Source organism: Nicotiana sylvestris, chromosome 2 (genome assembly GCF_000393655.2).
Source record: "Nicotiana sylvestris chromosome 2, ASM39365v2, whole genome shotgun sequence".
Lineage (NCBI taxonomy): Eukaryota > Viridiplantae > Streptophyta > Magnoliopsida > Solanales > Solanaceae > Nicotiana > Nicotiana sylvestris.
Window position 1 is genome coordinate 39,423,205 of NC_091058.1, and position 72,089 is coordinate 39,495,293.

The 72,089-nt window shown below is 38.2% G+C and overlaps 2 protein-coding genes across 2 annotated transcripts; both read right to left on the reverse strand.

The window, feature by feature from the left end:
- Positions 1 to 4,781: 4,781 nt before the first annotated feature.
- Positions 4,782 to 13,335, reverse strand: LOC104247575 (pyruvate decarboxylase 1). Its single transcript, XM_070167841.1, has 7 exons — positions 12,581 to 13,335; positions 11,802 to 11,965; positions 11,160 to 11,721; positions 10,904 to 10,992; positions 10,530 to 10,712; positions 5,269 to 5,368; positions 4,782 to 5,167 (listed from the first exon to the last, which is right to left on the reverse strand). The coding sequence occupies exons 1-7, from the start codon at positions 13,022 to 13,024 to the stop codon at positions 4,997 to 4,999; spliced, it is 1,713 nt and encodes a 570-aa protein (XP_070023942.1). The 5' UTR covers positions 13,025 to 13,335; the 3' UTR covers positions 4,782 to 4,996.
- A 44,706-nt stretch (positions 13,336 to 58,041) lies between these two features.
- Positions 58,042 to 58,674, reverse strand: LOC138884312 (pentatricopeptide repeat-containing protein At5g28460-like). Its single transcript, XM_070165432.1, has 3 exons — positions 58,453 to 58,674; positions 58,259 to 58,364; positions 58,042 to 58,208 (listed from the first exon to the last, which is right to left on the reverse strand). The coding sequence occupies exons 1-3, from the start codon at positions 58,672 to 58,674 to the stop codon at positions 58,042 to 58,044; spliced, it is 495 nt and encodes a 164-aa protein (XP_070021533.1).
- Between the last annotated feature and the right edge of the window lie 13,415 nt (positions 58,675 to 72,089).

The window sequence follows — 72,089 nt, forward strand, 5'->3', positions numbered from 1 at the left end:
GCATGAAATTTAAGAAAAAATAAAGACTTTTGAAATTTGTGGTCCTAAACAAGTCAAAAGGGGCACAAAGTACTTGTGTGGTGATAAAAGCTTCTCATTAAGGGTAGAATTGTATGTTTAAGCTAAATTGTTACCAAATTTAGAAATGGGTCATTCTTTTTGGAACAGACCAAAAAGGAAATAAGTTCACATAAACTGGAATAGAGGAAGTAGTATATAAGAATGGGTCAGGGTACATCAGCAGCAATGGCTGTTTCTTGTAAAAATAGCACGGTATAGCCAGTTTTCGGACTGGTCATTCAAAAATAGCCCGCGTTTACCAAGTTAATGAAAAATAGCCATTATTTTGCTGCAACAGAGATCAGTCCAGCATAATATACTCGAGTTCGGTGCACATGTGTATGAACTCCAGCATATTATGCTGGACCGGTATACTTTGCTGGCTTCAGTATAATATACTGGAGACTGGAGCACCGGTGCTCCAAACTCAAATATATTATGCTGGACCGGTATACTTTCTGGAACTCCAGTATATTATGCTGGAGTTTCAGCATACTTATCCTGGAACTCCAATATAATATGCTGGAGTTCGGTGCACCTGCGTATGAACTCCAGTATAATATACGGACATATTTTCCGGGTTCTGAACAGTGTTTTTGCTCAGATTTATCTTTACATAAAAAATGATTACATTTCGATTACTGTTAAAACTAGGCTATTTTTGAATGACCAGTTGTAAATCTGGCTATTTTTGAATTTCTCCCTTGTTTCTTAGGTACATCATTCATACAAAAGTCTCTTGCTAATGAGCACTGATATAGTTGTCAGTTCTAATGCCAAAGGCATTCAATTTAAAAGCAGCACACTACTGATCCACTTAAATGGTGCGTTACAATTGCATGCATTCGTCAAGGTTTTCTTTGTACTAAAGTGTTGATTAACTTTATACAATTAGGAAGGAATAAAGATTCATATGCCATCATTAATTATTATCCCTATACTATAACTTATTGATTTAAATTATGTATATGGAGAGTTTAAAGATTTGTTTACATGATTATAATTAACTTATTATAGTAGGTTAACTTATTAAAGAAAAAGGTATTCACATGCTTATGTAAATATTTCATAAGATTTCGGCTCTTTGAGTTTATCCATGATATAATTTCTATTATAATAATTTTAAAACTCTCTACTAATGTTCAAAAATATCTTATTTTTTTATTATCTTTGAATTTTAAAAAATAAAGAGTTTTTGCGAAATAATTTGTTTACATTTTAAAAAAAATATTTCACGTCATACCAATTTTTTCTTTATATATACTCTTTGTTATACTTAAACGTCGCTATAGAAACTATCAATTAGAAACCAATTTATCTCTTGTTGAGTTTGAAAAAAAAAACCTTTCACATAATCTAGTGATTCAAAACTAATATTCTTAGGCGAAAAAAATATTATACCCTTGCAATATTGGCTTGACTACAGCTAAATGAAAGGGTTTCAACTTATACCATTCAATTCCTTGAATGTGCTAAATTGAAATTAATTATAGCAATTGTATAGCCAAAGTTTTGTTATTTGTTTGATGTCCATTTATGCAAATTGACTCTTCAAACAAATATTCTTCAAAAAGAAAAAGGAAACAACTTTTTTTTTTAATATTGACTGATTTTGTGATGTTTCTTCCTCCAACATGTATGTTTATTTTATTATATATGTAAGTAAACTTTTATTTGGTTTTGTAAACTCTTTTTTGTTATTTAGATAAATATAGACGTGTATCATATATTACATTTATTTTAAAAGAATTTCGTTTTATTCAAATCTAGCTACAATGTTTCAAAGAACTATACTTATAGGATTTTAAATGTGAAAAAGTTTTATAGTTATATGGAGTAGTTTTTTTTTTCTAGAGGCGAAGTAGTATTTAAATAATTATACAAAATAACAAAAGTTCCCAACATGATTGCATACGATCATTAACCGAATTAAGTATGATAATACGATAAAAAAGATAAATTTTTATTTTTACTTTAAATTCGAATTTTAGAACTTTATCTATAAATTCAAAATTATCTTTTAATTCAAATTATATATATATATATATATATATATATATATATATATATATATATATATATATATAATTATATTATATTTGTATTTAACTAAAATAGTCAAATATAAAATAAAGTTACCATATACTATTGACATTTATTAGCTTGCCACTTGGCTTAACCATAATATCAATTTTATATGATAACTTTCTTGCTTTAATATATTATAGAATATAGATTTTGGGACTTTTTCTCCTCCTTATAAGTATTTATTGATTATTCTTCCGTTTCAATATCCCCACGTTCCTTTCCCCAGTAAACACCATTAATTCAAATGTATTACTGCATCAAATGTAACGTAAAGTTTATTTCCTATTATAAACCTATGTTCATTCTCCATTAATACGCATTACTTCAATCTAACTTTGTGGGTGAATATATATAATCGTTTTTTTCTTTCTGTTTTATGGCTCAATTCTTAAAGATCTGAATGTTCTTTCACGTCGAAGCACCGGTGATGTAAATTCTCTCTCTTTTTTTGACGCTTCAAAAATATTAAGTTTTATATGATATTAATGTTCTAAATGTTCCATCTATTTTCCTTTTTTCTTTTAGAACTTTACAATTTTTTAGCTTCAATTTGTTTTCTTTTACAGACATTGTCGCCTCTGATTAATAAAGCTAAGGAGGGAGGCCTTGTACAATTGAGACCTATGTTTTTTTCTGGAATGCCATGAATCAGTACATCGTCAGGTTTTTACAATCAAATTTAAGAATTCTGTGAGACTCTTCTAATTTTCTTGAATTTTGTAGCATTTTTTATACTAATATCCTTCCTCAGTATTGCAATTTGTCTCTATTCTTAAATATTCCTCGTGAGTTCTGTTTCTTCTTCCATGTATATATATATATATATATACACACACACACACTTCTGGCATTGCAATGGACTTTCCATAACAAATATAGGTTATGGTTGCAAAGTTGATAGAAGAAGCCAGCCAGTCAAGCTACATTTCTAATTCGCCAATGCGCTTATAAAGTGATTATCACGTGAACCTCTAATAGCTTACGGGTAGATATAAGGACAATAACATGATCAACTACAATACTCTATGCTAGGACTGGGAAATGAGGACGTGAAAATCACGGTGGAAGATGAAATTTTAAGGATATGTAAGAGCATAAGGAAAAGTAGAAAGAGGAAAAATGAGATGATGAGTTATGACAAGCAACCAGTTAAAAATCTACTACAAAAATATTGTGCTTCCTGAAAAAGCCAATATTGAAATAAAAAACAAGGTTAAAGACATCAAGTAAACTTAACCCTTAAAGGTTCAAATGTCATCCATGATCAGCAATGTAATATAATTCTAAAATTAGGAGACTTTTATTTTTCATTTTAGATGAAAATAAGCTTGTATCTTTGTTTTTGTTCTTGCTTTTGGTCTTCATCAAGAGGATTAATGTAACTCTTTAATTTTATCATCCAATAGAAGGAAAAAAATATAAAATAAATTCACATATTTAATATATGTTATATTTAAAGAATCATGTATTAAAACCACGTATATACATATATCTATAATTAAAAAAATTCCTTTAAAGCTATTTTTCCTTTTCTTTTTTTAAAGAAAATCTTATAGTAATTCATCTAAGCTCTAATTCAATGAAAAATATTTTTATTTGCGGTGTCTGCCCAAATATAGAATTATTTTGTATGAAAATACATAGAAAAATTATCTCATCTATCTCGATTATATTATTAAAACATTGTTTCAACTTCACTAATGTATTTTATAACCGCGAGAAGTGGGGCTAGTTCCTTAATCAATTTAGAAAACACAGTTTGCTCTATAGAACCTGACCCATATGTAGTGACCCCGTGGAGCTTGGGATTTCATGTGTGTCTTTCCGTTCAGCAATGATGGGTGATAGAAAAGCAACTTCTCATTTATGTGGCTGGCCATTATAGAGAGCATATACCAAAATCATAAGTGTAGTGTAGGATACGTTGGCAAATTATTGACAAGTTTGACACAGACTATCAATGTTTGCAATAATATACAAACCTAGCTAGAGCTTTAATTTTCACTTGCTTAGGCATCAGTGATCGTTGCCAAACTAACTATCCATCTATTATTACTAGCATGCTCACATTAAAATTAAGGAAAACATATGCTTCTTTTAGGATGTTTAATTCTCTTTTTAATTGAAGTTTCCTTGTTTTTGATGGAAAGAAAGCATTGCTGGCTGTTTTATTTTGCGATATTTGCCTATTGAACATAAAAAGGGGCCAGCCACGTGAGAAATGGAAAGCGACCAAGATTTTAGGAGGAGGAAAAACAGGTGCAATTATTGAACCCATTTATGCCAATGTCAGGCTTGAAGCAGAAAAATGGTACTACTAACTAGTATTAATGAAGTGGGCAATTGCATTTGTTTCTAAATATCTTTCAGATTGAGTTAATTATTACGAGAAGACTAGGAGGAATTATTAGAGAAAGAATGTTTGAATCCATTAATAAAAAATAAGCGAGTTTGGTGGGTGAGGCTGGAAAACAAAATTTCTATTGCATTATTGTTGGTTGGCTAGTAAAATTCCGATTTAAGAGCTCTTTCTTTTTGTCCTTTTAAATTAAGGTATTGTTATAACATTTTACCTCAAGATCAGATTATGGTTATATAAGGGAAAATCCTTAAATTTCATAGTGTTGAGAAGCTACAGAAGTTGGTTTTTCTTATTTTGTACAAACTGAAACAGGATAGGACATTTATGGTTCATTTTATGGACGATGACAATTCTGGGTTAGAATACAAAAGCATGACATAACTATCTGAGAAAAACATTCAAACTCTTAAGCCTTTTCCCATGGGCAGCTGCTCACCGAAATCCATATTTTTCATCTGGTATATTACTCTGGACAGCGATAACTTGCTACTGAGGATTAGGAGGACGACTATTTGCTGCAGAAACACGTGATCCCCATTCCAGAAGCTCTTTGCTAGTATCATCCTTGTGCACAAAGACTTCTATGAAACACAAGGAGTCTTTGTGTGTGCTTGTTGCTGTTGCTATTGCCTCGGTCAGGTCCTCTTCCGTCTTTACCTGCAATCACTTATCCCATCAATTTCTGAGGTGCATGTCACACAGAGAACTGTTCGAATTGCAATAGTGGAAGATGTTACAATGTGTTCAGAAATACTGACCTTTGCAGTCCAACACTTGCCTTCACCATTGTGGATAGCATTCACAAGACCAGTGTAGTCCCAATTCTTGATCACGTTATATGGGCCATCATGGATTCTTCTTGTTTCTTACAACGGGGTTGCCCAGTAAGCTTAGAAGTTTTGGCCAGAGTTGTTCACACGCTCGAAACGCAAACCAAGGTGGAGATTGAAAATGTTGGTTTATGTTTAGTTAACAATGGCATGCTGAAAATGTTGGTTTATGTTTAGTCAACAATGGCATGCCAATTGGAAGAGTTGGTGGAAAGAGTTGGTGTGGATGCTAGGAGGAAGCTTCCTCCTTTGATGTCACCCATGACATCAAGAGGAGGTAGTTTGATGTCAGCAATGACATCAAGAGGAGGTCTTTACCTCTATAAATAGATGCACTCCTTCACTTGTAGAAATCATCCCAAAATAATACAATACATTGTAGTGAGTAGAGAGTTAAGAGAGAAATTCTCTTAAGTGTAATTGGGAAATCTCCCCTTCCTTTGTTAATATTAAAAGGACAATTGTTCTCTGGTGGACGTAGGATTATTTTGATCCGAACCACGTTAAATCTTGTGTTCTTTCTTTTACGTTTCCGCTAACAATTGGTATCAGAGCGACAGGATCCTTTAACGATCCAAGGAGGAAGAACAAGCAAATATGAGTTCCATGAAGTTTGAAATTGATAGATTCAATGGACGCAACAACTTCAATATCTGGAAGATCCAGATGATGGCGTTACTGCGGAGGGAAGGTTCAATCCATGCTATTGACAGAAAGTATCCTACGGATATATCAGCTCCCGACAAGGAGAAGATTGAAGGGGATGCATTGAGTGCAATCCAACTATCCCTTGCACCTAACGTGCTTTGTGAAGTGAGTACGGGTACCGAAGAGACGGCCAAACAGTTGTGGGAAAAGCTAGAAGGGCTATACCAAGACCGATCAGTGACAACAAGAATGTTGTTACAACGGCGTCTTCACACATTTAAGATGGGGCCAGGTACTTCGTTACAAGATCATTTAGATGCGTTTAATAAACTTGTCATGGACTTACAGATTGCAGGAATTAAAAGGGAGGAGGAGACGCTTGCATGTGCTTTGCTATTTTCATTGACTTCAGGATATCGTGATATTGAGAATTCAATGATGTATAGCAAGGAGCCTATCAAGCTTGAGCAAGTGCGGCAGGCACTTAACTCTAGTGATGTGCGGAGGCACATTGAAGGAGATAGAGATGACCAGGCAAGTGGCCTCTTTGTAAGAGGCCGGACTAGCCAACAGGGAAAGACCAAATCAAAGCACAGATCAAAGTCTCGTGTGAACAAGAAGAATACAGAGTGTTGGGGTTGTGGCAAGAAGGGGCACTTTGAACGAGATTGCCCAATGTCAAAGTCCAAGGAAAAGGCGAGTGCATCTACAGTTGAACAGGTACATAATTTTGATAATGATTATGTACTAACAACATCGTGTAATAATAATAGTAGTTATGAAAACAAATGGGTGTTAGACTCTGCTTGTACTCTGCATATGACGTTCCGAAAAGACTGGTTTAGCAGCTACGAGAAAAGTGGAGGAACCGTAGTAATGGGCAATAATGCAACTTGTGCAATAGTTGGCATTGGCTCAGTTCGGGTTCGCTGCCATGATGGAATCGTGAGGACTATTACACAAGTCCGTCATGTTCCTGATCTGAAGAAGAATTTGATCTCCTTGGGTACTCTGGATGAACAAGGCTACAGGTACATGAGCGAAGCAGGAACTATGAAGGTGACTAAAGGTTCTTTAGTCATGCTGAAAGGCAAGCTGGAGAATGGCCTTTACACATTGGCCGGAAGCACCATTGTTGGCTCTGCAAATGCATCTACAGTGCAGTTATCTAATGATGACAAGGCAAGACTATGGCACATGAGACTGGGTCATATGAGCGCACGTGGACTGGAGATGTTGAGCAATCGTAAACTTTTGGAAGGTGAGAAGATCAGCACGCTTGACTTCTGTGAGCACTGCGTTCTAGGGAAGCAGAAGAAGGTCAGCTTCAGCACTGGCAAACACAAGACAAGAGGAGTGCTAGACTACATCCATTCAGATTTATGGGGTCCTTCTAAACTTCCATCGAAGGGCGGAAAGAGGTATCTTCTCATTTTTATTGATGATTTCTCACGAAAGGTTTGGGTGTATTTTTTGAAGGCAAAAAGTGATGCTTTTGAAGCATTTAAAGAGTGGAAGATTTTGATTGAAAATCAAATGGAGCGGAAAATCAAGTATCTTCGCACAGACAATGGCTTGGAGTTTTGCAATGAAGAGTATAATGAATTCTGCAAGGTTCATGGGATCTCAAGACATAGGACTGTCAGGCATACCCCACAGCAGAATGGAGTTGCCGAGAGAATGAACAGAACTCTTCTTGAAAAGGCTCGTTGTATGCTCCTACAAGCCAAAATGTCCAAAGTATTTTGGGCTGAAGCAGTTCACACTGCTGCTCATATTGTCAATCGATCTCCAGCATCGGCAATTGACTTTAAGACTCCGAATGAGGTATGGTCAGGTGAACCCTCTAACTATTCATACTTACGAGTATTTGGGTGTCCAGCTTATTATCACGTTAATGAAGGAAAGCTTGAACCAAGGGCTAAGAAGGCCATATTCGTAGGGTATGTGGATGGAGTAAAAGGGTACAAACTTTGGTGTTTGTCTTTACTCAAATTTATAGTTAGTAGAGATGTCACCTTCGATGAATCCTCTATACTTGATTCCCGTAAAGTTTCCGTGGAGTTTTCAGGAAACAAGAACAACGAGCAGGTGGAGCTTCCGGTGGAGCTTGCCAAGGAAAAGGATCAAGAGACTCAGGTTAAAGATGAGTCAGAAGATGTAGGCGTTGAAGAACTTGCTGTCAATGAACCATACACAATTGCGAAGGGGAGGGAGAAGAGGCAAACACGAGAACCGGAACGCCTTATAAATCAAGCAAACTTGATTGCATATGCGTTCGTAGCTGCACAAGAAGAGATTAAAGATCTGGAGCCCTCCTCGTATATTGAAGCAACTTCTTGCAAGGATGCCGCACAATGGCGGTTAGCCATGACTGAAGAGATGGAGTCTCTTCACAAGAATCAGACATGGGTCTTAGTGAAAAGACAAAAGGGGAAGAGGACAGTTGGATGCAAGTGGGTCTACCGAAAGAAAGAGGGAATTTCTGAAGTGGAAGATGTTAGGTTCAAGGCGAGATTGGTTGCAAAAGGTTTCAGCCAAAAGGAGGGAATTGACTACAATGAGATTTTCTCTCCGGTCGTGAAGCATAGCTCAATTCGCGTGCTACTAGCATTGGTTGCACAATTTGACTTGGAGCTTCAACAGCTTGATGTCAAAACTGCTTTCTTACACGGTGATCTAGAAGAGACAATCTATATGGATCAACCTGAAGGTTTCCTAGCTGAGGGAAAAGAAGATCACGTATGCCAACTAAAGAAGTCTTTGTATGGTTTGAAGCAATCCCCTAGACAGTGGTACAAGAGGTTTGATGCATTCATGACTACACATGAATTCTCAAGGAGTGCATTTGATAGTTGTGTGTATCACAAGAAGATGTCTGGTAACTCAATGATTTATTTACTGTTGTATGTTGATGATATGCTTATTGCTGCTAACAACATTACAGAGATAAATGCTTTGAAGAAACTATTGAGTAAGGAATTTGACATGAAGGATTTAGGAGCTGCAAAGAAAATCCTTGGTATGGAGATTTCAAGAGAAGACGATGTTGTACATCTTTCTCAGAAGAGGTATATTGAAAGGGTTCTCGAGAGATTCAATATGCAAACGTGCAAGCCTGTAAGTACACCATTAGCTCCTCATTTTAAACTTTCAGAGTCACAAATGCCTCAGTCCGAGGATGAGGTGGAGCATATGTCAAAGATTCCTTATGCCAGTGCAGTTGGTAGTATTATGTATGCTATGGTATGCACACGTCCAGATATTGCTCAATCTGTAAGTGTGGTAAGTAGATACATGTCCAACCCAGGAAAGAGGCATTGGGAAGCTGTCAAGTGGATATTGAGATATTTCAAAGGAGCTTCTGGTGTTGGTCTTACCTTTCGAAAAAGTGGTACAGGTATTTCAATTCTCGGTTATGTGGATTCTGACTATGCAGGAGATCTTGACAGAAGAAGGTCCACAACTGGATACATCTTTACCCTCGTTGGCAGTGCCGTCAGTTGGAAGTCGACTTTGCAGTCGATTGTCGCTTTGTCTACGACAGAAGCAGAATACATGGCAGCAGCGGAGGCGGTAAAGGAAGCTATCTGGTTGAAAAGTTTAGTAGCGGAATTGAGTTTAGTTCAGCTGGAATCAACTCTTAGATGTGATAGTCAGAGTGCTATTCATCTAATGAAAAATCAGAGATTTCATGAGCGCACTAAACACATTGATGTCAGATTTCATTTTATTCGAGATGTTATTGATGAGGGAACTATCAAGGTCGTGAAGGTTATCACAGATGATAATGCTGCAGACATGTTGACCAAGATAGTCCCGCTCGCTAAGTTTGCACACTGCAAGGACTTGGCGGGGGTGTGCATCAACTGATGCAACTCCGAAGAGAACAGTTGCTAGGTGGAGGTGGCATGTTCAACAATGGTTTGATTCTTCTTGTTTCTTACAACGGGGTTGCCCAGTAAGCTTAGAAGTTTTGGCCAGAGTTGTTCACACGCTCGAAACGCAAACCAAGGTGGAGATTGAAAATGTTGGTTTATGTTTAGTCAACAATGGCATGCCAATTGGAAGAGTTGGTGGAAAGAGTTGGTGTGGATGCTAGGAGGAAGCTTCCTCCTTTGATGTCACCCATGACATCAAGAGGAGGTAGTTTGATGTCAGCAATGACATCAAGAGGAGGTCTTTACCTCTATAAATAGATGCACTCCTTCACTTGTAGAAATCATCCCAAAATAATACAATACATTGTAGTGAGTAGAGAGTTAAGAGAGAAATTCTCTTAAGTGTAATTGGGAAATCTCCCCTTCCTTTGTTAATATTAAAAGGACAATTGTTCTCTGGTGGACGTAGGATTATTTTGATCTGAACCACGTTAAATCTTGTGTTCTTTCTTTTACGTTTCCGCTAACAAAAACAATAAGAGTCAAATGGAGATCATATAAGAAAAACATAAACTAACATTCTCTCCAGTAAAAGAAACTCTGTGCTAGAAGCTGAAGTAACAATTGTAATTATTTCTCTCTATGTTATGCATGCTACGCATCTTGAGTAGAAGGAAAATGACAACAGTCGAGAATTTGATCTCACAATTAATATGAACACTGACCTGGAAGCTTCCATCACCGATGCACGCAATGATACGTTTGTCTTTAGCAGCTTGAGCATAGCCAAGAGTGGCACCTACTGACCATCCAATGGATCCATATTGCATCTGGAATTCAAACCTGCAAGTATTGAAATAAACTTATCTTAACAAAAAGGGAAGCTTATTACAAAGAAAAGGGACAGGTACAATCAAACTTCATCAACTGTTTTTGAGATTGATATGACACCAAGTTGATCTTATTTTTCCATTAAAAATTTTCAATTTGCTCCCCCACAAGCACAATTTAGAATAAAGTCGAGTCTAGCTTACCCACAGTTTTCAGGAAGATGCAGCTTCTGACAATTAAACCATGAATCCCCTGTTTCTGCAATCACCGCAGTGTTGCCACTAAGCATTTCCTATGAACGAAAAAGCAATGGGAACAAATTAAAACCTCCAGGGAATATAAGGATTCCTCTTTCATTCTATTGTATGTAGCGTCATGAAATCTCTTATACTGTTAATTGATAATGGAATTTACACTTCAGTTCTAAAGTGCTCTGTGTTAATCACAATTCATATTTACCTGAATGTGCTTGAAGAGTATATTGACTCGAAGCGGTTCATCCTTCTCGCGTTTTAAGGCAACACCTGGAGGGACATAAATTCGATGATAATTCTCCAAAGCAGTGCTATTCTTCTTAAGCTTTTTCGCCAATGCACTCAAGAAATCAGTCATGAAAACCCAACCGAAGGAGGGGCCATTTCCAATTGTCACACGATTAGGTTCAACAACGATCAACTTCTCCTTTTTAATCAGCAACGAGTATCCAACAGAGCTGTAATCATTGAAGATGGGGCCAACAAAAACATAAGCATCCGCAGATTCAACAATCTCCCCACAGAAACTAGAGCTCACTGCTCCCCAGTAAGTACCAATGAAATTAGGGTGGTGCTCTGGCACAAGTCCTTTGCCAGATGGCATTACGGCTATTGGATAGCCACAGGCATTAGCAAGTTCCACAAATGCATGCTGTGCCTTTGCCACTCTTACTTTTGGACCTCCGACAATAACTGGTTTTACAGACTTGTTCAAGAACTCAGCTGCTGCTTCGACTGCTGCTTCTAACCCGAGTTGATTGCTGGCCCTGCAAATGCATTTCATCTTAATAAAACAGCGTAATAGACCATCGATTGTTTCGCTAAAAGGGAATAAGAGAGAACATACTTTGGAGCAAGAAAGAATGGAACAGGTTCTCTAGCAAAGGTAGGGTGAGGAACTCCAGGCAAATTGCAGCTTATGCTAATGTAAGCTGGCTTGCTCTCCTTCAAAGCAGTTGAAATTGCAGTATCAATCAATTCATGTGCATCATCCAAGTTATTCACCACTGCCTGTTACGTTATACCAACTTGATCACTTTCAACAAACATCAAATGCAAAATTCAAAACTTAGTCACATAAATCAAATGCATTGGACATCTCCAAATACATATGTTCAACTACTATAGTTAAGCAAAATTACCTAAACCAATGTAGAAGACCTAAACAACTAATTTTTAGGTGGAAGTGCGAACAACCTCTCTACTCCCTCGGGGTGGGTAAGGTCTACGTACACACTATCCTCCCCAAACCCCACTTGTGGAATTTTACTGGGTTGTTGTTGTGGAAGTGCGAACAGGTGTCTCTACTCAAGGATTAAGGCTATTAAGCACATACTACATGTGATCAGAGTTAAACACTATACATTGAATGTCTTTAATTTTTTTCTTCATATAATTACATATAAAAGTGAAACTAATAACCTGAAAATTTAAAATTAAGGCAAGTAATCTCTATAGGAGGTTAAATTAGGCTGATAGCGTAAAAAGATTTCATCACACAATCAGTGGATATAAGTAAAATTAATGTGATTGAATCTAACTTCTACACACTGATGTGTGCAAACTTTGCAACACAAGGTACAATAGTAAAACGAACATACATGCAGGGAATATACATGAACATACCTGAGTGCAAGTAACAGTTTGAAAACATCTAAGTTCCTGACTAAAATCTGGCACTCCAATAGTATGATGCAAAATCCTGTTGGTCCCATAATCATTGGAATTAGGCCCACCAACAATACAAATGAGAGGCAAATTCTCACTGTAGGCCCCAGCAATAGCATTAAGCACACTCAGTCCCCCTACGGTGAACGTCACCACACACGCTCCCACCCCTTTCGCACGTGCGTATCCGTCCGCAGAGTACCCAGCATTAAGCTCGTTACAGCAGCCGATCAAATTCAGCTCCGGCTCGGCTATCAGATGATCCAACAACGTCAAGTTGAAGTCACCGGGAACTGAAAACACGTCCTTCACGCCGATTTGTACTAGCCGCCGAGCCAAATGCCGGCCCAGTGTTCCAATTCCACACGGTGAGCTCGCTGGAACTGAATTGTTTCCCTCCATTTCTGAATTCTTTTTCAGATTTAAAAAAAAGGATTTATTTTAGCAGCGAAATTGATTTAAAGTTATGGGTTTGAAGATTGTTGTGAATTGTGATGAAGGGTATCGTGGAAGTTTATATATATACTGTACTAGAGTAGTACGCAGTTGCTTCCCATCAGACTGATGGTTTTGAAGACAGTGGGCAAAGAAAAAACTGCTATCTGGACGGACACACTGGAATGGATGAAAAGCACTACAGTATAAGGTTTCTTGGAAAATAATTGATGGATTATTCAAATGATTCTCCCTTTGGAATAAAAAAAGATTTAAATAATCAATTTCTGTACGTACATCTTGGTTTGATAATGGAGAATAGAAAACCAGTTATTTGGAAGAAAAACTGAGGCGGTCTTTGGGTTTATTAATGGTTTTCCTAATAAAGCAATTGTTTAATTTCAACTTGGACTACCAGTTGAATGTTGAGTGCTTGGTTTTGACCAATGCTTCAGTTATTGATTAATGGTTTTCCTAACATATGTTATTGGGTTAATTAATTATTATTATTATTTTTTATTTTGCTGGTTTTCTTTGTCCCTACTCCCGATTAGTCGAATGGTATGGTAGATGAACAAAAAAGTGTAGCCGTGCTACGGAGAGAGAACAAAAAAGTAAATGAATATCTAATTTGCAAATGCTTTATAACACATACTAATAGAGTTTAGTTTCAGTAAATATAATAAACAAGTGGTTTGCGTAACATTTAAGACTATTAGAAAATCTACATTATAGACTGAAACATCATATGGTTATGAATAGCTAGCTCAAAACAGTAATCAAATAATTAAGCGGAGCAATTAAGATTAAAATACTAATTCATTGAGGTAGCTAGGCTGGGCTCAAGGCCGGTCCCAATCTGTGGCTTCTTAATTTTGAGAAAGCTTCTTTCTTAACTTTCTTGAGAAGTTGTTGGAGTTGGGCAATATCTTCTGGACCCCCAAACATGAATAGTGTACCACTCAATAAATCTGCACAATTATCGATCTGGTATATGGCGCTATTCATCTGATTGATGACTTCTTTTAACTGGCCTTGATGATAGTTTTTAATTGCGGCTTCAACAAACACAGAAACTTGATACAATAAGTTAATGGCACACTCTACGTAATCGTTCGGAAATAATTCCTTATGAGCTATATCATTGGCCAACCGAAGAGCCTTTTCAATATCATCTTCACCCAAAGATATTTCAGTAATGAATGTGAATACTATTACGATAATGCATATGGTACCAAAGAGACGCGCCATTTATTTTAGCTTCTCTTTAATTTTTCTCTTTTTGGGTTCTTTCTAAGACTTGATCAAGAGTTTTTCTTTATATAGCTAATTCTCTTCCACAATCAAATTGCATTAATTAGGATGTTGATTTAATTCTCTTCATTTATTGTGAAACCCTTGAATAGATGCGGCTTTTAATTATACAAATTCATCTAACCTTAGCTTATAAAGTACTAACTTTTTACGTTACAAAATGTGTCTCCTGATTGAAGTAGGGGGGAGAAGTTTAATTTTAGTTATAAACATTGTCTTTGGCCAATATTGGACACATGCATGTGACCTATATTTTGTTACTGTAATGACCTAACTTTCTCCATATGTTCGTTACATAATTTATGTTGTTAGACGTCTTAAAATTATTTTTATTTTTAAGAGCGGAGTATGTAAAATGAGATTTAAAAAAATAATAATTAAGAAATGCAAAAGAAGAGTAAGGTGAGAAGTTCTTGGAGGGAAGGATACCGAGAGTCTATTTGGAAACAGACTCTATACCTCAGGGTAGGGGTAAGGTCTGCGTACACACACCCTCCCTAGACCCCAATAAATGAGATTATACTGGATTGTTGTTGTTGAACCACAAAGAGCAAAACTTCTGAATGTTCCGCATGTTTAAGATCACTACAAAAATTATCTAGTGCTACTACTTGTGCTCTCATGAACATGACACGGATTGCAAATTCGATGAAAAAGAAAATTTTAACTGCACTAAAGAATGGGGTTAATTTCACAAATGGTCATATAACTATGACGTTTTTTCACTAAAGTCATATAACTTTGTTTTCTCATACAAAAGTCATATAACTATGACTTTTATTCACTAAAGTCATATAACCCACAAAAAAATTATATAACTATGATTTTTTTCACTAATGTCATATAACTTTGTCTTTTCACACAAAAATCATATAACTATAATTTTTTTTTACCAAAATCATATAAGTATTTCTCACACAAAAATCATAAAACTTTTACTAACTCACAAAAATCACAGTGATCGGAAAATATAATTTTCACTAGTATTTTCTTATATTCTAGATTTTATTTTCTTATTTTCCGCCTAATAAATAACAATCCAATTAAAATAGGAATGACTCAACCCGACCTGACCCACCCTGACCAAATACTCGTATATATAAATTAAAGTAATACTAAAAGTGAATAGTACACCCTTCAAAATATCATACTTCTATTCGTTATTTTTCTTTTCGAGATTTTTATTTAAATTTATAGCATTTTTATTTTAAGTGCTCTCTAATTATACCTTTTATTTCTTTATTTTTCTTTATCAAAATCTCACGTATTTCGAGTTGAATTTTTTATGGGGAAAGAATGGGGTATATGACTTTAGTGAATAAAAGTCATAGTTATATGACTTTTGTACGAGAAAACAAAGTTATATGACTTTAGTGAAAAAACGTCATAATTATATGACCATTTGTGAAATTAACTCCATTCTTTAGTGCAGTTAAAATTTTCTTTTTCATCGAATTTGCAATCCGTGCCATTCGATGAAATACGTGAGATTCTGATAAAGAAAAATAAAGAAATAAAAGGTATAATTAGAGAGCACTTAAAATAAAAATGCTATAAATTTAAATAAAAATCTCGAAAAGAAAAATAAACAATAGAAGTATGATATTTTGAAGGGTGTACTATTCACTTTTAGTATTACTTTAATTTATATATAAGAGTATTGCGTCGGGTGGGCCATGTTGGGTTGAGTCATTCCTATTTTTATTTGATTATTATTTATTAGCATGAATATAAGAAAATAAAATCTACAAAATAAGAAAATACTAGTGAAAATTATATTTTCCGATCACTGTGATTTTTGAGTTAGTAAAAGTTTTATGATTTTTGTGTGAGAAATATAATTATATGATTTTGGTAAAAAAAAATTATAGTTATATGATTTTTGTGTGAAAAGACAAAGTTATATGACATTAGTGAAAAAAATCATAGTTATATAATTTTTTTGTGGGTTATATGACTTTATTGAAAAAAAATCATAGTTATATGACTTTTGTGTGAGAAAACAAAGTTATATGACTTTAGTGAAAAAACACCATAGTTATATGACTATTTGTGAAATTAAAAATAGCACGGGCTAGCGAGTTTTCGAATTAGTAATTGAAAAATAGCCAGCGTTTGTAAAATTATTGAAAAATAACCACTATTTTGCTGCAACACGAAAAGTTCCAGCATAATATACTGGAGATTGGTGCATCCGTATACGAACTTCCAGCATATTATGCTGGAACTCTAACACACGGAAAGTTCCAACATAATATATTGGAGATTGGTGCACCTGTGTATGAACTTCCAGCATAATATGCTGGAACTCTAACACACAGAAAGTTCCAACATAATATACTGGAGATTGGAACACCTGTGTATAAACTTCCAGTATATTATGCTGGAACTCCAGTATATTATATTGAAATATTTTTCGGATTTTGAACAGTGTTTTCGTTCAGATTTATCTTTACAGAAAAGTGGCTAAATTTCGATTACTTTTAAAATTGTGGCTAATTTTTAATTACCACTTGTAAATCTGGCTATTTTTGAATTTCACCCCATTATTTTGCCTATTTTTAATATTCAACATATAGTCCTCGATTATGTGTATCTAATTTTAAAGGCTTAGATTGCATTTTTTTTTTTCCGTTTTTCTTTCATTTTTCTTATTGGCGTAGCTAGTTCTGCAGAGAAACAGAGTATATTTATAATATTGTTTGATCTTGCTTTCCGTGTTAGGGTGAAATATTTTTTTTAAGGCAAGTTCATCTCCAATTAATACTATTATATATGGTACAAGTATGTGTCTGAGCATCCATATATAAAAATCACCCACTTTTAAGAAATTAGAAGAACTAATCTAAATAGCTGTCCACCTAATGTTTTAAGCTGAAAATAGCCGGCAGACATATAATATATGTATATTTATATATAATCAATATATAATATATGTATATTGAATAGAAAAAGTAAACATAGAATATGAATGGCTATTTCACCTTCACGGCTGAACACCAAAAACACTGACTGTTTACTGGTGACACAAAGATTCCCTTGAAGGTCCAAGATGAAGATTTCGACCTTACTTTAATGCCTTTTGCCATATGGTTTTCATTATTATTATATTACCCTGATCTCATGCGTGATTTTCAATAGACTTTGAATCGTACTATTTGAGTTACTTTTCTTGATATAATTAAACTCTTTACCTAAATGATTTAGGGCACAATCAGGGGCCATTTGTTGATATAGGTCCTAAAATGAGATAACGAAATTAGTGAGATGACGCCGATACGTACATTTCGAAGACATTTTCGGCCACCTTTCATGTATAAACAAGTTGGTGATGATTTGAAACTTCCTTACGGGCTTTTTTCGGATTTCGCGACTGCCTAGCTTTTGGAATATTAAAATATTGTTTTCATTTGTAGAGAGCTATCGTTCACAAACTGCGTAAAAGTTTTTAAAACTTGTTTACCTTGAAAATGGTATTTACAATTATATTTGATTAGTGGTTTTAAAAATACGTAATTTATCTTAATACTAGTTGTTAGGAGGATAATGCTTGGTGTATATGAGCAAGAAATGGTAAGTAAACCAATATAGTTATAAAGCTGAGGGCCTCGAGCTCTGCTAGGTGGGACCTCAAGGGCAGCCTTTGATAGGTTGATGATGAGCAACAAATGAAGAACAATATATGAAAAAATGATGAACAATAAAATGAACACAATGAATGAGGAGCAATAAAATTATAGAGTAATTGTTGAGCAAGTTTTAGCAATATATGGCTCACTAGGGAATGTTATTGGTACAGCTGTATAATGGCTCAGTACTAATTTGTCCTATTCTTCCAGGCCCTGTCAGTTCTGATCACGTGCCCTTGAGAATTTTTCGCTTTTCCATGATGGTTGTCGATTCTCGTGCTGCCTCGAGGTATGCTATGATGAGTATTTGGTATACCTTCTCGAGGCGGGTGCTTCGGGGACGAGCTTTGGATTGTGCTCCGAGCCTATCGAGTTCGGGCTCGAAGTACCATAGAAGCCTCAAAATTGGCCTTCCTTGACTTTGACAGTATACAGATAGTCCCCGCGTTCCTTGGAATGAAATAACAAGGAACGATTTGAATTATTCAACTCTCCAATACCTTTATCATTATGTCAATTATGTCATGTGAGTAGTTAATGTGACAAAAAGGGGACGTTCAAAAGTCATGTTCGTACGGCTCTTGAAAAGCCTCGAATTGATTCTGACGGTCGGCCGTCCTTTGGCTTTCTCCAACGTGCGTTACTGGCTCCTATAAATACTCCAATCCTTTTCTCCTTACTCTTCGTCATACCTCCAAACTTTCAACAGATCTTCTCACTTCTTTTTTGTGTTCGTCTCTCATCCAGTTTTTTTCTTTTCCTCGGGGATCTTTCAGTAAAAATAGAGAAGTCATCTAGAACTGTTTCCAAGATGACAAAGCTTCTTCATCTTCACATTCGTCTAAGGACAAGACCATAGTACCTCCTTGCCTTGAAGAGTGCATCCCCAAACCCTGTGAAACATCCTCCGATTTCACGATTGACAAGCCTTCTTCGAAACCGGGGTGATGCGAACCCATGTCCCGGTATATTGGCCTGATAACTGACATTGGGAAGGTGAAAATGGATTGTTGTTGGGGAGAGGCGGTGCAAGTGGAGATTCCTTCTCGGTAGGAAGATGTAACGAAACACAAACCCGGTTTCCTTAGCGTTTATACATATCCTTTCACCCTAGGTCCGGTAGAACCATCCTCGCCATCAATAGACCCCGTAATCCTTGATTTTTGTGGACAATACCGGGTGACGCTCAGTCAAATTCATCCATCATTCTGGCACGTTGTCTACATGTTTAGGCATTTTGCAAACATGGCCGAGGCGGTACCTTTTACCCTTGACCATCTGATTAGGATGTACAACCCCCAACTTTATCGAGGCGGCCTGATTAAGCTCCAGCATCGGGCTCCGAAGTTTTTATTTGCATGTACCGACGAAGGCAAGGAAAATGTGTGGATGAGTTTCTTTGTCCGAGTTAGGACTTCGGATCAAATTCCTGTTGAAAAGATGTCATTCCCCGAGGAATGGAACATGAATCGTAAGTGAATATGTCGATTAGATAATTTTTTCTTTCCTTCGGACTATTTTCCCTCTTGAACTAACTTCCTTCATTGGTGCAGCTGTTGAGTGGTACTCCGGCACGGTTAAGGATCTTTCAGGCTTGGTTCACCAGCTCGATTCGACTTACCCGTATGCTAAGCGTGTATGGCGCGATCTGGACAAGGCTTGATGAGAAGCTAAAAACCATGGTGAGGTTTCTCTTCCGCCGTAGTTGCGCTCGTTACTGGAGGTACCCCTTAGCCGTATTCTCAACTTTCGTAACTGCCTTTTGCATTTTTGCAGGCCTGGAGATGCTTCTTTGATGAGGGAAGACTCCTCCGGGGAGGTGGATACCTCAAGTCTTGCCAAGGAGAAGAAGAGAAAAAGAAAATCGCCGACTAAATCCTCGAAACCGAAGAAGGTGAAAGCTCAAAAGCCTAAGGTTGACTCAGCGGCCCTAACTTCGGAAGCAGCGGAGGGCCCCCGAGCTGGGGGCGAAGAGAAGGATGACTCCTTGCAGGCACCCCGGGGAAGAGGAAGCGCCTTTGCTTCGGATCTTGCTGAGTCGATGGCTATTGAGCCGAAGGCTTCCAAACCGGAAGTCGCTGATGTTGTCCTAGCTCGAGTCGAAGAAGCTCTCGAGGGTGATGTCCCTGAGCCGATCGACGACCAAAACATTTCCTGAGCTGAGGGGCGTTTGGTAGATGAGTTAGGGGGCCCCAGCTTTGAGGCTCCCCGGAGGCAAGAGAAGGCCCCGATTGATCCAACAGGGGTCATTGATGTGGGTGATTCTCCGTCGGGTCTGGCATCCTTTCCGAGGGAGATACAAGATGCCCATAATAGAGAGACTTCCAATGCGGGGGTGTCCCTCGGGGGGAATGACATATTTGAAGGATTGTTCACTGGGGTCGAAGAAAACCCCGAGCTTAACACCTCGCTCCTTTTCGAGGAAGCCGAGAGGCTACGTAAACAGGTAATCCTTTGCCGACTCTGCTCTGAGCTTCGACCCCCATTTTCCTGATTTTGTTTTTTCATGCTTTCATTCTATAGCGCTTTACAATCGGGTCTTAGCTAAGTCCCAAGCTGAGTCGACCCGCTATGAGGAAGAGTGTGATAGGCTCTCATCAGAGGCCGGCGAGCTCAGAGCTCTTTTTACCAAAAAGGAGGAAGAACTTAATAACTTTGGGGTTCGTTTTGAGACGGTGTCTCGAGAGCGGACCGATCTTGTTGAGCAGGTAATACAGTCTTTGCATGTTTTTATTTCATGCTTGTTTGAATTTAGCATTTAACAACTTTGGGTTGATCTTTGCAGCTTGAGAAGAAAGATGTCTTGATGAAGGAGGGGCTCAGAGCCAGGGATATTGAGATTCTCGGACTTAAGCAGCGTGTGGACGAGATAAACTCCGGGAGAGATACCCTCCAGGGGAAGTTGACTTTGGTTGAGCGTTGTCTTCAGGATGCGAGAGCGGATATCGGTAAGTATAAGAATCTCCATGCTAAATCGGTTGTCGTGCTATCTGCAGCCAAGTCCGAAGCCGATGCGCTCATGTCCTCGTATCGAAAAGATATTGCTGCTGCAAATGCTCGAGCCAGGAAGGTCTCTGAAGATGCCGAGTTTGAACTGACCCGAGCCCTGGAGCGTGCCTGGTTAGGATCTTAGAGTCAGGCTCTCGAGGATATATATGCAGGGGGCATTAATTTGTTTGCTGAGATCGAGAGAGTGAAGGCCCTAGAGGAAGAGTTAGCAACTCTGCTTTCTTCTGACGATGGTTCAGCCAGCGGGTCTGAGGAAGATGAGGTGTAGTGAAGTCCCCGAGGAGGAGACCGTTGACGTGCCGAGGGTCGAGGGCCAAGCCGTTGAAGGCACAACTTTTGAGGGGGCTCCGTCCAATCAAGTGACCCCGGCGATGCATTAGGCTTTTATTTGTCCCCCTTTAGGTGTGAGCCTTGTAAATACTCTTTTGTAAATATAAGAATTTATTTATTTTGACTTTGATTCGTGTTGAATCCAAGTGTATGATTCTAACGATTAGCTCAGGTACCGGACCCGAAACATAATAAACCCTTAGGTTTTTAATTGATTAATATGGCGCTTCTTAAAGTCCTTTGACTAAGCTTCTGATGCGAACTTAGGTCACCGGGACTTCTGAGTCCGAGTCTAGTGAGATCCGGGTCTTGATTTTTGAAATAAAGCTAGCCTTTTTAGGCTTCATTGATAATCCTCGGTGAGAATTTTCTCAAACACAGGTAGCCTTTGGACTCAGCAACCGGGTGAGCGTTTGCTCGCTTATCTAAGAATAAGGATGGCTTTTAGGCTTTTACCAATAGTCCCCGAGTGAGGACTTATTCGAACTCGGACAACCTTTGGGCTCAATAGTCTAGTGAGTGTTTGCTAAAACTTGGAATAAATATAACCCTGTGGCTTTATTAATAGTCCCCGATTGAGAGCTTGATCGAACTCGGGTAGCCCTTGGGCTCTTACGCATTGGCCCTTAGGCTCTTTAGGCTAGCCCTTAGGCTCTTACACATTGGCCCTTAGGCTCTTTAGGCTGACCCTTAGGCTCTTACGCATTGGCCCTTATGCTCTTTAGGCTGGCCTTTAGGCTCTTACGTATTGGCCCTTAGGCTCTTACACATTGGCACTTAGGCTCTTTTTAGGTTGGGTTGATGCGACCTCTAATATGGTTATAGTTTTCCCTCATTTTGGCTAAAGACATTTTGAAGTTTTGATTATGCCTTGGCATGTTTTGTGTTTGTCCGACTCTTCGACGGCTCAAACGAGAACCTCAATTATGAGTGGATATGTAACGATAGTTGAGTAGCTCGGGAGGTTTGTTCGAAGGCTGCGTTCTTGAGGCCTTTTCATTGAAGGCTAAGTTGTCGAAGCCTTTTCATCGAAGGCTGATTGTTTTCAAAGCCTTTTATTTGTTCGGAGCTGATATTATCGAAGCTCCTTTGCTTATGCCGAGGGTAGCCTGATTAACCGGTTCTTTTCAAAATATTTTCGAAGTATATGGAGGCCTTTAGTTTTGTGGCGGCAGTCAGACGTCTCCGAGCCGCGTTAATTCGGCCGTAGCCTTTATGTTTGGCCATAGCCTTTAGTCCGCATATGTGGTGACCTTGGCGTCTATATCGAGGGTATGCCTTTTTAGGGGTCTTATAAGTTCGATATATAGCCTTGTCCTTAATATCGGGGTTATGCCTTTTTAAGGTCTTACAAATTTGGTGTTGCCTCACTGAGGGCTTACAAACTCGAAGTTGCCTAATCGAGGTCTTATGAATTCGAGTTTTTGATGGCTCGATGAACTGACTGTTGATGACAGTCCCTGAGTGTTCGAGAGTTTCTGGTCTTTGAGTTGTCTTATGAGAAAGTAGTGAACTTCTTTGAGGCACAAAGTGTTTTGATGAGAAAGGGCTTCCTCAATTACTTGATATATGCGTACATGTTTTTTTGCCTTTGGAGGCTCGACTATTCTACATAGATACGGTTCATTTGACCGTTTGGCCCAATACAACATCCTCCTATCGAGGTCCTCCTAGGCATAGTTCAGTTTCTTTCAATAGATGACCTCCTCCCGGGGTGATGCCCCCCAATATTTGAGGTTGATCGAAGAGAAGCCTTGAATACTTGATGAATTCTCCTTGGGTATCATATGGATGTTGCCTTGTTAAAAACCTCGCCGGTAAAAGCCATTCGGAATAAAATCCGATCTAAGGGAAAAAGAGCGCAATGCGTGCTTTAAAACCCAAGGTTTTCAAGTTGAAGGGTGCTTTGGCGTCTTTCGTCGAACACCTGCAAGAAATTAGTATGAGTCATAAAGCGAAAAGTGGAAAAGGTTATACCTTAGCAATAATAGCGTTTGAGCATCAATATGTTCCAATTGCTTGGATGTTGCTCGCTTTCCATGGTGCCAAGTTTGTAGGACCCCTTGCCTACTATTCCGAGGATGCGGTACGGTCCTTCCTAGCTCAGGCCTAGCTTCCCTTCATTTGGGTTTCGAGTGTTGAGAGTGACTTTCCTTAGGACTAAGTCACCGACTTCGAAGTATCGGAGGTTTGTTCTCCTGTTATAATATCTCTCGATCCCCTGTTTTTGGGCTGCCATTCGGACTAATGTAGCCTCTCGCTTTTCATCTAGTAGCTCGGGGGCTATAGTCATGGCCTCACTGTTTGAGTCCTCAGTGGCATGCTAAAATCTGGCGCTTGGCTCTCCGACCTCAACGGGTATCAGAGCCTTAGACCCATATACCAAAGAGAATAGTGTCTCTACTGTTCTTGACTTTGAAGTTGTTCGGTATGCCCATAGTACTTCGGGCAATACCTCTCTCCATATTCCCTTTGCATTTTCTAACCTCTTTTTCAAATTTTTGATAATGGTCTTATTTGTGGATTCGACTTGTTCGTTCGCAAATGGGTGATAGGGCATTGATAGGATTCTCTTGATCTTATGATCTTCGAGGAATTTCGTCACCTTGCTGCCTATGAACTGCTTCCCATTATCACATGCAATCTCGGAAGGGATCCCGAATCGGCATATGATGTGATCCCAGATGAAGTCAGTGACTTCTTTTTCTCTTACCTTCTCGAAGGCCTGTGCTTCCATCCATTCCGAGAAGTAGTCAGTCATAAATAGAATAAACCTGGATTTACCTGGTGCCATTGGTAAGGGGCTGACGATGTCCATCCCCCATTTCATGAACGGCCATGGTGATAAGACTGAATGCAGTTGTTCACCAGGTCGGTGAAACATCAGCGCAAACCTCTGGCATTTGTCACTTCTTCGAACGAATTCCTTGGTATCCTTCTCCATGCTATCCCAATAGTAGCCTGCCCTGATAACCTTTCGAACTAAAGAATCGGTGACAGAATGATTTCCACAAGTTCCCTCGTGGATTTATCGAAGTACATAATCAGTGTCTCCCGGTCCCAAGCATACTGCTAGAGGTCTGTCGAAGGTCCTTCTATATAGTGTTCCATTCTTGTCGAGTGAAAATCGAGCTGCTTTGGCTCAGAGGGCCCTCGATTCTTTTGGATTCGTGTGCAACTTCCCGTTTTTCAAATAGTCAATATATTTATTCCTCCAATCCCATGTTAGACTTGTCGATTTGATCTCGGTATGGCCCTCTTCGATCACTGATTTGGACAACTGTACAACAACCCCTGTGAGTATATCATCTTCTTCGATGGACGACCCCAGGTTCGCGAGTGCATCGGCCTCACTGTTCTGATCTCGGGGAATGTGGACTAGAGTCCATTCTTTCAAACGATGCAATATGACCTGAAGTTTGTCTAAGTATCTTTGCATTCTGTCTTCTCGAACCTCGAAGCTCCCATTCACTTGGTTAACTACTAGGAGAGAGTCGCATTTTGCTTCGACGACTTTCGCTCCTAGGCTCTTGGACAACTCGATATCTGCAATCATAGCCTCATACTCAGCCTCGTTGTTAGTGAATTTTGGAGTTCTTATAGATTGTCTAATCATGCCACCCATAGGTGGTTTCAAAACGATGCCGAGCCCAGACCCTTTTATGTTCGAGGCACCATCGGTGAATAGGGTCCATACCCCCGATGACGTGCCCGTTTCTAGCAAGAGTTATTTTTCTACCTCAGGAACGATGGCAGGCGTACAATCAGCCACAAAGTCCGCCAAAATTTGGGACTTGATAGCCGTCCGAGGCTGATACTCGATATCATACCCCCCAAGCTCGATAGCCCATTTGGCCAATGTACCCAATAATTCAGGCTTGTGCAAGATGTTTCGAAGATGGTATGTTGTTAAAACATATATACGATGGCATTGAAAATAAGGTTTTAATTTCCGAGATGCAATTATTAATGCAAGAGCTAATTTTTCTAAGTGGGGATACCTGGTTTCAGTATCTCCTAGAGTCCGACTTACGTAATAAATAGGGAATTGCATACCTTGTTCTTCTCTAATCAACACACCACTTACCGCTACTTCGGATACGGCCAGATATAAGTACAATGTTTCATCTTCTTTCGGGGTGTGGAGCAAAGGCGAGCTCGAGAGATACCGTTTTAACTCCTCTAAAGCACGCTGGCATTCTGGAGTCCACTCAAAGCTGTATTTCTTTTTGAGCAAGGAGAAGAAATGATGACTCCGATTTGACGATCTCGAGATGAATCGGCCTAAGGCCGCTATCCGCTCGGTCAGCCGTTGTATGGCCTTCACATTGTTCACCACTGTAATTTCTTCAATGGCTTTGATTTTGTCGGGGTTAATCTCGACCCCCTATTTGACACCATGAAGCCTAAAAATTTGCCCAATCCTACTCTGAAGGCACATTTCTCGGGGTTGAGCTTCATGTTGTAACTTCTAAGGATATCGAATATTTCCTGCAAATGAGTCAAATGGTCCTCTACATGCAGGGACTTAACTAGCATGTCCTCAATGTAAACTTCCATAGGTTGGCTGATTTTATGTTCGAATATCTTATTAACTAGGCATTGGTACGTATCTCCCGCATTTTTTTAGCCCGAAGGGCATTACATTATAATAGTATGTACCATACTTTGTGATGAATGAAGTCTTTTCCCTGTCCTCCGGGTTCATTTGAATTTGATTATACCCGGAATAGGCGTCGAGAAAAGTGAGGGTCTCATGGCCGGCCGTGGCATCGATCAAGCGATCGATGTTGGGCAATGTGAATGAGTCTTTTGGGCATGCTTTATTCAAGTCTTTATAATCTACACACATTCTTAATTTATTTCCTTTTTTGGGAACCACTACTACATTAGCCAACCATTCGGGGTATTTTACCTCCCTAATTGATCCTATTTTGAGGAGTTTTGTTACCTCGTCTTTGATGAACACATGTTTTACCTCAGATTGAGGCCTCATTTTTTGCTTCACTAGCTTGAACCTGGGATCGACACTTAGTCGATGGGTGGTTATCTCCGGCAGGATCCCTGTTATGTCTAAGTGGGACCAAGCAAAGCAATCAACGTTGTCAACAAGAAATTGGATGAGTTTTTTCCTGAGTTCAGGGGTTAATCCCGTTCCCAGGTATACCTTTCGATCCGGAAGATGCTTGATCAAGACGACCTGATCGAGTTCTTTGACCGTTGATTTTGTTGCATCAGATTCCTCGGGGGCAATGAAGGTCCGAGGAGTGAGGAAGTCTTCTTCGTTGTCTTTGTTCAAACGCTCACAACCCACCTGTTCTTTAGGGGTCGGCCTATTTCCTTACTAATCCCATACGGGGGGAGTCGATGTTGGTGCCATGTCGTTTATCGCGAACATCTCCTTTGCTGCACGTTGTTCTCCGTACACCATTTTTATACCATTTTTCGTTGAAAACTTCATCATCTGGTGAAGAGTTGATGGCACCGCCCCCATGTTGTGTATCCACGGACCCAAGTAAGGCATTGTACCTTATGTCACCTTCGATGATATGAAACTTGGTGTCTTGAAATATACCGGACACGCTAACCAGGAGGATGATTTCTTCTCTCGTTGTCTCGCTTGCCAGGTTGAATCCATTGAAGATTCGAGAGGTGGGTATGATCTAACTGAGCAATCTGAGCTGCTCCACCACCTTCGACCTGATTACGTCGGCCAAGCTACCTGGATCCACGAGCACACATTTAATTTGAACGTTATTCAAAAGAAAAGAAATTACCAGTGCATCACTATGTGGTTGGGACGATGCTGCGATATCTTCTTCTCTAAATATAAGAGCGTTCCCAGGTACATAGCTCCGAGTTTGCTTTCCCGTTGTGGTGGACACTTTGGCCAGTTTGAACACGGGTCCCTGTGGGATGTCGGTTTCTCCGACGATCATGTGAATGATGTGCTGAGGTTCTTCTGGTTCGTTCTGTCCATGAAGCGCAACACCGTTTTTTTCGTGTGCATTTGTTGGGCTAGATATTTTTGACCTAGAATCAAAGATCTTTGGACAAGAAAAAGTGTGAAGAATAACTTATGTTTTCAGGAAACTAGCACCAAAATAATCACTATTATTCTTAGCCCCACGGTGGGCGCCAAACTGTTTACCTTGAAAATGGTAGTTACAATTATATTTGATTTGTGGTTCTAAAAATATGTAATTTATCTAAATACTAGTTATTAGGAGGATAATGCTTGGTGTAAATGAGCAAGAAATGATAAGTAAACCAATGTGGTTATAAAGTTGAGGGCCTCGAGCTCTGCGAGGTGGGACCTCGAGGGCAGCCTTTGATAGGTTGATGATGAACAATAAATGAAGAACAATATATGAACAAATGATGAACAATAAAATGAACACAATGAATGAGGAGCAATAAAATTATAGAGTAATTGTTGAGCAAGCTTTAGCAATATAATGGCTCAGTAGGGAATGCTATTGGTACAACTGTATAATGGCTCAGTACTGATTTGTCCTATTTTTGCAGGCCCTGTCAGTTCCGATCACGTGCCCTTGGGAATTCCCCGCTTTTCTATGATGGTCGTCGATTCTCGTGCTGCCTCGAGGTAAGCTATGATGAGTATTCGGTATACCTTCTCGAGGCGGGTGCTTCGGGGACGAGCCCTGGATTGTGCTCCAAGCCTATCGAGGCCGGGCTCGAAGTACCATAGAAGCATCAAAATCGGCCTTCATTGATTTTGACCCTATACAAAACTCTTTTTAATCATTTAGACGGACCGGTAGTTTGACAATTTAGATTTTCACTTTTCGATGGCTTTCCTTCGAAAACTTATTTTTTTTTCTTTTTTCGTAAATATTTTAGCTTTTGAATGACTTCGTTGTTTATGGAAATCTTTGAGATCTTTTGACGACTTTCTAAGAACCTTAAAAGATCTAGAAATTGCATTTGCATTACCGGGCCCTTTGTATAGTACTTATCACACCAGTTGTCAATTTCAACAAGCAAACAAATCATAAAATACATACATCATTTCACTAAGTACAATCCAAACCTCCAAACATCCAACAAACACAATCTATATATTTTTGTTAGTACGTTGAATGATATTGTAAGAAAAAAATTTGGATATAGTGAAAACAAGATGATGTACGTAATTCAAACAAAATTAAATTTAAAATAGGCAAATGTATTATTTCGGGGGGTTAAACTTGATATAGTTTGGATACACCAAATTTAATAAACCAGAGGTCCGGTTGAAATACGTCAATAAGTGTATGTATAGCTAGCCCAAAACCTGTATTTGCGCATTAAGATTGAAATACACGACGTAGCTCAATACTAAGTTACTGAGCTAGGCTAAGCTGGGCTCAAGGCTGATCCCACTACCTTGCTTCCTAATCTTGAAGCTTCTTTCTTAATTTTCTTGATAAATAATTGGAGATTGGTAATATCTTGTACTATATTGTCGGCAATATACCTACTCACAACATCAGATGATTGTAGACAAATGTTGACGTCGTTTATGGCTTCGTCAATCTGTTTGATAACATCTTTGAATTGATGTTTATGGTACTTGTTAATTGCCAGCTCGAGAGCCCTTCCTGCATCTCCCAAGTTAAATATACAACCCACAGCTTCATCATAACTTAAAACCTGTGATATGAATCCGGCAGTACCTATCGCTGATTTAAGAGAGGGTTCAATATTAGCAGCAGCTAAAGGCATTTGAGGAATGAGTGTGAACATTATCAAGGAAGTGCATGTGAGTATGGAACTTATGCTAAATAGAGATGCCATTTTTTAGCTTTTCTTTTTTCACTACTCTTTCTGAGATCTCGCGTATCTATTTATATATACTCTTGCTTTTCATAGTTCATTGAATTTGAGATGTTATATTTATGTCTCGTCTTTAGTTTTTCAATAAATGCGCCTTTTAATTATACATATACATCGAATCCGAGCTTATAAATCGCTTTTTCTGTTACAAACTAATGCTGAAGTAGGAGGACAATTTTGTTTTATTTTTTCTTGGAAATGATAGAAGTGAAACATTCTCTTTGGCCATGTTTTAAAATTCAAAGTCCATAAATTACCACCACCAAAAATTGGTAAAGAGAGGGGAGGACGTTAATCTTGCCTCTGTTGCCTATTTTAAGAGTAGGCATGCCTATCTTTTTAAACCATGTAATGTTTTCTAATTATTGGCAGAATATAAGTTATGAAAGAAAGGACTCGCCTTTTCAATACATTTTCACTACATCTTCACGACTTAGAGCCTGTAGGGAGGCCTCAAAAAAGTACTTTTAAAAAAATTCAAGTTGTTTGGCCAAGACCTAAAAGTACTTTTGGCCACCAGCAGCAGAAGTAGTTTTTCTGCTTTTGGGAAGAAGTAGAAAATTCTAGCTTCTCCCAAAAAGCAGAAGTAAAAGCAAAAAACTAATTTATTCAAGACGAAACTATCCTCACAATAAAATTATATTTTCTAAATTATCCCTTATTGATTTATCTATTTTTCATTTTTTTTTCTTGTTTTTGCCATTCTTTTAAATTTAAAGATATCATATACATGAATCATATTGTAACTTTTCAAATTCTTTATTGACTTTCTTATTTTTTATTTTTTCTTTGTGTAATCTCTTCTAATTTTCCAAATTATTTTCTTCTTTTTTCACACTAAAACAAATTATCTATATCCTTCTTTGAATTATCAATTCTCTTTTTATAAATAATCATTTATAATTTCTTCTCTTATAGGCTATTAATTCCTGAATTTTTAAAACAGTTATTAAATCTAATTTGTGAAAATTACCTACAAATAGGTAATTAATTTATAATTGCATCGCATAATCTATATATTATCAAAAGAAAAAGAAAAAGCCTCCATATTAAGCCAAGTGACAGCCTCACAATAGGTCACTTGGCAATTCAGGACAAAGTTAGTCATGTTAGATATTAATTAGTTTTTTTTTGAATTTAAATTTTAAAAAATTAAAGTATGCATTATGTTTTGTTAATAATTAGTCACTCTTTTTGAATTTGAATTTAAGAATTATTTCTATTTTACGCTCAATGCTATCTTTCACGTTTGACACTTAGAATAATCTTGCTACAACTATCATGGTTATACAAAATTTTATTCGACGACATTCTTTTACCGGTAAGGAATTCAAACCATTATGCTAATGAAGACATTACTGCAGAGATTGAGGAAGGAGATGGTCTTCTGGTATTCCTTTAGAAATATGAGGCAAGTCTTCTACTAATATGGTAGCGTTGTGTGATAGAATTAGAGATGAAATTGTTGAGAAATATTATCATGTGTGAGTGACTTTGCTTATTATTTCATGGTGGATTATCAATATATAATAATTTGTGGAGTAGACTTCTAATTCATATTGAATGATGTATTTTGATTATTCAAATCATCATGTGAACAATAAGTAATTATACTAGATAATATTATATGCTTTGGTATAGCTATATATGCGATATTGATTTAAATTTTTAATAAGTATGTTTACTTTATGTTTTATATTTTAATTAAATAAAAAAAAGTACGATAAATATTTAAGTTCATTTTTCTCTTTAAAATAATTACAAAACCTTGGTACTATCCTTTTTAGTAATTTGACACTCAAAAGTACTTTTTAGAAAGATCGGCTAAACATAAGTTATTTACCAAATGTTGTAAAAAGTACTTCTTAAATAAATTGGCCAAACAAAAACTGTTTTTTTTAAAAGTACTTTTGAATAAAGCACTTCTGAAAAAAAAATACTTTTTCAGAATAAGCAGTTTTTGACAGCTTGGCCAAACGGGCTCTTAGTAGAAAATTACACAACATATGGGTGTGTTAGCATCTGTCTAATCCTAAATTGATCAATTGCCATTTGTCATTCGGCACGCCCTTTAACATCCCTCTACAGCTCCCGATGAGTTAAAAAAAACTGAGTTTTTGATACTATAAGGCTGATACAGATTTGAAATTAAGAAGAAGAAGAAGAAGCTACTGCTAAGAAAAGAAAATAGGCAAAAGATAGGATAATTCTCATTGATTCTGAAAATTGTAAATACAGAGAAGTATATACTCACTCACTCACTACAGACAATGAGGATAACTAATCCTGTAGGTCCCATATGACCTAAATATAATATAAATAACTCTTGTGGACTAAAGTGTAATATACTACTTAACTCCATTAACTAATTTAAGCCTTAATATACTCTTCACTCAACTTTCTGTACAATCCTACACTTCACTCGTATCAGTCCTTCCCTGTTAAAGTCTTCCTTGTCCTCAAGGAAGAAAGGTAGGAAATCGAGTCTTCAAAGCTCGATAGTCTTCCCAAGTAGCTAGTTCAGAAGGTAAGTGTTCCCATTGAATCAACACTTGTGCTACATCTTTGTTTCCCTCCTGAACCATCGCATGTCTAAAATCTTGTCAGGTTTTGGACAATATGGACTAGCTAAATCAAGAACTGGTGGATGGTTAATACTCGCAGGTAACTCATAGCAAGCCTTGAGCTGAGATACATGAAAAGTGGGATGTAAGAATTACTGGAAGGGTAGTGCCAACTTATATGCAATATTTCCAGTTTTGTCCAAAATTTGGTAAGGGCCATAGTATCTTGCAGACAACTTGGAGAAATGGCTATTTGACATTGTGAGTTGTCTGTAAGGTTGAATCTTGAGATAAACCCAATCTCCTTCATTAAATTTCCTATCCGACCTGTGCTTATTAGCATGCTCTGTCATCTCTGTTGTGCTCTTTGCAAATGATACTTAAGCAATTGCAACTTAAATTCTCTGGTTAGCAGACTTCTATCAACTTCTTCTAGTGCAGAATCCCCAACCATGTAAGGCAAATGGAGGGGTGGTGGTTGACCATACAAGGCTTCATAAGGAGTATACTGAATGAAAGTGTGGAATGCAGTATTGTACCAGAACTCAGCTGCAACTAGATAAGGGGACCAGTCTGACTGGGAATCAGAATAGAAGCACCTTAGATTAAGTTTCCAAACACCTATTCACCACCTCAGTTTGTCCATCTGTCTGGGGATGATAGGTTGTGGAAGTGTTGAGTGTTACTCCCAACATAGAGAAGAGTTCCTGCCAAATCTTGCTTGTGAATATAGGCACTTATAATGTCCTCAGGCAACCCATGTAACTTGTAAACTTGTTCCAAGAAGATTTTAGCAAGATCACTAGCAGAATAGGGGTGTGATAAGCCTATGAAGTGGGCATATTGAGTTAACCTGCCTACTACCACCCAAATGACTGTCTTACCTTTGGATTTTGGTAGCCCTTCTATAAAATCCACACTGATGCTATTCCAAGCTGTCACTGGTATCTTGTTAGGTTGTAGTAGTCCTGGATAGGGTGTATTGTCATGCTTATGCCTCTGACATATATCACAAGATTTGACATAAGCTTTTATATCCTCCTTCATCTTTTTCCAATAAAACAAAGTTGCTATCCGTCTGTAGGTATGGTCAATGCCAGAATGACCCCCAACTGATGAACCATGCCATAGTTGCATAATTTCCTTCCTCAATTGAGCATCAGGACCAACCACTAACTTCCCATTCTTTCCTAATTATTCATGAATTAGTGTGAACCCCTTAATCTCAGCATTCCTCTCCTTCAAAGATTGAATCAGGCTTTTTAGATTGGGTCTTTACCCCAACTTTGCATAACCATATCTAACAAATCAGTTCTCACTATAGATAAGGTCATGGTTGCTAATTCAAGCAAGGGTAATCTAGAAAGAGCATCAGCTGCCTTGTTCTCTTTGCCCTTTTTATACTCAATTGTGAAGTCATATTGCATGAGCTTGGTGATCCACTTCAATTGAGTCCAAGTATGAAGCTTTTGATCAAGTAGGAATTTGAGTGCCTTTTAGTCTGTTTTAACAATAAAGCTTCTACCAGTCAGATATTGATACCACTTGTTTACAGCCATCACAAGTGCCAAAAGTTCCTTATCATACACAAATAATGATTGATGCCTTGTAGACAATCCTTTGCTTAGGAAGGCGATGGGATGTCCTTGTTGCATCAAAACTGCTCATATTCCTACATTGCAAGCATCAGTTTCCACTATGAATGTTAGGGAGAAATCTGGTAGACTTAGTGCTGGTGCAATTGTTAGTGCAGTTTTAAGTGTCTCAAAGGCTTCATTAGCCCGATCAGACCATATGAATCCATCTTTCTTGAGGAGGTCAGTCAGTGGTTTGCTGATAATGCCATATCCCTTGATGAATCTTCTGTAATACCCTGCTAACCCCATAAATCCTCTCAGCAACTTGATAAAAGTAGGTAAGGGCCAAGACTGTACTGCTTTTATCTTTTTAGGGTCAGTGGAAACACCTTGTGCTGAGATGTAATGCCCTAAATATTCCACTCTACTAGCAGCAAATACACAGTTACTTCTCTTAGCTAGTAACTGGTGTTGCACCAACAACTCAAAAGCAGTTCTTAAGTGTTGTAGGTCATCTTCCAAACTTTTGCTGTAAATGAGGACATCATCGAAGAATACCAAGATGAATTTCCTGAGATGCTCCTGGAAGATATGATTCATTAGACTTTGAAAACTAGAGTGTGCATTGGTTATCCCAAAGGGCATGACTAAGTACTCATAATGGCCAGAATGGGTCTTGAAAGTAGTCTTGTACACATCTGCTGTTGCCATTCTGATTTTGTGGTACCCAGCTCTCAAGTCTGTTTTAGAGTAGACTTTGGAACCCCCCCAGCTCATCTAACAACTCCTTAATGATTGGAATGAGGGATTTATCTTTGATTGTCAGCTTGTTTAGAGCTCTGTAATCTACACATAATCTCCATGAGCCATCTTTCTTTCCCACCAACACTACCAGAGAAGTATATGGGCTTGAGCTGTACTGAATTATGCCCTGACTTCTCATCTCCAGTACCAATTTTTCGATTACATCCTTTTGCACTGGAGAATACCAGTAAGGTCTAGAATTCACTGGTGAACTACCCTCCAATAAGGGAATGTGGTGATCAAAGACTCCCCTAGTTGGAGGTAGCTGATGAGGTTCACCAAAAGTTCCCTTGTATTGCTCTAGCAGATTCTTTACTTCTTCAGGCTCTTACTTCCTCCATTTCAGCTAATTCAGAACTTTCTGCCCCCTTAACCTTAACCATGAAAATTGAGGGCTAGTGACTGACATCTTCTCTAATGATTTAGTACTCACAGCCTTAAAGTCTGGTTCAATTCCTCTCAATGTAATCATCTTCCCTTGGTATTCAAATTCCATCAACAGTTTCCTGAAATTGAACTTGATGTCCTCTAAAGGATACCTCCATTAGATTCCCAGCACCAAGTCTCTCTTCCCTATAGAGAATACTAGGAAATCATCCTTAAACATGGTTCCCTGCATTAGCCATTGGAACCCCTTACACATTTTGTCAGTAGGAATCTCTCTTCCATCAGCTACTTATACCAATTGTGGTTTAATTCTCTGGATTTCACACCCCAATCTCTTGGTTGTTTCTTCATCTATGAAGTTGTGTGTAGACCCATAATCTATGAATACTTCCAAAGGTTTCTTTTCATTAAAGCCTATGAGTCTCAAAGTTCTATATCCCATAGATCCATTCAAAGCTTGTAGGGATATATCACAATTTTCTGGCAAGTCTGCTTCCAACCCTTCAACTTCTTCCTCCAGATATCCTTCTGTTTGATCCTCTTCTTCTATGAAATTCCCTTCACTCACTTCTATGTCTAGTGAGAATTGTTGTCTCTTAGCCATACACTTATGACCTGGTACAAATTTTTCATCACAAAAGAAACATAGTCCCCTAGACCTCCTGTCCTCCATTTCTGCCTGACTCAATCTCCTCCTCTTTGTGTTGTCCATTTTAGCAGTAACATGTTTCCTGTTAGAACTTACAATGTTTCTAGAGGAAGGATTAGGATTGTACCCTATTATACCCTTGTTCTAGGAGGCCCCTACTGTAGCACTCCTGATTGCCTTACTTTGAGCTGCAAAATTGGACTCTTGTAGTCTAGACAAATAGTAAGCTTATGGCATAGTGCATGGGTTTCCAACTCTCAATGCATTACTCAACTCAGGTTTTAGGTTGTTCAAGAAAATGCTAATGGCATGTTCTACTGGTAAATTGAGTCGAGTCAACACACTGTTAAAGGCTTTTTGGTATTGCTTCACACTCCCAGTATGCTTGACATTGACTAACTCAGTCATAGGATCAGAGTATTCTGCCCCAAAAGTGTCACACAGTGCCCACAGGTACTCCTCCCAAGTGGGGAGGGGCATTTGTCCCTTGCTCCTTATATAGCCAAGATGCCATTGTAATGCATCCTCTTCAAAATGCATGCACACTGTTGATACCCAATTGTTTCCTCACATATTTTTATTACATATATATACTTTCAAAATAGTACATATGCAGTTATAAGCATACATAAGCATTTTTTATAATTTTTTTTTATAGTTTTAAAGGTTCCAAATCAATTCATTTCTTCTCTTTTATTATATAAATATGCAATAATTATCCTTCTTAGTACTTTTTGTGATAATTTAGTCACCTAAATTCATTATTTATACCAACATAATGTTTAAATATTTTTAGTGTATTTTTTGTAATTACATTTACATTTTTTAAGCTAAATCGCACATTTGATAATTTTGAGTGTTTAATCTTCTGTTTCCTATATGTTTTAACCGATTTCGTTAGTTTTCTCTAACCTTAACTCGTTTATACTAAAAGCCCTAATTTTTTGGCATTTTTTGTTTGGTTTCTGAGCTATTTGTTTACTGACTTTGTCCTTGCTTTGGTTATGTGATTTTTCTTTAGCCAATTAGATGTCTTGTGATTTTCTTATCCTAATATATCTCTACTGAGTTTCTTGGTTCAACTTGTCTACTGACTCTATATGTCTATGTTCATTCCGACTATTCATGGTAAACCAATATTTTTTCTTCTAAAATCAGGGTTGTTTTGAATTTTGATTTACCAATTTGCTTCGTTAAAAATTATGTGTTGAGTCATGACTATTCCTTCCTTGCCTGTTTGGATTGTCTGCAATATTTGCTTACTCTTTACGTAATTTTCTCTTAAACCCTGGACTATTCTGGAGTTCTTATTTTGGTTTGATTGAAACTCTTTTCCTTAACAAAACCTTTGATTCTTACTGCTCTACTCGGTTTGATTGAACTTCTTGCCTTAATGAATTTTCTCTTGCCTTATTTGTTATTTGCTGATTCTTGTCAATAATTTCCTTAATTGAACTCATGTTCATTCACCCATAATTACCTACTCTATACCCAAGCATTACTTTATTCCCTTCCTTAAATATTATCATGCTTTTACTATTTATTGATTATCCCTTGATTAAGGGGAAGACTTACTGATTTTACGTGTGTGACTAATTCTATGAATTTCCCTAATTGCTACATAGTTGATCCCTTACCTTATTTTGTTTAACTCTTGATTACTATATAAATTCCCTCTTATTTTAACTTCTGGACACGAACAATAGTTCAAAGACTACCACTTTTACACTCTAAAAAGGCTCTCTCTACTCTCTTTGCTACTTTTGATCTCTGTTGTTCTAGCCGGTTGCAAACCAAGGCTGGAAATTGCACAATACCTCGCTCACATCTTGTGTTTTCTTTCTTTAACTAGGTATGCTTCTGATTAATTTTAAGAATCAAAACCTATATGTTTACTTACTGCTTTAGTCCATATGGCCTGAGTCCATTCTTGCCCCCGTTTACTTCTTACCCAACATGCCTAATACTGCCTATTCAAATTTGTAATTAGCATGTTTCCACTTTACTTGCATGTTTGCTATCTTGTTTAACATGTCTACATATGAAACTAAGCCTGTTTGATTGACTACTACTTATCTAGCATGCCTAGACTCCGCCTTTGTGTAATTAGCATGCCTTCACCTGTCAATACTTGCCTAGCATGCCCATCTAAGTCTTTGCCTGTTCTACCTAACTCCTGCTAAGTTAATTACTCTCTCCAGAATGGCTTCAACATGTTTCTGTTGTGGTCTTTGCTGCATGACCTGCATTCTACCTACTGTTCTATAGAACCCCCTCAAAACTCTATGTATCCTGTTGTTTGTGTGCTTCATTAAGGTGTACTTTCTATGTTCCCAATCCCTCTTCCCTTGTGTGAAGGCTGCTTGCCAAAGTACTCCCTAAAACTGTTTGTCTATGACTTGTGTTCTGATTGCAAAATTGTTTCTTTACACTTTTCTCAAATTGTTTTATCACTAATGGTTTCAGAAGTTCTTTTCAGTCCTAAGACCTTTCTTTTAAACTCTTTCAAACCATTATGTACTTTCACTTACTCCTAGAATACTAGGTCCCGCCCCTCGGGTATGTGTATTGCTTAGAGACCCTTGAGATCTCTTTGAACTCTAGCATATCAGGGCTGGCACTTCCACATTGCACAATAATCAGTTGTTATTTATGAAAGGTCTAGGTGTGAGCACTGCTCGAGATCCTTGAGGTCCTTAGAGAACTCTGACACACCTAAACATGAAATTGGCTTTGGAACTTTGGCATTTAAGACTACTGGAGGCTTGGAACTCATTTGGGCCTACCTCAGGCTCCCTATAGATTAATTTCTGTTTTATTTATTTATTTTTATTCAATTCATTGGTCTGTAATAATTATTCTAAATAAATAGTGGGGTGACTAGTAAAAAGGGAAGGTAGTTATATACTGTGGGTAAAATTGAGTAGATACCATGCTTATAGGGTCCATGTTGATTCAAATGTGTTTGTTAAATAACATGCCTATAGGATCTGCTTTGGTTTAAATAAGTTCTGTTTGCTTTATTTCCACACAATTAGAAGCCATGCCTATAGGATCTAAATCAGCTTTTAATAATTAGGTACCATGCCTATAGGAGTTAAAATCAGCTTTAATAGAAATTATGCCTATAGGGGTTTCACTTTGGTCAAATGAATTCTGCTTACTTCACATTATGTTTGATTAGAAATCATGCCTATAGGACTTAAAACCAGTTTGGTTAAAAAATCAGTTTAATTCATGTTTACTTTGAATCGGTTTAGCTAATTAATTTGTCCGCTCCTTTAATAAGTTTTCAACGCTGCCTTAATTAATATTACTGGAAAGCATGTCTATAGGATCTCAAGTGGTCTGCATAAAATCATTTACTGTTTTACTGCATCTTTGATCAATAGTAGAAACCATGCTCATAGGACATCACTGTTATACGCCTAGGCAAGCCTGTAGGGCGATTAAAATTCTGAAAACTATAAAACTGTGCCTTGTTATTTGAGACTGCTTACATTCAACAGGTTTAAAAGAATCAGTAGGCAAGTAGTATTAAGTTCTTTGACACTTTGGTCCTAAATCAATCCTATATACTCTCTGCTCACCTAGATATCATGTTCTCAGTTCTTTTCTCTTAAATCCCTGAAACTGTTGTTTGATATGTGCACTTAATTGTTCTGTTTGCGGAGGTAAAATGTGAGCCTTTAATTGTTCCTTATTTAAATGCAGTCCTAATTGTTTTGATTGACGCTTAAACTTTTATCCTTTAAATACCTTAGGATAGTCTAGAACTACCTAAATTATAGGTCCAAAATACCTCCAGGGGCACAAGGAAGGGACGGGTAGTGCACGCATAAGATATCTCTCAAGGTTGCTAGAACGCTTTAGGCTATGACCAAGGGGAGGTAATTGGGTAGTAAGGATATGATGACTACGCGTTAATGTCATGTGTAGCCCCTCATTGAGGAGTGATTACCGGGCATTGTGCGGGTATGATCCTGTAGGCTAACCAACCTAGGACTCCTCTTTCCCAACTCCCATTGTTTAAATAAATTTACCTTTCTTATATATGTGCAACTTGTTCAATCCTTTTCCCTTGTTTCATTACTTGAATCATACATGTGCTTAGAATGTCAAAACATGCCTTTACTTTCAAGTACGTGTTGAAACAGTTTATTTGTAAAAGGACTAATTCACATAGTTTAAGTTCGGCCGGGACCCACAGTTGTGTACCACGAGGGGTGCCTAACACCTTCCCCTCAAGGTTATTTCGAGCCCTTACCCTAATCTCTGGTAATGCAAACTAGTCCATGAGTTAATTGTTCAAGGTGCCCTAACGCACCATAATCCGTTAGGTGGTGACTCTTCAAATACCCAATTCCCCAAAAGGAAATGAGTTATCTCCCCCATGAATGTCGAAACCCAGACTTCCCCGTCAAAAAGGAAAAAAGGGGGCGCGACAGCATGGCGACTCTGCTGGGGATATTTTTAGGCTCTTACCATAACGAACCTATCTTTTATGAATTAGTCCAAGCCTTCTCTATCCCATGTACCCTTTGCCCTTATTTGAATTTAACTATCTATTTTCAAGCATTTATGATTATTTTATTCCTGAAACTGACTTGTCTATTTGTTTTCATTTTTTAACCATCTTTCAATTATTTAAACACCGCATTTATCATTTCTTACGTGCAAATACTTGACAACATGCTATTTATTGTTGCATAAATCAAGCTCAACATCATACTCCACTCGTGCATAATTAATACTATAGCAACGCTTGATGAGTGTTTGCGCTCTTCCTATATTATCACCCTTTAAATGCGGAAAGGCGTATTTGCAGTAAAACTAGTCGATCAGTGGTGCGTTCGATGGTTCCGTGCCTTTCCCCCTTGAGTTGTCCGCTTGAAGGTCCTAGTCTATACCTCTATAGCAACCTTACTCTGATTAATTGTACATGCATCATGGTCAAACCTAGCCGAGTTAATATGTTGTCCACATAATGACCCTTTAAGACAAGCCTTGTCCAAACGTCCATCAGGTTTTCCACAATCCCAATGGACGTAACCACGATTATGTGCATTAATTTGGAGAAATAAGTGCCAATATGCTAATCATTACTGTGTAAGTAGATGAACCTGGAGGGGGAAATGGCCTAACTCTCTTTTATTTTGCAGAAAATGAGGCACGAAGTCCCCAGATTTGGTATGGTTGGTAGCTTACCCTCACTTTTGCTAGATTGGTGGAGGGATCTTCCTTCATGTGATCAAAACCATGTGAAGAGAGTCTTAGGAAACTTGCCCTCTCTGTTGGATCTTCAACCAAACAAGATGCTAATCGAGGGTGGTACTCTTTGGGATAAAGAAAGGGTTGTGTTCCGCTTTAGGAACATAGAAATGACTCCCCTTCTAGAGGAAATAGGAGGATATGCCGGGTTACCTTGGGATAGCCCTAATCTGTTAGCACCTGAAAATCGCACTACTAGGGGGGTTCTTGAAGATGATAGGGCTAAAGAAAAATGACAACTTGAAATGCCTAAAGGACTCATACATACCTTTTGAGTTCCTTTATGAAAGATACGTTCACAACAGCTCTTACCGTATCTTTGACGATGAGTTCTTAATCACCTCCCTGTGTTGGATTCATCGTAGGGTCTTCGTGTTTATTATGTGTTTCTTGGGCATGTTGTTATTCCCGATCCAAGAGGATAGAATTCATACTAGGCTGGCCATGGTAACCAAAACTTTGATGGATGGGATCGAGGGGGAGACATTCACTATCATCCCTATGATCGTTGCAGACAAGTACCAGGCTTTAGAGTGATGTCGGAAGGGGTTCAGGTTCTTCGAGGGTTGCAACTTGCTGCTACAGGTTTGGCTGTTGGAACATCTCCAAAAGGGACAATACCATCAAGAGTTTTTGCGAAGGCCGTGGAATGATCACATAGCCTTCCACTATCCCAAAAGACTGAACTACATTCCATATATGTTTTCTAAGCCAGAGGACGCTGTGGGATAGGTACAACTTTTCGAAAATTTGATTGAGAAGTAGGTCCAATGGATGTTTGAGTGGTTCCCTACCAATGCGTTCATCATCAGGTCCGGAGATTTTCCATGCTTGGTGCTGATTGGGTTGAGGGGCACATATCTTTATGCTCCTTTCAGGGTTATGAAGCAAGTAGGCAGGAGACAAATCATACCACGGGTCGCTAAGATGTGTCACTTCAGGGCCAATTTCCAAGGGGATGCCATCCCGTATAAGAATGAAGCACAACATATGTGGACCTTGAAGATTATTGTTGAGAAGGATACCATCGAGTAAGACCGATACCATGCGGGCCACTCATACCTTTACCCTTCATGGTTGGAGGACAACATAGCTAGGGTCTCTGAGCCAAGGGCTAGGCCAGAAAATCGGGTCATATATGAGGTTGCTGAGGCAGAGGTGAAGTACAACAAGATGCGGAAAAGAGTTTGAGAGTCTGAAGCTGAGCATAAGGCGCGCAGCATAAAGCTGACATGGAGATGATTAACGAGTGGAAGGAGAGAGCTGGTAAATCTAGTGAAAGGCTGGAATATCTGGAGTACAACTTGATGGAATTGGAGGGGAAGATGAGGAAGAGGGTTAGTGACTGCCAGAACGCTGAAGGAAATGAAAGAGGGCATCTGGAAAGGGCATTCCTGTTGCTGAACCTGTACGAGCTGGGAGAGTTGATCGACAAGAGTGTCCAGTCTGGGGAGGGTCCTTCTAGGACCAAGTAGATAAGATTTACTTGTTTTCCTTTCAAATGTAATAAGGCCAAGTGCCATTAGTGACATTATCTTATTTAGTTTTGTTTTGGGTTGTTTACTTTTACATTAATGAAATAAGGCAATCATTGGCACTAAATTTCTCCAAATTTATTTGTTGCTAGGCCTACCTCGGGTACAATGAGGTTCCCAAATTATGATGCGAATTCACATTCCCGCAATATGTATTTAAATACTGCAAACATTTCAGAATCCTTACTGACTTGTCTACCTTTTTTATTTTTCTTTATTCTTTATTCCCATCCCCTAAGGTTGGTTCGCTCATATTGGATTCATCAGCGTATCACACTGGATCTAGAGGCCCTCCACATCCTCCTCCTCCTCCAAGTAATACAAAGAGTAAAGGAAAAACAAAAATAAACGACTTAAGTGGTATTCGAAAGGAGAATGCTGAGAACACGAAAACTTCAGATGGTCGGAGTACTCTGGTGCAAAATGATCTAGTCTTGAGGTTGGAACAAAAGATATTGGAGCTACATGGAGAGCTTGAGCAGGTCCGCAACTTGGAAAACCTATACCTCACCCTGAACGTCCCCGACATCAACACAAAGAACCCAGTGCCTACCGAAAACACAATGAACCCTCCTGCACCGCGTCAATATGCAACCCCATCTCAAAATCTCAATCCCTTACCAGCAACAACTTCGTCTCAACATCACCATCAACCAATTCAGTACCCACTAACCGCCACTTATCACACTCCCCAGAACACACCACAACCCATTCCGAATCCTCAAAACTCAACTAATGATTAACACTACACCCAGGCATCTGGAACTCACCAAAACAACCCCATATATGTAGAAACCGTACCTCACTTTATCCAACCAACTTCCTATACACCGGAATCTGCTGAGAAGGAACTGCTCATCAAAAACATGGCTGAAGAACTTAAGAAGTTGATGAGTTGAGTTCAGGGTGTCGAAGGCGGCAAAGGAATATAAGGTTTGAACTATGAAGACTTATGCATACAGCCAGATGTAGAACTATCGGAGGGTTACAAAACTCCTAAGTTTGAAATATTTGTCGGTACAGGTGATCCTAGGGTTCATTTAAGGACTTATTGTGACAAGCTTGTTGGGGTCGAAAAAGATGAAAAGATCTGGATGAAACTCTTTATGAGGAGTCGTACTGGAGATACTTTGTCCTGGTACATCAACCAAGATCCCAAGAAATGGTCCAATTGGGTGAGTATGGCATCAGATTTCATGGACAGGTTCAGGTTCAATACAGAGGATGCACTGGATGTTGTCTACATCCAAAATCTTAAGAAGAAGCCCACTGAAACCTTTCGTGAGTATGCTACTCATTGGAGGTCGGAAGCGGCCAAGGTCAGGCCATCTTTGGACAAGGAATAGATGAACAAGTTCTTCGTCAGAGTATAAGATCCACAGTATTATGAAAGATTAATGGTTATTAAAAACCATAAATTCTCTAATATCATGAAGCTTGGGGAAAGAATTGAGGAAGGCATCAAAAGCGGGATGTAATGAATTTTGAGGCATTAAAGGCCACAAATAAAGCATTGCAATCAGGAGGCATATCAAAGAAAAAGGACGTTGGAGTATCGATGGTGGTTCAAGGCCCAAAATCTCCACTCACCTATCAAACACCTCCACCCACCTATCAAGCACCACAACCCACATACCAAACACTACCACCTACATATCAACCATCATCTCCTAGATATTTCCAAACAGCCACTGCCTATCATACCTATAATTCCCAACCATCTCATTTCCTGTCACCCCTAACTCGCCAAATTACCCAAGACCACGACCTAATTTTGACCGCAAGCCACCCAGACAGTACACCACTATTGCTAAACCCATCGACCAGTTGTATGAAAGGTTGAAAGCCACTGGTTATATCACCTATATTCCTGCTGTGGCATTAGAGAACCCATCCCAATGGGTTAACCCAGACAAAACCTATGCATACCATTTCGGTATGAAAGGGCACACCATTGACGAATGCCGAACATTGAAAGACAAAATCCAGACACTAATTGATAGCAAAGTTATACAGGAGAAAGAAGCCGCACCTAATATCCGCAACAATCCTTTCCCGGACCATAGGGGTGGTGGGATATATGTGATAGAGATGGATGAGGAATGGGATCCTGAGGGGTAAATCGGGCTTATTCGAGAAGGTGATGACTTTAAAATTGCAGTCACATTTACTCCTATCGTAGTACAAACTCAATCACCGATTGACGTTGAGATAACTACATCAGTTCCATTTGAGGTAGAGGTAGCTCCACTTGCGGCCACCCCTATTCCATTTGAAGTGGAAGTGTCCACACCTTTCACGGTGATAGTATCAACCACACCTCCTTTTAATTCAAAAGGAATACCTTGGGATTACGTTGTTGAAGCTAGGCAGAAAGGAAAGGCAAAGATGGAGGAATCCGATGTTGCACAAGGAATGACTAGGACTGGAAGGATCTATACACCTGAACACTTGGGAGGACCAAGTAAGGATGCCGCCGCCAAGCAACGTTTCATTGAGATAGGATTGAATGACCTTTGGAGTAAAGTACAGGCAAGGGAGTATTCCGTCATTGATCATTTAACAAAACCCCAGCTCAGATATCCATCCTGTCACTATTGCAAAATTCAGAGGTACATAAGAACACTTTAATAAAGGTGTTGAGCGAAGCCTATGTACCCAACAATATCACCTGTGGAGAGATGGCCAATATGCTAGGGTAGGTGCTGGAAAGTCACAAGATAATCTTCCACGAAGATGATTGCCCCCTGAAGGGTTGAATCACAACAGAGCATTGAATATCGCAGTGCAATTTGAAGACAAGTTCATTGCCAGGGTCTTGATTGATGGAGGTTCAATCCTCAATATTTGTCCATTGGATACTCTAAAAAGGTGGGACAAAGGTTTTCATGAAATACGTGTAGGAAGCATGAATGTGAAAGCTTTCGATGGATCTCAAAGGGCCACGATCGAGGAAATTAACCTTTGCCTGCAGATGGGCTAACTTGGTTCGACGTCGAATTTCTGGTGCTCGACATACCGACCTCATACAATATTCTGCTGGGCCGACCATGGATCCATGCCACTGGGGCCGTGGCTTCCACACAACATCAAGCCGTGAAATTTGAATGGAACCATCAGGATGTGATCATTTCACGGAGATGGGAGTAACCCTATTTACACCAGCCAAACTATCCTGGTTATCGGAAACTGAAGAAGGCTAGGAGGGGAAACCTATCATCACATTGAACGCGTCAACGCCATTGAGAAAGACAAATGGTGAAGCAACAAGATAGAGAGCATAGTGGCATGGTCTGGGTATGAACCCGACAAAGGGCTTGGAAAGAATCTCCAGGGTATCGCTAAACCGATACAGCTAAAGGGTCATGGTACTACCTATGGGCTCGGATATCAGTACACATGGCAAGAGTATAATGATTGGTCACCTCTATGGCACAGACCTTATTATCCTCTCAAGAAACCAGTCTCGCATCTGGATTAGACTTTTCACCAAGCTGACCCAATATGGGGAACTGCAGGAGAAGAAGAGTTAGCGGCGCTGAGGAATCTTTTCTTGGAGGATGAAAACATGGACTGCAGTGCAATAATTTAGGAGAAGAAGAAAGAAGGCCTCACTATTTAGGCAGTGGAGAAGGGAGCTGTTCTGAGGAACTGGACCGCCACACCATCCCGGGCCCGCCGAGTCCCTGGGTAGCTTGGTAGATTTTATTCCTATAGCCATTCTAGGCATTTAAGATTTTCAGTAATTTGTTTTAAGATTCACTTGTTTCAAAATAAATGCTTGATTCATCAAGCCGTACTCGTTTGGATGTTTTATGTATTAATCAAATGTATTGCTCTTTATTATTTATTATTATCTTTCGTATTTTTCTTTTTACAACGTTATTGTTACTTTTCCTGATGAACCGGTGATTGTGACATGAAATGAGGCCACACAACATGAGAATAGTGATTCAGATGAAGAAGATGAGATACCTGAGAGAGTTGTCATGGAAGTTGAAAACTTTGAAAACAAGCCTAAGTCCAACCTGGACGAAATCGAAACAGTAAATTTGGGGTACGTTGAGACCATCAAGGAGACTCGCATCAGCATTCGCTTATCACCAACCAAGAAAGAAGAATACATCCGTTTTCTAAAGGAATATGAGGACATTTTTGCATGGTCATATGATGACATGACCGGTTTGAGCACGTCCATAGTGGCTCACAAGTTGCCTACTAATCCCATGTGTCCGCCAGTGAAGCAGAAACTCAGAAAATTCAAACCAGATATGAGCCTGAAGATCAAGAAGGAAGTTACTAAGCAGATCAAAGCCAAAGTTCTCAGGGTTGTTGAGTACCCAACTTGGTTATCCAACATTGTGCCAGTTCCGAAGAAAGATGGGAAAGTCAGAGTATGCGTTGACTATCGGGATTTAAACAGAGCTAGTCCCAAGGAAGACTTCCCACTACCGAATATACACATCCTGATTGGCAATGCACCAAGCATGAACTCCAATCCTTCGTAAATTGCTTCGCGGGTTATAACCTGATTTGGATGGACGAAGAATACGCGGAGAAAACTATTTTCATTACACCATGGGGGGTATACTCTTACAAGATGATGCCATTCGGTCTAAAGAATGTTGGGGCTACCTACATGAGAGTCATGCCAACTATCTTCCTTGATATGATACACAAATAAATAGATGTGTATGTGGACGTCGTCATTATCAAATCCAAGAGGGCCACAGATCACATATCAGACTTGAGAAAGTTCTTTGACATGCTAAGGAGGTACAACTTGAAGCTGAATCCCACAAAATGTGTATTTAGGGTTATTGCATGGAAGTTACTAGGATTCATTATCAGTCATTGATGGATCGAGGTAGATCCATCTAAAGTCAACGCTATTCAGGAATTGCCACCACTAAGGAGAATAAAGGATGTGATGAGCTTCCTAAGACGCCTCAACTATATCAGTTGCTTCATAGCATAGTCCACCATTATATGTGAACCTATTTTTAAGATGCTGAGGAAAGATACCGAGATAAGATGGATCGAGGATTGTCAGAAGGCCTTCGACAAGATCAAGGAGTACCTATCCACACCACCAGTTTTGGTACTGCCAGAGCCGGGGTGGCCTTTGCTGCTCTATCTATCTGTGTTGGATGGAGCCTTCGGATGCGTTCTAGGACAACATGACGAGATAAGAAGAAAAAAGAATGCCATATATTACTTGAGTACGAAATTCACACCTTACGAAGCACGGTACTCTCTGCTAGAGCGCACTTGCTGTGCTTTGACCTGGATGGCCCAGAAGTTGAGGCATTACTTCTCTGCCTATACTACATACCTCATATCTAGGATGGACCCTTTGAAGTACATATTCCAGAAACCCATGCCAACTGGGAAGCTAGCCAAGTGGAAGATAATGTTGAGTGAGTTTGATATCATCTACGTAACTCAAAAGGCGGTCAAAGGGCAAGCATTGGCAGATCATCTTGCTGAAAATCCAGTGGGAGGAGAATACGAACCCTTGAAAATGTATTTTCCTGATGAAGAGGTATCATTCGTAGGAGAGGACATTACCAAAGAGTACGACAATTAGAGGATGTTCTTTGACGGAGCTGCAAATTTCAATGGGGTAGGCATTGGAGCATTTTTTGTATCAAAAACAGGTCAACATTATCCGGTATCTGCTAAACTTTGATTTCCCTGCACCAACAACATGGCGGAATATGAAGCCTGTATACTAGTACTCAACATGACAATTGACATGAATATTCAGGAGCTACTGGTAATCGGTGATTCAGATTTGCTCGTGCACCAGGTACAAGGAGAATGGGCCACGAAAAATTCCACGATATTGCCATATTTGCACCATGTGTAGGAATTGAGAAAAAAGGTTCACAAAGATAGAGTTCCGACATGTGCCCAGAATTCAGAATGAGTTTGCTGATGCGTTGGCCACTTTATCATCCATGATACAACATCAAGATAAGAATTATATTGATCCTATTCCGGTGAAAATTCATAATCAGCTGGCATATTGTTCCCATGTTGAAGAAAAAACAAATGGAAAACCTTGGTTCCATGATATCAAGGAGTATTTGGCGAAAGGGGAATATCCAGAGCATGCGAACCACACTCAGAAATGCACACTTCGGAGATTATCCAATCACTTCTTCCACAGTGGAGGAAATTTGTACAGGAGAACTCCCGATTTGGGATTGCTAAGATATGTCGATGCAAAATAGGCTTCTAAATTACTTGAGGACGTACATGCTAGGACTTGTGGCCCTCACATAAATGGTTTTGTCTTGGCTAAGAAGATACTTAGGGCCGGTTACTTTTGGATGACTATGGAGACAGATTGTGTCCAGTATGTCTGAAAATGCTACCAATGTCAGGTGCATGCTGATATGATAAAAGTGCCACCTAATGAGCTCAATGCAACAATCTCACCTTGGCCATTCGCCATTCGCCACCTAGAATGGATGTCATCGGCCCGATCGAGCCCTCCACTTTAAACGGGCAAAGGTTCATTCTAATAGCCATCGATTACTTCACAAAATGGGTAGAGACTGCATCTTACAAAGCCGTAACAAAGAAAGTTGTCACAGACTTTGTCAAAGATCGTATTGTTTGCTGGTTCGGAGTTCCCGAGTCTATTGTCATTGATAATGCAGCCAACTTCAACAGTGATCTGATGAAAGCCATGTGTGAAACTTTCAGAATCAAGCACAAGAATTCCACAGCCTATAGACCTCAGATGAATGGAGCTATAGAAGCTGCCAACAAAAACATCAGGAAGATACTAAGGAAGATGGTAGAAAACCACAAACAATTGCACGAGAAGCTACCTTTCGCTTTGTTGGGATACCGCACTACAGTTTGCACATCAACCGGGGCAACTCCTTACATGCTGGTTTATGGTACCGAAGCTATCTCGAGGTAGAGATTCCTTCTTTAAAAATCATACATGAAGCTGAACTTAGTGATGCAGAATGGATAAGGAGCCGCTATGAACAATTGGCCCTTATAGATGGGAAAAGGATGGACGCAATATGTCAAGGTCAGCTTTATTAGAATAGAATATCTAGAGCTTTCAACAAAAGGGTCAAACCAAGACAATTTGCACTAGGACAGTTGGTACTGAAGAAGATCTTCCCACATCAAGATGAAGTCAAAGGGAAATACTCTCCCAACTGGCAAGGTCCTTACATGGTTCACAAGGTACTGATAGGAGGAGCACTCATACTTGCAGAAATGGACAGAGAAATTTGGCCAAAACCAATCAATTCAGACACAGTCAAGAGATACTATGCTTAAACTATTTATATTTCCTCATCTGATGTAATTGAACTACGCTTTACCTGATTCCTATTTAAGAGGGGATACGTAGGCAACCCTGTGGGTTCGGTCATATCATAATAAAATTTCCATTCCCTCCAAGATCATAAACTGGGGCAGAATTTTGAGGAGAGTAAGTCTAGCCGACGCCATCACATGTCAAAAAGTCAGAAATTGGTTAAGAAATTGGGGCAGAATTTTGAGAAGGATTCTCAAAATTCTGAAGAAGGTTCAACATGTCTCGTCACTCGCAAACGGCTGAAGGATCATCTACCAAACTGGGACAAAATTTTGAGGAGGACCCTCAAAATTCTAACACGAGAAGCTGCAATGTCTCTGGAACGTGTTACAGTCATTAGTTCATCTAAAATGACTTGATATATCAATATGTTTCTAAAATAACTATATTTTTATCAATAATTGCATATTTTCAAAAACTCTATTTTCGTAACAGTCAGGTGTTACCCAGGGAGACTCGAAAGGGCCTCCAGAATGGAGCAAAGCAAGGCCAACGGATAGAAGCACGAACCAACCTCCCCCTCACAAAACTTACAATTTTTTTTGAACGCAGACACATTTGACATAGCGATAGCATTCACAAGCATGCATACACAAAGCAAATTCACTATCAATCCGGCCATTAGACACTGAATATATCTCCAACTAAGAAATATACTACTCTTATCACTACAACAAAAAAGGTCTTTAGCGGCAATTATTTAATGGCAATAACTTAATTGCTGCTAAATTATTTAGCGAAGGCAAAACATTAGCGGCTAATAAATATTTGTCAGCAAAAAGTATATTTTTGTGGTGATTCAAGAGAATTAGTCTGCTAAGCCTTTATTTTTACCTTTTCTTTTCCCTTCAATTTTTTCCCCTCTAAATCTTCTGCCACCTAAATATTATATCACTTCTCTGATTTGCCCAAAAAAGGAAAACCTACGCCTCTAAGAATTAGGTCTCATTCTTAAAATAACTTTTACAATTTTCCTGGTGTAAGAAAACCTTCGCCTCTAGCAACCAAAATTTTCGCCAATTGAATGGTATGGTTTCTATCTATTTTTCTATACTTTTATATCTTTCTCTTAATTTCTCTTTATACACCTCTATCTCTATCTCTATCTTTTAAGATATTCTCAGATTGATTCATGTTCTTGAAGTGAAGGATGAAATTTTTTCTATTGATAATTATAACTTTAATTTGATTTGCACTTTTTTGCTTTCTGAGATATTTATTTTTGTGCTATATCTCTGGATTCTATGGTGCTACTTCTCCCTCCCAATTATTTTATATATATTAACTTCTCAAAAATTCAAATATCAAATTAAACTTCAGGTTGAACACTTTTTTATCATTCTGATGTGTCAATAGTGAAATTTAATGGTGAAAAAAATCTGAAATTTTATTCCATGGAATTCATGTGGCAATTAAAGATTCTTTAAAAAACAGTATTGGGTAGTTAGGTTTTCCACAGTTTGATAGTGTTATTTAGTTTTCATGAATTCGTTTTGTAATGCGTCTTATTAGGTGTTTAATTGGTGTTGATTCATTGAGCAAAATTGCATTATAATGAATTTTAGTTATAGTTTGCGAGCAGTCGTCTTAGGTGCTTCTTAATGATTATACATCTGTGAAGTCGTTTTTGAGCCAGCTGAATATGCACATTAAGAATACAAAAAAAACAACTAGAAACTGGTATTCTAATACCAAATAATAGTTTAATGTGCATTTCTTACTGTTTTTAATTTGTTCCCAGTCCTTAATTTTATTATTGAAATGACTTCTTTGAGATATATAATCATGTTAATATCTCATCTATAACTACATTTTTCTAGAACTATCATTTAGGTTATTTTCTCTTTGTACTAAATTATTTTTAGCTATTATTGTAATTGCAGAAAAGAAAAATAAATCATTGAACAGTCATGGACAAGCCTAGAAGTAAGAAATGGATGTATTATGATAGAGTCAGTAAAGAATATTTGTATGGAGTAGAGAATTTTCTAAACTACGCCTTTCGTGAAAGAGAAACAATTTCATGTCCTTGTTCACAATGTGTGCTATACTATCAAATAAATCGGGCAACTGCATATGATCATCTTGTGGTTAATGGTGTTATGCCATCACATGATACTTTATTTTGTCATGGGGAGTCTCTGAATGAATCAAATAGTACTCATGTAAATAATTACAGACAATTAACTACAAGGGGTGATGATATGAGAGGAATGATACATGATGTTTCTGGAGGCTTTACCCAGTCTATGGATAGTGATATTAGTGAAAGGGGTGAGATGGAGCCAAACTCAGAAGAAAATAATACTAATCCATCTATAAATCAATCTCATCTATATGTGGATAAGTTTGAACAACTCTTGAAAGATTCAAATGAAGAACTATATCCTGGATGCAAGAAGTTTAATAAACTGTCATTTCTGTTGCATCTCTACAATATGAAACGGTCGTTCAAATGGACAAATGAATCTTTTAATGCTTTGCTTGGACTATTAAAAGATGCACTGCCTGAGGGTGAAAAGTAGCCACCTTCTTTCTATGAGACTAAAAAGATACTTGAAGTACTGGGCTTAAAGTACAAAAAAATTCATGTTTGTCCCAATGATTGCATGCTTTTTAGGAATAAATTTGCCAGTAAGGATGTTAATAAATGCTTAATTTGTGAGGCTTCTAGATCGAAAAAAATTGATAGAAAAATCCCAGCCAAAGTTCTAAGGTATTTTCCTTTAAAACCAAGGTTACAAAGATTATTTATGTCTTCAGAAACTTCTAAGCTTATGCGGTGGCATCATGAAGAACGCAACAAAGATGGAGTTTTACGACATCCTGTAGATTCTGAAGCTTGGAAAAGTTTCGATAATAAATATCCAGAATTCGCTAGAGATGCCCGTAATATTCATCTAGGATTAGCTTCTGATGGATTTAATCCATTTGGTACAATGCGAACTGTTCATAGTACATAGCCAGTGATTATAATGCCATATAATTTCCCACCTTGGATGTGCATGAAAGAAGAGTTTTTTATTTTGTCATTACTTATTCCTGGACCAAAATGGCCCGGCAATAACATTTATGTCTTTCTGGAACCTTTAATAGAAGAGTTAATTGAATTATGGGATGTCAGGGTAGAAATATATGATGCCTTTGCTAAGGAGACATTTAAAATGCGAGCAGCTCTCATGTGGACTATAAATGATTTTTCAGCATATGGTAATCTCTTTGGATGGTGCATTTATAGTAAATTTGCATGCCGTTCTTGTAACGTAAACACTGAATCTAGAAGACTCAAACATGGAATTTTTTTTTGTTATATGGGCCATCGACGTTTCTTGAAGCCTGGGCACAAATATTGAAATGATGCAAAGTCGTTTGATGGGACTAAAGAATCAAGACCTGTACCTTATTCAGTATCTGGATCACTAGTTCTAAATCAAGTTAGAGATATAAAGTTCACTCTCGGTCAATCAAGTGAAGATGTAGGCGGAGTTATGAAAAACACATGAAAAAAGAGAAGTATTTTTTTCAATCTTCCTTATTGGGAGTATAACTTGATGCATCATAATCTTGATGTGATGCACATAGAAAAGAATGTGTGTGATAACTTAATTTATACATTATTGGGTCTTGGTAAAAAGTCAAAAGATAACGTAGAAGCTCGATTGGACTTGAAGGAGATGAAAATAAGACCAAGCTTATGGCCTCAAACTCGAGCTAGTGGGAGGACATACCTTCATGCTACTTTTTCACAATGTCTCCAACAGAAAAAGAGTTATTTTATGAAGTACTGCAAAACGCCAAGTTTCCACATGGCCATGCGTCTAATATCTCACGTTGCATTCGCAAACGAAAAATATCGGGGCTAAAAACTCATGATTGCCATGTTATAATGCAAGAATTTCTTACTTTTGCATTGCGAAGGTCAACAGATAAAAGAGTCAGTTCTGTTTCAATTGAACTATGCACATTTTTTCGGGTTCTTTGTAGCAAAGTACTTAAAATAGAAGAGTTAGAGTTACTTGAAGAAAAAATTGCAGTAACATTGTCTAATATGAAAAAACTCTTACTGAGTGATTCTTTACTATTATGGTACACTTGGTCATTCACTTGACAACTGAGGCTAAACTTGCGAGGCCAGTGCATTATCATTAGATGTACCCAATTGAGAGGCATGAAGAATATCATTAAATTATTATTGTATATCTTAAGCTTTTATTAACTATAAAAATATTAGATTAATAAATTACTTTATTCTACAGATACTTGTGTACTTTAAAATCATATGTTCGTAATCGTGCAAACCCAGAAGGTTCAATAGCAGAAGCATATATCGCAAATGAGTGCATGAATTTTGCTCGCGATATTTGGAGGGTAGACATTTACGGTCTTATTGGTAAAAAAAAGTGATGTTGAGATTGAGCATGAGACTAATAGAGAAGGATGTCTTTTCCCTACTGTTAGGGAGCTGTATGGTCAAGTAGATGTATTTGAGTTGGATGAGAAAACATGGTTGCAAGCACATCGACATGTGCTTTTCAATTGTGAATCAGATGTGGTTGAGAATTACAAAAAGTGAGTGGTAATCTATTATTAATTAAATATTTATATATTACCTTATTTGATAGCAAAAATTAATATATGTGACTTACATAAATACGGAACATATTGCTGAAATCAAGAGATTACATCGTAAGCGTCGTCTTACACAACATCAACTCGATCGGTTGCATTTTGATACATTTCATGAGTGGTTCAAGGAAAAAGTGAGTAGCTAGATTATGTCATTAGCAATTTTAAATTATTGTGCGTGTACTTATATCAATATGCAATTGTGTATTTAAGGTCCTTGCGAAAGGACCAAGTCGCATTGCAAGAAGATTCAAGGCGTTCAATGTAATTAATGGGTATCGATTTCGAATGAAACAAAGTAAAGAGTTCATGGAGACACAAAATAGTGGTGTTATGGCGGTTCAAAAACTAAAAGTTATGCAAGTACAAGTGACAAAGCTCCAAAATATGTAAATATCAACTATTATGGGAGATTAAATGATATTGTGGAGTTAAACTACTATGAAAAATTTAAGGTTGTCTTGTTTAAGTGCGATTGAGTTGATGTAACCAAAGGTATAGGAGTTAAGGAGGATGACTTATGTTTTACACTAGTAAACTTCTCACACCTAATAGACTCTGGCGATCGAGAAAGTCATGAGCCTTTTGTCTTTGCAGAACAAGCTCAACAAGTAATATTTGTACAAGATCCTAAGGATCATGAATGGTTTGTCCCTAGGTTAATTAAACCTCGAAATATTTTTGATATGGGAGAGGAAAATAGTATGCAGTTTGAATCATCAATGCAGAGCGATGCCACTGGCTCGACGCTCTTAGAAAATACTATTGATTCAGAATATGAATGTCATGATTAGGTAAGAAGCGATGTCGATGGGATAGTAATTGATATGAATATACATTCTCGAAATTATCCAAATGAAGGTGAAGCTCATGTTGATGGAGGAACAGACATTGAAAATGAAAGTGATCGAGAATAAGATAGATGGTAGTTATTAAATATTTTTTGTTGGTGTTATTAGAGTACTTTTAGGTATTTGATATTTGTTTCCAGTGAATTGAATACGATATATTTTTTTGTTTTTAATTTAAGTCACATTCCAAAGAACATGCATGTTAGTAAGCTATGGATTATATATTCTTATATTGGTGGATTAACCAATATTTGTGTGAGTTTTCTGTGCTTATTGTTACTTCTTTTGCTGCTATAGCTCTTGGATTATGAGATGCTAAGGTGTTTCTACCACTGGATAATAATATATATTTTCTGGTGCACAAATAGCTCTTAACTCGAGGACTATCTTTGCATTAAGGCTTTGTTTTTGTATATTTTTTGTGCACAAATCGTGGTTTATATATTTTTTATAGCTTGAGATGTGGATGATGCTTATGTGCCGGTAGATCCATTGGAGTTAATCTGGTACTAGTACAACTGAATGTAGTTAGTTAGCTACTTCATTTTGGTGAAGGAACTATGCGGACTAGAGGTGGCAAAAGATTGGTAATTGAACAACATGATTATGAAAGTGTACGACCTTATATTGAGCAATTGATGGATGGTCAGAACCACTCTCAGACCCAATCACATGATAATCAATCTACTGAACTGTATAGTTCTTCTGGCACTGAAGTTCAAGAGAATGAAGAATCAGGTAACACTTGTTACTAAATCTTCCAGTTTCTTAATACAAAGATTATTACTCTTTGCTTTATCATTACAAGTTTGTTATAAACTCAATGAAGTTACTCAATGCAGCTCCTTTTAGTTTGCATTATTTTAAAGGAAATTGAAATAGAAATGCCATTTCAAGGGTATAATATTTAGGTATGAAAATGGATATTCTGTATATGAATTTCATGACATTCAATAGTTTTTAATGTTAGGCAATTCAGAAGCTAGGAAGGTTCGTGGGCCTACATTATTAAAATATATTTGGAAATTACCTCCAGGGAAGAAAATTGATGTGCAATTTAATAATCGCAACCAAGCCATCGGAAAAGAGGGTCGAAAGCTTGCTAGCTTTCTAGGCATTATCGCAAGAACTCCAGATCTAACACCTCTACACATAGATGATTGGCGAAGTTTTGATAAATAAGAAAAGAAGAAATTGCTAGAGTTTGTAAGGGTATGGAGTTATTATTATTATTATTATTATTATTATTATTATTATTATTATTATTATTATTATTATTATTATTATTATTATTATTATTATTGTTGTTGTTGTTGTTATTGTTGTTGTTGTTGTTGTTGTTATAGTTATTATTGCTATTATTATTATTATTATTGTTGTTGTTGCTGTTATTCTTGTAAAAATATGTTATTGCTAAATGTTTGCTTTTGGTTTTAGAAAAAGTTCTCTATCCCAACACGTGGAGAAGCATATGTCTTAAAGTCAATTGGAAAAAAATGAAAAGATTACAAATCCGATTTAAAATGTGAATATTTGGAAAAATATAAAACCAAAGATGCTTTGCTGAAGAATAGACCAGCAAGTCGCATACCAAGGGATCAATGGACTGGTCTTGTTTCTTATTGGCTTTCTGATAAAGCTAAGGTATAAACTTTAAAATTTTAAAAATGCACAATTAGTTGCTTATTATTATAGTCTTTTGATTATTTTCATTAGTTGCTAATTGTTATATTGTTTTGATTATTTTATGTTGCAATGATAGATGCGTACCCAGGCAAATAGAAATAATAGGGTTAAACAAAATATACCTCACACAGGAGGATCCAAAAGTATTGCCACCTTAATAGATGAGCATGTACATGTATAATTACAAAATAAAATATTTTAAAACTCTTTTATCGTACAGATTTGACATCAAATTTATTGTAATAGGCCAAGAATGATATAGAGCCTACACGAGCAGAAATATTTATACTGACACACAAAAAACGTAAGGATAGTAGACTATTGGATGAGGAATCTGCAAAGGCAGTTGTAAGATTTCTTCTCTTTCTTCCTTATAAAAAAAAGATTTCTTCTCTTTCTTTTATATCTTGAACTAGGAAATAGATTAAAAAAAAAAGATAACTTAAAGAGAATAACTGAATTGAAAATTGGATTTTTGGTGTATTAAATTTAATGTATTGTTAACTATGTTATGCCCTTAATTAATCAGGACATGATGAACAAAGGTTGAGGGATACTGACGGATCAAATGACCAACCTCTCCGCAGTGTTGCTTGGGAAGGAGATGTGTATTCCCAAGTGCTTAGAAATAATAAAAGTGGGTATGTTCGTGGTTTAGGACTTCGTCCAACTCCTTCTATGTTGTGGGGCAGTAGATCTTCCTTAGGAAATATTATTATAGAGGATTCGTCTGATGAGGTTGTACAAAAACTAAAGCACGAGATAACAGAGTTAAAAGAGGTAAATGAATAACAAAATGAAAAAATGAGTTTTATGAGACAAGAACTATCATGGATGCGGCAAGTCATGAGAAAAATTGCTCCAAATGAGTTACCTATGCCTCAAAATATCAATGGAGTCTCAACTGGACAGGTAACTCAATTTCAAAAGTTTTTGGCGTATATAGGCTAAGAAATGCTTGTTCCAATTAGTAGCTATATATAGACTTAAGAGTCATGAGGAAAGTTTCACTTCTTGTAACTTTCAAGGTTTGTTATAAAATATGTGTGTGGGTATGTATTTGGTAGTTTTCTTTTTCTTGTTTGTTCACTGTTACAAATACTGTTACTTCTTGTACTCTGTAAACTTTAGTACGTACTAAATATACATACAACTAAAATAATTTTACGTCTTAATATTTATCAGGTCGTTGATACCAACCGTGACCATGAGCGAATACCAGAATCACCCAATATGCATAATGTAGTTAGAAATACTCCGTCGTCTCGTGGTACTTTTCTGTGCTTTCACATAAACTCTTTTTTGTTCTATTCATTTTTTCTTTCTATAAGTGAAAAGCATTATGTAAGAAATATATTAATGCAAACCTTAACGGACTGTAGCATAGGATTATTAGTTTGCTGCCCTTGATGTATGCTTAGTTTTAGCCAATAATTTAAATTTCTAGAGTATGTCTAGCAGCAACTAGTTTTTGGATCAAGGAAGGTCAAGAGAATGTGTTTACCAATATTGTTTAACTTTTGCTTAATCTGGCCTGTGGAAAACAATTCCTTCAATACTCAATCCCCTTTGTCCTTCATATCACCCAACAAAGAAATTCCAGTTTCTACTTTGTCACTCTTGCAGAGAGCGTCGATCAAAGTATTGTATATGGCAGTGTTTGGTGGCACATTTGTAGAAGAACACATATTCTGGAATATTTTCATAGCTTCGTCAACATTTCCACCTAAACAATATGCATTAGTGCTCCATATGTAACAACATTAGGAAAATAACCATCATCAATCATCCTCTTCATAACTCTATGGGCAGTTGCAAATTGCTCCTTCTGGCTGAAATATGATATCAAAGTGTTGTAGGTGTAGCGATCAGGTTTCCCATGCTTGCACATTCCATCAAGCAAAGTATTTAGAGAAATCACATTTGGCACTACCCCGCCTTTTTTCATCTGGTCAAAAAGCTCGTATGACCTTCTCAATCTCGCTTGCTTTGCAGAAACCATCTATCAAGTAATAGGTAACAGTATTAAGTTCATATCCACTCTCCAGCCTCATCTTTACCATCAACTTAAACCCTTCTTCTTGCCTCCCTACCTTACAAAGCCCATCAATCAATGTATTGTAGAGAACAAGGTCAGGCTTAACAAGAATGCCATCACTTTCACTGCCTCCTATCTTCTCAAACACATGCATTGCCTCATCGACCTTGTAACTTTTGCATAAATGATTGATGAGAATCCCAAATGTCACAACATCTGGTTTACATGTATATATTTCTTTGCCTCGCTATTTGTCCAGAATTGGTGTACATGTATATATTCATTTGCCTCTCTATTTGTCCAGAATTGGTGTACATGTATGTGCTTGTATGAGTTATTGTATTTTACATAGGACTATCATCTAAATGATAGAAATAACAAATGAGTAAAAGGAGATTCATTTTTCACATTACTTATTTTGTTATTTCAGGTTAAATAGTACGATGTGAAAGATTTCAGTACGAGGAAGATTTGCAGAATTGTTTGAGGGCTTCTACTCTTTTGTTATTATGAATATTATATAGAATTAGCGATAATAACATTGGTTATTTTGTTTGAACAATATAATTTTATCTTACATGTCGTTGATACATTAGTAGGATTAATACTTTCTTTTGTTTTTCTAGATTGAATGAAATATATTATGTTTTTATGAGTTAAGTAGCGTATTTTATTAGCATTTTTGCAGTTTAAAGATAGTTTGTTTTTTTATTTGCCTCTAAAAGGGTATTTTTAATCGAGAACTAATTTTATTTAGCATTTGTTATAATTGCAGCTACACAATTGCCATTATAGCCTATGACTTTTAGTGGCAATTTAATTCAATTTAATGTGACTTTTCGCGGCAATATAGTTTGATTTACTGGCCAAAATATTAGACATTAAGTGCAAATTAAGCCTACTATGAAATAGATTTTGCAGCCATTGAATTGCCACTAAATATTTGACATTAAAGCATTCTACTTTTAGCGGCAATATAATTAGATATATCGGCCAAAAATAATGACCATTGAAGCACAATATAAGCCTATTATGAAATGGATTTAGCAGCCATTTAATTGCCGCTAAACTGTAGCCATTAAAGCCCGGGACCTTTAGCGGCAATAAAACCTAGATTTACCGGCACTTCATCGGATGACCGCTAAAGGCTTTAGCGATGCCAGCAACCACGGTTAAAAAAGAATAGCCGGTAAATCATTTAGCAGCAATATTTATTGCCGCTAAAAGGTTTTTTTATTGCTTCTAAAGACCTATTTTGTTGTAGTGTATGTGCTACCCGCCTTTTGCATGAGACTAAGCCTTGTCCCACATGAGGCTAATCCCTACCTCCACTACATGCATGAGGCTAATACCTGCCTCCATATTTTGCATGAGGCTAATCCTTGCCTCCAACCTGCATGAGGTTAATCCTAGCCTCCATATTTGCATGAGTCTAATCCCTGCCTCCATATCTGCATAAGGCTAATCCTTGTCTCATTATATGATTGAGGCTAATCCTTGGCTCCATATTTGCATGAGGCTAATCCTTGCCTCCATACTTGCATGAGGCTAGTCCCTGCCTCCATATCTGCATAAGGCTAATCCTTGCCTCCTTATTTGCTTGAGGCTAATCCTTGCCTCCATATTTGCATGAGGCTAATCCTTGCCTCCTTATTTGCATGAGGCTAATCCCTGCCTCCATATCTGCATGAGACTAATCCCTGCCTCCATATCTACATGAGACTAATCCCTGCCTCCATATCTGCATGAGGCTAATCATTGCCTCCATACTTGCATAAGGCTAATCTTTGCCTCCATATCTGCATGAGGCTAATCCCTGCCTCCATATCTGCATGAGGCTAATACCTTCCTCCATATTTGCATGAGGCTAATACTTGCCTCTATATTTGCATGATTCTAATCCCTGCATGCACATTTGCATGAGGCTAATCCTTGCCTCCACGTTTGCATGAGACTAAGCACTGTCCCCCCTTTACATAAATATTGCTCTATTCTAGTACTATCTACTTGCTTTTCAATCGGGATAAGCTCCGCCCTTCATTTCACAAGACTAAGCCTTGTCTTGTTAACATCATATTACTGCATCTCATGGGCTAAAATATCGCCAATATATCCGAAGGCGTCATAGGCTAAAAGGCATCATCCTCATAACTGGAAGACACTATGCCATGGCCCGAGGATCTCTCAAATTTGCATATCATTATTCAAAGGCGTTATGGTTCGGAGGCACCATCTTCATGGCCCGATAATGTCATTTCATGGCCTACGAATCCCTCACTGAATAAACCATGGCCCAGGACATCATGGTCCGAGGACGTCATCCTTAATCGTCCGAAGACAACTTTCATGGTCCAAAGGGAATCTGCATCATGTTTAAATTTTCGCACAAATACATGTCTGTAGCATCTCTTTATTTGCAGGTGACTAGCAAACAATCGTTATCCTAGTAGGAGCGACCTCACTCCAGTTCCTCCAAACTATTTCAAACTTATCCGTTCACCATAACCACTCTTGCATCCATTCCAAAATCTCGCGTCCGTTCTTGTAATGACTTTATCAGTATATTCCGTCAATGAACCCAGAACTACACGTGGTCTGATTCCTATAAAATTAGGGATATGTAGGCAGCTCAAAGACCAGAGTCCGGCCTCTGTCTTTCAAAACATCTCATTCAGTCAAAATTGGCCATCATTTCTTTACTAGAAAACTCTTTCATCCTTACCGAGTAAAGAGGGGCAGCTATTGATACCTAATTTTGCCCTCACATATTTTTAATACATATATATACTTTCAAAATAGTACATATGCAGTTATAAGCATGCATAAGTATTTTTTATAATTTTTCTATAGTTTTAAAGGTTCCAAATCAATTTATTTCTCCTCTTTTATTATATAAATATCCAATAATTATCCTTCATAATACTTTTGCGATGATTTAGTCACCTAAATTTATTATTTATGCCAACATAGTATTTAAATATTTTTAGTGCATTTTTTGTAATTATATTTACATTTTTAAGCTAAATCGCACATTTTTGCAAAAATAGCCCATACTAATGTACAATTACATTATTATAAAGTGTTAAATAACTATTTTAAATTTACACAAAGATATTTTTTGTATTCATTTATTATTTTATAAATTATTTAGTTATTAAAATTAGTTATTTAAAATCTGGCCCTATTTTCTATTTCAATTCTAATCCAAAATTGACCTAATACCCAGCCCAATTTTAACCTAAACCTACCCAGCCCAAACCTTAATGCCCCACCCGAGCCCAATCTCATTCAATCTCGGCCGTTGATCATACAGATCAATGGCCACAATTAACCCCTTCCTTTTTTAGTTCCAAACAGCCCCCCAAACCCTCTTATTTCTCACCAACCGCCGCCCTGAAATCCCTTTCCTCTCCAAAATCTCTCAAGACCTAACCCTAATTTACCCACATCGCCGGTCATCTGCAGTCTTTCATGGTGTTTCCCCACCACCATCAGGCCTTTAATGGCCTCTCTTACGTTGGCATTGCGATCTCTAAGGTCCTCGAGGGACCAGGGTCAGTCCGCTTGCGCCTATGGCCATTTCTCGCCTGTTTCAAGCTGTCCCGGTTTGATTCTGAGTAATATCTTCCTATATCAAGCTGGTCCTCGAGGTACCAGGGTCAGTCCGCTTGCGTCTATGGCCCTTTTTCGCCTGTTTCAAGCTATCCCGGTTTGATTCTGAGTAAGATCTTCCTATATCTATGGGTTTCTAAGCTTGCTTCTTCACCTCTGTGTTGTTCTTATCGAAACCCTAATTTCTTCCTTCTGAACTTCTTAGATCAGTACAGATCTAAGATGGGTTTGGACCTATTTCATATGAGTTTTTTAAGAACCTTTGATTTTCTACAAGAATCGTCTGATTTTTGAATGATTTTTCATTTTCTCTAAAATAGGGTTTCCGAAAATTCCTTTTTCCAAAACATTTGATAATTTTGAGTGTTTAATCTTCTGTTTCCTATATGTTTTAACCGATTTCGTTAGTTTTCTCTAACCTTAACTCGTTTATACTAAAAGCCCAAATTGTTTGGCATTTTTTGTTTGGTTTCTGAGCTACTTGTGTACTGACATTGTCCTTGCTTTGGTTATGTAATTTTTCTTTAGACAATTAGATGTCTTGTGATTTTCTTATCCTAATATGCCTCTACTGAGTTTCTTGGTTCAACTTGTCTACTGACTCTATATGTCTATGTTCATTCCGACTATTCATGGTAAACCAATATTGTTTCTTCTAAAATCAGGGTTGTTTTGAATTTTGATTTACCAATTTGCTTCGTTAAAAATTATGTGTTGAACCATCACTATTCCTTCCTTGCCTGTTTGGATTGTCTGTAATATTTGCTGACTTTTTACGTGATTTTCTCTTAAACCCTGGACTATTCTGGAGTTCTTATTTTGGTTTGATTGAAACTCTTTTCCTTAACAAAATATTTGATTCTTACTGCTCTACTCGGTTTGATTGAACTTCTCGCCTTAATTAATTTTCTCTTGCCTTATTTGTTATTTGCCGATTCTTGCCAATAATTTCCTTAGTTGAACTCATGTTCATTCACCCCTAATTACCTACTCTATACCCAAGCATTACTTGATTCCCTTCCTTAAATATCTATCATGCTTTTTCCATTGATTGATTATCCCTTGATTAAGGGGAAGACTTACTGATTTATCGTATGTGACTGATTCTGAATTTCCCTAATTGCTACATAATTGATCCCTTACCTTATTTAATTTAACTCTTGATTACTATATAAATTCCCTCTTATTTTAACTTCTGGACACGAACAATAGTTCAAAGACTACCACTTTTACACTTTAAAAAGGCTTTCTCTACTCTCTTTGCTACTTGTGATCTCTGTTGTTCTAGCCGGCTGCAAGCTAAGGCTGGAAATTGCACAATACCTCGCTCACATCTTGTGTTTTCTTTCTTTAACTAGGTATGCTTTTGATTAATTTTAAGAATCAAAATCTATGTGTTTACTTACTGTTTTAGTCCATATGGCCTGAGTCCATTCTTGCCCCTGTTTACTGCTTACCCAGCATGCCTAATACTGCCTATTCAAATTTGTAATTAGCATGTTTCCACTTTACTTGCTTGTTTGCTATCTTGTTTAACATGTCTACATATGAAACTAAGCCTGTTTGATTGACTACTACTTATCTAGCATGCTTAGACTCTGCCCTTGTGTAATTAGCATGCCTTCACCTGTCAATACTTGCCTAGCATGCCCATCTAAGTCTTTGCTTGTTTTTCCTAACTCCTGCTAAGTTAAATACTCTCCTTAGAATGGGTTAAATATGTTTCTGCTATGATCTTTGTTGCATGACCTGCATTCTACCTACTAGTTCTATAGAACCCCCTCAAAACTCTATGTATCATGTTGTTTGTATGCTTCATTAAGGTGTACTCTCTATGTTCCCAATCCCTCTTCCCTTATGTGAAGGCTGCTTGCCAAAGTACTCCCTAAAACTGTTTGTTCTATGACTTGTGTTCTGATTGCAAAATTGTTTCTTTACACATTCCTCAAACTGTTTTATCATTAATGGTGTTCAGAAGTTCTTTTCAGTCCTAAGACCTTTCTTTTAAACTCTTTCAAACCATTATGCACTTTCACTTACTCCTAGAATACTAGGTCCCGCCCCTCTGGTACGTGTATTGCTTAGAGACCCTTGATATCTCTTTGAACTCTGGCATATCAGGGTTGGCACTTCCACATTGCACAATAATCAGTTGTTATTTAAGAAAGGTCTAGGTGTGAGCACTTCCCGGGATCCTTGAGGTCCTTAGGGAACTCTGACACACCTAGACATGAAATTGGCTATGGAACTTTGACATTTGAGACTGTGGAGGCTTGAAAATCATTTGGGCCTACCTCAGGCTCCCTATAGATTAATTTCTGTTCTACTTATGTATTTTTATTCAATTCACTGGTCTGTAACAAATATTGTAAACAAATAGTGGGATGACTAGTAAAAAGGGAGGGTAGTTATATACTGTGGGTAAAATTGAGTAGATACCATGCTTATAGGGTCCAAGTTGATTCAAATGTATTTGTTAAATAACATGCCTATAGGATCTGCTTTGGTTTAAATAAGTTCTGTTTGCTTTATTTCCACACATTTAGAAGCTATGCCTATAGGATCTAAATCAGCTTTTAATAATTAGGTACCATGCATATAAGAGTTAAAATCAGCTTTAATAGAAATCATGTCTATAGGGGTTTCACTTTGGTCAAATGAATTCTGCTTACTTCACATTATGTTTGATTAGAAATCATGCCTATAGGATTTAAAACCAGTTTGGTTATAAAATCAGTTTAATTCATGTTTACTCTGAATCAGTTTAGCTAATTAATCTGTCCGCTCCTTTAATAAGTTTTCAACGCTGCCTTAATTAATATTACTAGAAAGCATGTCTATAGGATCTCAAGTTGTCCGCATAAAATCGTTTACTGTTTTACTGCATCTCTGATTAATAGTAGAAACCATGCTCATAGGACATCACTGTTATAGGTGCCCTAATGCACCATAATCCGTTAGGTGACGACTCTTCAAATACCCAATTCCCAAAAAGGAAATGAGTTATCTCCCCCATGAATGTCGAAACCCAGACTTCCCCATCAAAAGGGAAAAAAGGGGGCGCGACAGCATGGCAACTTTGCTGGGGATATTTTTAGGCTCTCACCATAACGAACCTATCTTTTATGAATTAGTCCAACCCTGCTCTATCCCACGTACCCTTTCCCCTTATTTGAATTTAACTATCTATTTTCAAGCATTTATGATTCTTTTATTCCTGAAACTGACTTATCTCTTTGTTTTCCTTTCTGTAACCATCTTTCAATTATTTAAATACCGCATTTATCATTTCTTACGTGCAAATACATGACAACATGCTATTTATTGTTGCATAAATCAAGCTCAACATCATACTCCACTTATGCGTAACTAATATAATAGCAATGCTTGATGAGTGTTTGCGCTCTTCCTATATTATCACCCTTTAAATGCGAAAAGGCGTATTTGCGGTAAAACTAGTCGATTAGTGGTGCGTTTGATGGTTTCGTGCCTTTCCCCCTTGAGTTGTCCGCTTGAGAGTCCTAGTCTAGACCTCTATAGCAACCTTACTCTGATTAATTGTACATGTATCATGGTCAAACCTAGCTGGGTTAATATGTCATCCACATAATGACCCTTTAAGACAAGCCTTGCCAAACGTCCATCGGGTTTTCCACAATCCTAACGGACGTAACCACGATTATGTGCATTAATTTGGAGAAATAAGTGCCAATATGCTAATCATTACTATGTAAGTAGACAAACCTAGAGGGGGAAAGGGCCTAACTCTCTTTTGTTTTGCAGAAAATTAGGCACGAAGTCCCCAGATTTGGTATGGTCGGTAGCATACCCTCACTTTTGCTAGATTGGTGGAGGGATCTTCCTTCATGTGATCAAAACCATGTGAAGAGAGTCTTAGGAAACTTGCCATATCTGTTGGATCTTCAACCAAACAGGATGTTAATCGAGGTTGCTACTCTGTTTTGGGATAAGGAAAGGGTTGTGTTTCTCTTTGGGAACATAGAAATGACTCCTCTTCTAGAGGAAATAGGAGGATTTGCCGGGTTACCTTGGGATAGCCCTAATCTGTTATCACCTAAACATCACACTGCTAAGGGCTTCCTACAGAAGATAGGGCTGAAGAAAAATGACAACTTTAAATGCCTAAAGGACTCCTACATACCTTTTGAGTTCCTTTATGAAAGATACGGTCACAGCAACTCTTACCGTATCTTTAACGATGAGTTCTCTATCACCTCCCTGGGCTGGATTCATCATAGGGTCTTCGTGTTTATTATGTGTTTCTTGGGCATGTTGGTATTCCCGATCCAAGGGGATAGAATTTATACTAGGCTGGCCATGGTAACCAAAACTTTGATGGACGGGATCGAGTGGGAGACATACACTATAATCCCTATGATCGTTGCAGACATGTACTAGGCTTTAGAGCGATGTCAAAAGGGGTTTAGGTTCTTCGAGGGTTGCAACTTGCGGCTACAGGTCTGGCTGTTGGAACATCTCCAAAAGGGACAATTCCGTCAAGAGTTTCCGCGAAGGACGTGGAATGATCACATAGCCTTCCACCATCCAAAAAGAATGAACTACATTCGAGATATGTTTGCTCAGCCAGAGGACGCTGTGGGATGGGTACAACTTTTCGAAAATTTGACCGAGGAGCAGGTCCAATAGATGTTCGAGTGGTTCCCTACCAATGAGTTCATCATCAGGTCCAGAGATTTTCCACGCTTGGTGCTGATTGGGTTGAGGGGCACATACCCTTATGCTCCTTTCAGGGTTATGAGTCAAGAAGGCAGGAGACAAATCATACCACGGGTCGCTAAGATATGTCACTTCAGGGAAAATTTACAAGGGGACGTCATCCCATATAAGAATAAAGCACAACATATATGGACCTTGAAGATTATTGTTGAGAAGGACACCATCGAGACAGACCGATACCATGCGGGCCACTCATACCTTTACCCTTCATGGTTGTAGGACAACATAGCTAGGGTCTCTAAGCCAAGGGTTGGGCCAGGAAATCGGGTCATAGACGAGTTTGCTGAGGCAGAGGTGAAGTACAACAAGATGTGGAAAAGAGTTTGAGAGTCTGAAGCTGAACATATGGCGCGCAGCATAAAGCTGACATGGAGATGATTAACGAATGGAAGGAGAGAGCTGGTAAATCTAGTGAAAGGCTAGAATATCTGGAGTACAACTTGATGGAATTGGAGGGGAAGATGAGGAAGAGGGTTAGTGACTGCCAGAACGTTGAAGGAAATGAAAGAGGGCATCTGGAAAGGGCATTCCTGTTGCTGAACCTGCGTGAGCTGGGAGAGTTGATCGACAAAAATGTCCAGTCTAGGGAGGGTCCTTTTGGGACCAAGTAGATTAGATTTACTTGCTTTCCTTTCAAATGTAATAAGGCCAAGTGCCATTAGTAACATTGTCTTATTTAGTTTTGTTTTGGGTTGTTTACTTTTACATTAATGAAATAAGGCAATCATTGGCACTAAATTTCTCCAAATTTATTTGTCGCTAGGCCTACCTTGGGCACAATGAGGTTCTCAAATTAGGATGCGAATTCACATTCCTGCAATATGTGTTTAAATACTGCAAACATTTCAGAATCCTTACTAACTTGTCTACCTTTTTATTTTTCTTTATTTTTTATTCCCATCCCCTAAGGTTGGTTCGCTCATACTGGAATCATCAGCGTATCACACCAGATCTAAAGGCCCTCCACATCCCCCTCCTCCAAGTAATACAAAGAGTAAAGGAAAAACAAAAATGGATGACTTAAGTGGTATTCAAAAGGAGAATGTTGAGAACGCGAAAACTTCGGACGGTCGGAGTACTCTGGTGCAAAATGATCTAGTCTTGAGGTTGGACCAAAAGATATTGGAGCTACAGGGAGAGCTTGAGAAGGTCCACAACTTGGAAAACCTATACCTCACCCTGAACGTCCCCGACATCAACACAAAGAACCCAGCATCTCCCGAAAATACACCGAACCCTCCTGCACCGCATCAATATGCAACCCCACCTCAAAATCTCAATCCCTTATCGGTACCAACTTCGCCGCATCATCACCATCAACCAATTCAGTACCCACCAACCGCCACTTATCACACTCCCCAGAACACACCACAACCCATTCTGAATCCTCAAAATTCAACCAATGATTACCACTACACCCAGGCACCTGACACTCACCAAAACAACACCATATATGTAGAAACTGTACCTCACTTTATCCAACCAACTTCCTATACACCAGAATCTGCTGAGAAGTACCTGCTCATCAAAAACATGGTTGAAGAACTCAAGAAGTTGACAAGTTGAGTTCAAGGTGTCGAAGGTGGCAAAGGAATAAAAGGTTTGAACTATGAAGACTTATGCATACAGCCAGATGTAGAACTATCGGAGGGTTACAAACCTCCCAAGTTTGAAATATTTGATGGTACAGGTGATCCCAGGGTTCATTTAAGGACTTATTGTGACAAGCTTGTTGGGGTCGGAAAAGATGAAAAGATCAAGATGAAACTGTTTATGAGGAGTCTGCTCATCAAAAACATGGTTGAAGAACTCAAGAAGTTGACAAGTCGAGTTCAGGGTGTCGAAGGCAGCAAAGGAATAGAAGGTTTGAACTATGAAGACTTATGCATACACCAGATGTAGAACTATCGGAGGGTTACAAACCTCCCAAGTTTGAAATATTTGACGATACAGGTGATCCCAGGGTTCATTTAAGGACTTATTGTGACAAGCTTGTTGGGGTCGGAAAATATGAAAAGATCAAGATGAAACTCTTTATGAGGAGTCTTACTGGAGATACTTTGTCCTGGTACATCAGCCAAGATCCCAAGAAATGGTCCAATTGGGTGAGTATGGCATCGGATTTCATGGACAGGTTCAGGTTCAATATAGAGGATGCACTGGATGTTTTCTACATCCAGAATCTCAAGAAGAAGCCCACTGAAACTTTTTGCGAGTATGCTAATCATTGGAGGTCGGAAGCGGCCAAGGTCAGGCCATCTTTGGACGAGGAAGCGGCCAAGGTCAGGCCGCTGGTTACGTCACCTTTATTCTTGTTGTGGTATTAGAGAACCCATACCAATGGGCTAACCCAAACAAAACCTGTGCATGCCATTCCGGTATGAAAGGGTACACCATTGACGAATGCCGAACATTGAAAGACAAAATCCAGACACTAATTGACAACAAAGTTATTCAAGTGAAAGAAGTCGCACCCTATATCCGCAATAATCCTTTCCCGGACCATAGGGGTAGTGGGATACATGTGATAGAGATGGATGAAGAATGGGATCCTGAGGGGTCAATCGGGCTTATTCGAGAAGGCGATGACTTTAAAATTGCAGTCACACTTACTCCTATTGTAGTACAAACTCAGTCACTGATTGAAGTCGAGATAACTGCATCAGTTCCATTTGAGGTAGAGGTAGCTCCACTTGCGGCCACCCCTATTCCATTTGAAGTGGAAGTGGCCACACCTTTCACAGTGACAGCATCAACCACACCTCCTTTCAATTCAAAAGCAATACCTTGGGATTACGTTGCTGAAGCTAGGCAGAAAGGAAAGGCAAAGATGGAGTAATCCGATGCTGCACAAGGAATGACTAGGACTGGAAGGATCTATACACATTAACACTTGGGAGGACCAAGTAAGGATGCCGCCGCCAAGCAACCTGTCATTGAGATAGGATCGGATGACCTTTAGAGTAAAGTATAGGCAAAGGAGTATTCCGTCATTGATCATTTAACAAAACCCCAGCTCAGATATCCATCCTGTCACTGTTGCAAAATTCAGAGGCACATAAGAACACTTTAATGAAGGTGTTGAGCGAAGTCTATGTACCCAACAATATCACTTGTGGAGAGATGGCCAATATGGTAGGGCAGGTGCTGGAAAGTCACAAGATAATCTTCCACGAAGATGAGTTGCATATCACAGTGCAATTTGAAGACAAGTTCATTGCCAGGGTCTTGATTGATGGAGGTTCAATCCTCGATATTTGTCCGTTGTATACTCTAGAAAGGTTGGACAAAGGTTTTCATGAAATATGGGTAAGAAGCATGAATGTGAAAGCTTTTGATGGATCTCAAAGGGCCACGATCGGGGAAATTAACCTTTACCTACAGATGGGGCCAACTTGGTTCGAAGTCGAATTTCAGGTGCTCGACATACCGGCCTCATACAATCTTCTGCTGGGCCGACCATGGATCTATGATGCTGGGGCCGTGGCTTCCACACAAAATCAAGCTGTGAAATTTGAATGGAACCATCAGGAAGTCATTATTCACGGAGATGGGAGTAACCCTATTTACACCAGCCAAACCATCCTGGTTATCGAAAACTGAAGAAGGCTAGGAGGGGAAACCTATTATCATTTTGAACGTGTCAACACCATTGAGAAAGAAAAATGGTGGAGCAACAAAATAGAGAACATAGTGGCATGGTCAGGGTATGAACCCGACAAAGGGCTTGGAAAGAATCTCCAGGGTATAGCTAAACCGATACGGCTAAAGGGACATGGTAATACCTTTGGGCTCGGATATCAATAATATGGCAAGAGTATAATGATAGGTCGCCTTCATGGCGCGGACCTTATTATCCTCTCAAGAAACCAGTCTAGCATCTGGATTAGACTTTTCACCAAGCTGACACAATATGGGGAGCTGCAGAAGAAGGAGCGTTAACGGCGCAGAGGAATCTTTTCTTGGAGGATGAAAACATGAACTGCAGTGCAATAATTAAGGAGGAGGAGGAAGAAGGACTAACTATTTAGGCGGTGGAGAAGGGAGCTGTTCTGAGGAACTGGACCGCCACACTATCCCGGGCCCACCAAGTCCCTGGGTAGCTTGGTAGATTTTATTTCTATAGCCATTCTAGGCATTTAAGATTTTCAGTAATTTGTTTTAAGATTCACTTGTTTCAAAATAAATGATCGACTCATCGAGCCGTACTCGTTTGTATGTTTTAAGTATTAATCAAATGCATTGCTCTTTATTATTTATTATTATCTTTCGTATTTTTCTTTCTACAACGTTATTGTTACTTTTCCTAATAAACCGGCGACTGTGACATGTAATGAGGCCACACAACATGAGAATAGTGATTCGGATGAAGAAGATGAGATACATGAGGAAGTTGTCAGCGAAGTTGAAAACTTTGAAAACAAGCCTAAGTCCATCCTGGACAAAACCAAAGCAGTAAATTTGGGGGACACCGAGACCATCAAGGAGACTCGCATCAACATTCACTTAACACCAACTGAGAAAGAAGAATACATCCATTTTCTAAAGGAATATAAGGACATTTTCGCATGGTCATATGATGACATGACCGGTTTGAGCACGTCCATAGTGCCTCAGAAGTTGCCTACTAATCCCATGTGTCCGCTAGTGAAGCAGAAACTCAGAAAATTTAAACCAGATATGAGCCTAAAGATCAAGGAGGAAGTTACTAAGCAGATCAAAGCCAAAGTTATTCGGGTTGTTGAGTACCCAACTTGGTTAGCCAACATTGTGCTAGCTCCGAAGAAAGATGGGAAAGTTAGAGTATGTGTTGACTATCGGGATTTAAACAGAGCTATTCCTAAGGTAGACTTTCCACTGCCGAATATACACATCCTGATTGACAATTGAGCCAAGCATGAACTCCAATCCTTCGTAGATTACTTCGCGGGTTATCACCAGATCTGGATGGACACAGAAGACGTGGAGAAAACCGCTTTCATTACACCATGGGGGGGGGGGGTATACTCCTACAAAATGATGCCATTCGGTCTAAAGAATGTTTGGGAAACCTACATGAGAGCCATGACAACTATCTTCCATAATATGATACACATAGAAATAGAGGTGTAAGTGGACGACGTCATTATCAAATCCAAGAGGGCCACAGATCACATAGCGGACTTGAGAAAGTTCTTTGACAGGCTAAGGAGGTACAAC

What these genes read in the sequence shown, in the direction of transcription:
- LOC138884312 (XM_070165432.1), bottom strand. Translation starts at nt 58,674, where the DNA reads ATGCATGTGTTTGAGAAGATAGGAGGCAGTGAAAGTGATGGCATTCTT. An exon ending in AAGCAAGCGAGATTGAGAAG is followed by an intron (nt 58,365 to 58,452) that starts GTCATACGAGCT and finishes GGAATGTGCAAG; the next exon opens with CATGGGAAACCTGATCGCTA. An exon ending in GAAGAGGATGATTGATGATG is followed by an intron (nt 58,209 to 58,258) that starts GTTATTTTCCTA and finishes CATATTGTTTAG; the next exon opens with GTGGAAATGTTGACGAAGCT.
- LOC104247575 (XM_070167841.1), bottom strand. Translation starts at nt 13,024, where the DNA reads ATGGAGGGAAACAATTCAGTTCCAGCGAGCTCACCGTGTGGAATTGGA. An exon ending in AAACTGTTACTTGCACTCAG is followed by an intron (nt 11,966 to 12,580) that starts GTATGTTCATGT and finishes ATAACGTAACAG; the next exon opens with GCAGTGGTGAATAACTTGGA. An exon ending in CCATTCTTTCTTGCTCCAAA is followed by an intron (nt 11,722 to 11,801) that starts GTATGTTCTCTC and finishes ATGCATTTGCAG; the next exon opens with GGCCAGCAATCAACTCGGGT.